Raw genomic sequence first — 59,389 nt, forward strand, 5'->3', positions numbered from 1 at the left:
CCAGTACCTCCATTTAAAAAAAAAATGAGGTTCCAAAATGACATCCCAAGCTTGTAAAATTATGAAAAAGAAATTAGAGATGGCAGTCTGTCCCATTCCCCTATGAGAGAGTGGTCAAGATATGTTATTAAGTTTTAAAAATCAGAATACAAAACAATGTGTATCGGGGTGGATGGAGGTATAGCTCAGTGGTAGAGCATGTGCTTAGCATGCCCAAGGTCCTGGGTTCAATCCCCAGTATCTCTATTTTAAAAGTTATGTGTGTGTAAGAGATCAGCTGTGCAACATACACAATCATATCCATTCAGAACAAATTTTAATAGTGGCTACCAGTAAAATGGTGGAATTGTGAGTAATTTAAATTTTCTTCTATATAATTTCTCAAATTTCCACATTTCTACCATAAGTGTGTGTTAGCTCTATCACAAAGAGAAAATCAGAAGAGTTATTAATAGAAAACAGTATCCAAGTGGGAAGAAGCCGTGCTGTGAAGTCAAGGGGCAGACAGGTCAGGAGTGGAGACTATTATAGCTCCACTTAAGGAGCAGTTCTCAGTGAGGACCATGTCGGGTCAGAGACAGGCTCTCAAGAGAGGGTGGCCACATAGGGCTGGAGAAATAAATCAGGACTGAGAGAATGAAATGGCTGAGGTTACAAAGCCTCATGAATGCTTAGCTCGGATGGCTCTAAGTAGCATCAATAAGGAAGAGTGGCTGTACTATGCACATGTACGAGGTTAAACAGAACCTCAGAGGACATCGGGGCCAATCTCCTCATTGTCAGAGAAGAGCAGCAGAAGAGCTAAACACATTCCCTCTGAGCCGCTCGGTGGGAGAGCAGGATTAGCACTCCAGCATCCTGAATCCTGGTCAGGGCTCTCTGCCTCCCAGTGTGGTGAGTTAAGCGCTTTCGTTACTATGATTGTCACTGCCAGTCACATTGTGAAAGGATATCACGTAATCTTTGACCAGGACTGTAAATCCTGACTGGGCCTCTTTCCCAAACTTCACTCCAGGTGACTGGGACAGATTCCCAGCATTTCTGTAATTCTCTTGGCTCCAACCTTCCTCCCCAAACCTATCACTGCTGTCCTGGGTCAAGCTTACATTAGTTCTTCTCCTTTTCCAGCTTCTCCTTCTTTTCATTCTTTCTCATAGTCTTTAAATCTACAAACAAACAAACAAAAGCTGAAAGAATAGTGAAAGAACTCTCACGTATCCTTCTCCTAAACAGAAAAATTGTTAACAGTTTGCCACATTTCCTCTCTCTCACTCTCACACACACACCATACATAGCATATACCCTCAAAGGTCTGATTTTCTCCCCAAGTCATCTCATTTACTCTCACTGGCTCAAAACCATCAATATGCATTCATGCCACCAGCTGATGTCCATCTGATGCTGTGTATCCTAATTATATCTGACTACCTGCTGGACAAGTCTGTCTGGATGTCCCACAGGTGCTCTGTAGTCAAAACTGCACTTGTCTTCTTCCCCCAACTCTGATTCTTCACTGCAGCTGGTGGCATCATGATTCCACCCTGTCCCCAGGACACAAACCTGGGAATCAAACTGATCCCTCCACCTGCCCACACATCCCAACAATCCCCAGCTCCTGCCAATTTCCCCTGAGAAATAATTCTTAACTCTGTCTCATCACTTTTTCTCCACCTTGGCTTCATATCAGAACCATCTGGGGAGCTCTGAAAAATCCCCACACCCAGGCTGCACTGCAGGCCATTTAAATCAGGACTCAGGCATCAACAACATTTTAAAGCTCCCCAGGTGCTTCCACTGAGCAGCCAAGCCAGGGAAACCCTGGTTTAGCCCTCCGTCCGCCTCTCAAGCCTCAACTTGCAGTGTCCCTGGCTTTCCACGTCCTCTCCAGCAAGAGTGAACTGCTTACACTCGCACCTCTCCTCCTCCACCCGGGCTGCTGCTTGTCTCTGTCGTCCTCCACATCCCACCCTCCAACCTGGCTTCCTCCTACTTCTCCTATGGATCCGGCAGTTGCCTCCTCCAGGAAGTCTTCTCTAACGCACCAATCTACAGTTGAGTTAGGTTTTGCTCCTCTGTACTCTCTTGGTGCCCAGTAAACACCTATCACTGTGCTCAGCATGCTGTTTTACAGTGATCTGCTTATGTGCCTGCTCCCCTCACAGAGTAGGTACTGCCTGAGGCCAGGACCACCTGACCCTCATTTTCATATTCTCATCACCTAGTGCTCTGCATCTACTTATGCAAATACTCAACACTTGTTAGCTGAATGACTTTCCAGAGATGAGGAAAAGTTTTTTGGAAAGAGGTTGTTTACGCCAGACATTGATGGATGGGTTGGATTTTGACCCATACCTTTTTTCATTCCATGCGTGTCATACATATATCATATGAATGCAAAAGCATCCATGTATATCATATGTGTAAACATATATACATTATACATTTTCTGGAACTATTTGAAAGTAGGTTGAAGACAGCAAAACACTTCACTCCTCAATCCTCCATTATTACCTAAGAATAAAGACATTCTCTGACATACCTATGATATCATAATTACATGTAGGAAAACTATAGCTAATGTTTAGTGCATATTTTTTAACATTTTTTATTGAGTTATAATCATTTTACAATGTATCAAATTCCAGTGAAGAGCACAATTTTTCAGTTATACATGAACATATATATATATTCATTGTCACTTTTTTTCTCTGTGAGGTACTATAAGATCTTGTATATATTTCCCTGTACTATACATTATAATCTTGTTTATCTATTCTACATTTTGAAGTCCCAATCTGTCCCTTCCCACCCCCCACCCCCTTGGCAACCACAAGATTGTATTCTATGTCTATGAGTCTGTTTCTGATTTGTATTTATGGTTTTTTTTAGATTCCACATATGAGCGATCTCATATGGTATTTTTCTCTCTCTTTCTGGCTTAGTTCACTTAGAATGACATTCTCCAGGAGCATCCGAGTTGCTGCAAATGGTGTTATGTTGTCAGTTTTTATGGCTGAATAGTATTCCATTGTATAAATATACCACATCTTCTTTATCCAGTCATCTGTTGATGGACATTTAGGCTATTTCCATGTCTTGGCTATTGTAAATAGTGCTGCTATGAACACTGGGGTGCAGGTGTCATTTTGAAGTAGGGTTCCTTCTGGATATATGCCCAGGAGTGGGATTCCTGGGTCATATGTTTAGTGCATATTTAAATTTCCCCATTTCTCTTTTATTGCTGTTTCAAGTTTTGGATCAAAGATCTCATCAAGGGTTACAAATTCATGTGCCTGTTGGGTCTCCTTAACCTCTTTGATTTAGACCAGTCCCCTCACATTTTGTTTTTATTTCTATTTTTCATGATACTGAATTTTTGAAGAGTTCCAACCAGTTTTCTTAGCTAATCTCCCACATTCTGGATTTGTCTGATTGTTTCCTTATGATTAGATTCAGATTAAACATCTTTGGACCGATTACTATGTAGGAGATGTTCTGTGTTTCCTACTGTATCACATCAGAAGGCACATAATGTCAGATTGTCCCACTGTGCTAAATTTGAGGTTAAGTTGATGGGCACCAGACCTTTCTAACTTAATTTTAATTTTGGGGGGGAGGGGTAACTAGATTTATCTATTTATTTATTACTTTTGATGGAAGCACCAGGGATTGAACCCACGACCTCATGCAAGCTGGGCATACACTCTACCACTGAGCTATACCCTCCCCTCAGACCTTTCTATTACAAGGGTACAGTTTCCTGTTTGTAATTAATAATCCATGGAGTGAGTCTTTGAGACCCTGTGAATATCTTAACATTTGTTGATAATCATAATCCTTGCTTGAAATGGGGTTGCAAAATGGCGCTTTTGCTAATTGTCCTATTTTATTAGCTGGCATTCTCGGTGAAGCAGAAGTCTTCATCGTGTCTGTGTGCTCTCCTACATCAGTCTTCTGACTACTCTTCCTGCCTCCAGTCTGGCTCGCTCCTCTCCATCTGGTGCCAGAAGCAGCATGCTTAATTGCAAATCTGGACACATCCAGGCCCTGTTTAAAATCCTTCAGGGATAAGTTCAGACCTGTGATCTGGCTCCTGCCTACTTCTTTGGGTTCATCTCCCTCTGTACCCACTCATGTACTCCATTCAGTCTCTCTGTACCTCTCCAAACTCAGGACCCTCCTTCACAGCCCTGTCCTCCGCACATGCACACTAGTCCCTCAGCCTGTGAGACCCTACCCCACCCGCCAACCTCACTGGGCCCCCACGTCTTTTCCCTGCTCTGGCTCACGCATCAGCTCCTCTGAGCCTAACGTTGAACAGGTGCCTTTGGGGGGCTCTCATGACACCTGTGTGCACATCTATCATCACATGTGTGGCCCCGCAATTAAAGACGTTTGCTTGTTTGCTTGTCTTTCCTACTTGAGTGACGCTCTTTGTGGGAAGAAGTTGTCTTTCATCTCTGGATGACAAGAATCTAGCCTGATGTCTGGCATTAAGTAAGCACTTGGAAAATATTTTCCAGTGAAGTAACTCAAGTTGCCTCAAATTCTTAAATAAAGAATGTGACCAGCTTCCAGACAGCTAGTTTAAATGCTCTTTTAAGGACAAAAAGCATGTCTTATAAATCTTGTGTTGCTCACATCTCCCACCCTATTGCTTGTTCATTTGAATTAGCTTTCAAGCATGTAGGTTGACACTTATCAAACAGTATGGCTGTATTACTTCTTATCTGCCCAGTATATTTTCCTTTTAAGAATTGCTTCTCCTCTACCTAACAGGAGGGCCCTTGCCTGGTCTTCCCACACATAGTGGGCTCAGAATGTGAGCTAGTCATTAGAGAACTTCATCCTCCTGGCTCCAGTGGCTGGTTCATGTAAGGACACTTGGCCCAAGCCAGGCCTATTAGACTCATCCTGGGACTTTTGAAGTAGCTAGCGGGAACGACAAGCAAGGAGAGCAAAGTTGTAGCCATTGCTGCTGGGGCCACCTTTGTCACAAGGTGGTGAGAGGCTACGTGAGAATGAAGCCACCACCAAGGCAAAAAGCCAACAATAAGGAGACAGAACTAGTGACATTATCAAAACCCTTAAACCCAGTCACATCTGAAGGGTCGTGTTTTAGATTTCCTGGAACCTGAGTCAACAATTCCCTTCCTTCTTGCCTTTTAAGTTGACAAAATCCTGACAAATAGACAAGATCTGATTCCATGACATTTCGTATTTGATTAAGCAGGTAAACTGAGATGGAGAATAGGAATTTCACCGCCATTTTGTTCTTTACCGATTTTTGAGAAATTATGTAGAGATGAGGGATTAGGGTTCTCCAGAGAAACAGAACCCATAGGATACAATAGGGATGGAGAGAGAGGTAGAGATAGAGAGATATAAGAGGAGATTTGTTACAGGAATTGGCTCACACCGTTATGGAGGCCAGGAAGTTTCACGATCTGCCACCTGCCAGCTGGAGAATTAGGAAAGCCAATGGTTTAAATCAGTCCCAATCTAAAGGTCTGAGAGTGTAAGTCCAAGTTCACAAGCTTGAGAATCAGGGGGTCAATGGTGTGTGTCCTGGTCCATCTTCAAAAGCCTGAGAACCAGGAGTGCAGCTATCTTAAGGCAAGAGAAGATGATGCCCCAGCTTAAGCAAAGAGCACAAATTCACCCTTCCTTTGCCTTTTTGTTCTTTTTGGGACCTCAGTGGATTGGATAATGTCTGCCTGCATTGGGGAGGGCATATTCTTTACTGTCTACCAATTCAAATGCTAACCTCTTCCAGAAACGCCCTCACAGACACATCCAGAAATAATGTTTTACCAGCTATCTGAGCATCCCTTAGCCCAGTCACGTTGACACATAAAATTAACCACCGCAGGCACCTGAGTCAGCACCAACTCTGTAGCCCCTGACAACCAGGAAGAGAGATTTTATCTAGGCTGCTTCTCACCTGCCTCAGAAGAATTTGAAGTATATTTGGGCGCCCCAGACTCACGCTCCTCTTACCTAAGTCTCTTCCAAAGAGGCAAAGCAGACCAAGAAAACATGTCATAAACGGTAAAAGCTGGCCAGCATCTTCATTATTTCTATTGTGGGAGATTACTGAATCCCATCTCTCACAAATGTTCCATTGTATCTAATTTCTTCTAAGGTCTGCTCCATTTCTGCCAGCTCTCAATTTCTGGGGATGTAGGAGTTTGTGGTGGATTGGTAAGGATCAGGGCTACCTCCTAAGACAGAGATCTAGGTATCCACTGAAGGACCTGTCAAGTTAAAAATGCCAAGTGCATTTTAGGGACCAATTTCTCAGTGAGGCTTAAGAGGTGGGGAAGAGAGTCTGGCCTTTTCTAAAGTTGTTTGCAGAGCTTATCAACCAGGGAGAGTCTTGGTTAAAGGAAGATTTCTTGGGTATCCTGTGTGGCTATTTTTAGGAGCAAGAGGAAATAGCCAAGCTCTTTAAGAAGAGCATTTTCATGACTTTAATTTGAATTAGCTTAATTAGATGCTTTTCTCCTAACTGTCAGCTAAGATAAACCATCCTAAGGGAACCAGGGTAGTGATGAAGTGTGGAAGAAGGAGAAGAAAGGAGAAATCACTTAATAGTATGCACTTCTGCCCCAGGAATTCTGGCTGGGCATTTCTGGATAGAGCAGTAGGGGGACAAAGTCCTGAACAGAAGTAAGTGGGAAGGAAAAGAGAACAATGCAAAGGGACCGGGGGAGAGGCACAGAAAAAAGAGGAGACACTCAAGGTAAGCTATAATTCTTCCCAATTTCACTTAATGCAAGAGCTGCTGGTCTACCCCAAATCTGTCCTTTCTAGAGATGCAAAAGGAGGGAAGATGGTAAGAGAGGCCCTCATGTTATGTCTCTGAGTTTGGTAGAAAGTGAGACAGTCATCCCCACCTACATCCCCTAGGAGTATGTTCTAACCTTGGACTTTCATTTTTTCCGCCCTTGCTACCAAATTCCCTGCCTAAGGATGAGCCAGAAACCTGGTCAGATCAGTGACAGGAGATGCAGAAGAGCAGTCTCTCTTCAAACCTATTTCCATGGTCCCCTCCAAGCCCCACGGGCGCCCCAGGAGGCACATCTCTGTCAGGCAGGAAGCCACACCCTTCCAGACATTCTCAGCTTTTGTGTCCCGCCTCCCATGCACAAAAGCAGTGGGCCCAGTTCTGCCCCAACTCTAAGTTGAAGAAGACATGCAAGGGTGATGACTGCAAGTTTCAAAAGAACGCCTTGGCGAGCTTAGGGAAAGGAAGGGGAGTGACTAAGCTTCCTTCTTGCCCACAGGATTGTTCTGAGAGCGCATTCACTTCCTCTGAGTCCCCTGGTTTATGTAATTCGGGTACCTGGGGATTATAGAGCATCACTTCATTGCAACTATTAAAAGGAGCTATTACCAGGAGCACTGTTTCCCCAGAGGGAGTGGGAGGAGGGATGAGAAGTGAGGAATCAAGGAGAGAGAGGGAAGGCTAAGGGCCCAGGCACAACTGCGGGTGGCCTCCCACTCCTCCTCATGCCTGGCCTAGGGTCTAGGGACACCACTGGCCCATAATTAGCTTAATATCTGCACTGTGGGTCACATTCAGAGGTTTCTCCAGGCACGAGGGTTAGAGCCCTGCTCTGCTGTTCCACCTGTGCACCTGCCTGGTCTCCAAGCAGCGTGGCCCCTCCTGCCTCCCCTGCACAGCCACCGTCAGCTTCCAGTGCCAGTTCTCCTGTTGTCACTGCTGCCGCTGTGGCTATCACTGCCACAGCTCTGGAGGAACCGGGCTGTGCAGAGCTGCCCCTGCAGTCGCCCCAGATGCCTGCGGAGAGCCAGCGCCACCTGCACGGGCTCTCCCCAGCCAGGGAAAACCAGGGAAGGCTGGGCCTGCATCCCTGACTAATGATCACGCTTTCAAGACGGGATGCAGCCTGTGACTCAAACTGTGGAGGCACAGCAAACGGAAGAAAGAGTGGGAGGAGGAGAGGGACACGGAGGGAAACACAGATGGGGGGGTGGGGGGAGGAAGAGAGAAAAAGCAAAGGAACAAAGGCCTCTGAACTTTGAATTTGTAAAGATGTTATCTCCCTTGGCCTCTGCGGTCATTAAAGTACATAGTGATGACATGAAATACCTTCACACAACGGTCCAGCAGTCCAGTTTGATGTCACTTTGGAGGGAAGAGGGGACTAAAGTTATTAAAGGATGTTACTATATTTGCAACGACTGTAACTTGCAGTACAATATAATGTATACTGCTTCTGCAAATTCAGTGTTATATAGACTGAAATCTTAAGGACAGGAGCTATGGTTCCTTTTAAGCTAGAAAAGGAATAATATACACCAAAACGGTTTAAGTTTGGTCCCCTTCCGAGGATACAAGTCTGGCCAGGAAGGATATTTAGAGACCAGTTAGGTTCAGTTTTTCCATAGGAAGCTGTTATATCCTGGGATATATCATTTGACACATGTTATATCTGATTGCTTGTAATAACAAGCCGTGTTATCAAAGGGGATTTGCTTTGTATGTGCAGGATATATGGACACATGGATACGTGTGTAGATTATACTTTCACGGCTACATTTAAAATTCATGTAATATTCTAAGACCGTTATTTCAATCCTGTAATCCACGAGCTTTTTAAAAAAATATTTTCCTAGTCTCCATTATTATTTTTAAAAATATTTTTCCCTCTCTTTTTTTTTTTAATTTTTGGGGGGTAATTAGGTTTATAAAAAAAATTTTGGTGGGGTAATTAGGTTTGTTTATTTATTTATTTTTACCTTTTTTTAATTGAAGTATAGTCAGTTTACAATGTGTGTCAGTTTCTGGTGTACAGCATAATGTTTCAGTCATACATATACATATACATACACATACTCCTTTTCATATATTTATTTATTTATGTTAATGGAGATACTGGGGATTGAAACCAGGACCTCGTGCATGCTAAGCAGGCACTCTACCACTGAGCTGTAGCCTACGTCCCAGCATTAGCTTTTCATTAAAAGTATCTGTAATATACTGAAATGAAATTCATAAGCAATATAACCCACATAATCACATCATTTCCTAAAGCTGATATATACCTGTGATTTAAAGGAGAAATAAAAGTAATTTATAATCAAACAAATTATATTTCAGTACATAAATAGTCAGCCACAGCTATACTAGAAGATATAATAAAACAGACAGATGCTTGTACCTGCTTGTAATGAATGTTTGCATTTAGGAAAAGTAACACAATATTCATCTGAATACTGTTGGTTGATATTTTCTTTGTAGTTAACATTTGGAAAGAAAGGTTAAACAAATATGCTTCTACATATCCATAAAATCACCATGAATCAGAGAGACACAAACACAGGCTGATACAGATATGTTGATTCAGATACCACGAGCAATGTTGTTGCCATCAATGGTACGATTTTCTGAAACTGAGCAACTCTTGGGAAAGTTCCCAACAAAACCAAACACAATCTTCTCTCCATTTAACTAGCAGTTGCATTTTTGGAAAATTCAGAAGATGATAAAACCCACGTAAATGTTTTGTGTGTGTTTACATGTAAAATGGAGTTCATGGCTAGGCTTAGATAAGTATAGAAAGGTCTTTTCCCTATATGAATTTTTGGCAGGCATTGGAAAGTTGTGTGGGAGACAGGGCAACCCTACATGTGCAGGCTGTCCACACCCTGTGGGGCATGCGGCATTTCTGGCCATCCAAGCCACCAGGGCTTCTCAGTCATTGTGGCAACCAGAGTGCACCCACAGGACTCCAAACACTTCCCAGGGAGATTGTTCTTCCTTTTTAAGGTTGTTTCCACGATTCAAGGTTCCTTGAGATTCCGTATGAATTTTAGGATGGATTTTTCTACTTCTGCAAAAAAATTGTCACAGGGATTGCACTGAATCTGTAGACTGCTTTGGGTAGTATTGACATCTTAACAATATTAAGTCTTCCAATTCATGAAAATGATGTCTTCCCACTTCTTGTCCCATGACCTTTTTGAATTTTTAACTCTCAGATGAAATTTTCTTTCCTTTGTAAGGATTTGGTTTTTCTAAAATTTAGGATACTGGTCTGACTATGCCCCAGATCCTCACCCTTTCCCTCTATTTTCTCACCTCTTCTACATTAGGAATCAGTTCTCTCCCAATATTTCCTGATAAACTATTGGTAAGGCAAGTCAAGTCAAGAATCTATCAAGTGTCCTTTCAGCAGACTGAGATTTCCATTAGGAATGTTGATGGAAAGATTCCAGAATTAAGTGAGCTATTAACTTTCTTACATAAACTTCTCCAATTCCAAGGTTCTAAGATGTCTTATTTTTACCCCTTAGACCATGGGTCACAAACTTTTTTGATAATATTTAATAAATATTAGTAATTATTTGAAACTCAGCGGGCCATATGGTTTCTGTTGCAACTTTGTTACTCTGCCAACATAGTACAAAGGCTGCCGTAGAGCCATGTAAAGAAGTACAAATATATGGTACAAAAATGAGCCTTGAAAACACTATGCCAAGTGAAAATAAGCCAGGCATAAAGGGCTGTATATTGTATGATTTCATTTGAAATATCCAGAATGGGCAAATCAAATAGAGACAGAAAGTAAATTAGTGGTTTCCAGGAGCTGGGTGACAGAGGAGAATGCAGAGTTGTTACTAATGAGTATCAGGTTTCTTTGGGGTGTAATGAAAATGTTCTAAAATTGGAAAATGGTGATGGTTATGCACCTCTGTGAATATACTAAAACCACTGAATTATAAACTTTAAAAGGATGAACCTTATGGCAAGTGAGTTATATCTCAATAAAGCTATTTTTAAAAAGCCATAGACAACATGTAGACAAATGAGTGTGGCTATGTTCCAATGAAACTTTGTTTACAAAAGCAGGCTGGACTCGACCGCTGGGCTTTGTTTGCTGAGCTCTGCACTAGAATGTAAGTTTCCCGTAGTCAAGGCTGCACCTTGTTTATTGTTAAGGTCCAGGACCTAGTACAATACCTATCAAATAAGTTAAGTGTCCAATAAATGTTTGCTGAGTGAGTGAATGGAAGGCTCAGTTTGTCCTACAGGGAACTATGCCTTTAGCGAGTATCTTGGTAATTCTCTCTGGTCTCTGCATAAAGCCATGTCCAGATCAGTACTCCTGGACTTAGCATTTCTAAGCCACACAACCGCTCCTAGTCTCCATTTCAATCCTCTCTAATCTCTCATCTTCCAAGAACAATGACTCCATTTGCCCATTTATTGCTCTACTGCTATGTGATCACCTCAAGTCTCCTTCAGTTCACTGCCTGCTCCTCTTATGTTTCATCTCTCCTCTTTGCTATCTGCAATTTTTCATTAGTTAACTAATTTATTCCTTCACAACAAATATTTATAAAGCATAAAATACTGTTACTTATATTCCCTACTCTTCTAAGAAGTGTGGAGCCTGGTGTAACCCAGATGTAAGCCTGCGCTCCAAGCTTCCCCGTCTTCCATGGTATCACAGTCAAATCAACAGAGTCCAGCAACAAAACGTATTTAAAAGAAGTTGCAATCTCTTCTTGCCTCCTTCAAAGACTATTAATAAAGACCTATTCATAATGGACAGTAATATTTCGTATCATTCTCTTTCTCCTTCATTCCTTTTAATCTTCACATCTTTCTCTCCCCACTCTCAACTCTTTTCCTCTCTCCCTAATTAAACATTTGTGCCTCTTCACAAAGAGTGATACATATTAACTTAGACCATCCATCATTTTATATTTATACTCCAGCCCCCTGTTGGGGAAGTGAGATTCTTAACGAAGGCCTCTAGAGCTGCTGCCAGATTCTTAGTTATTCACAGTTTCTTCTTGAAATCCTTAGGGTTGAGGAATGGTGCATTTCTCTAGGAGAAGTTATATTGTCACGTACAAGAAAGGATATGTTCACTGGGCGAAAATCCGCAAGACTGCAGGCTCCCACTAGCTGTTCCTCTTTCCTATAACTGAACCAAATCCGGGGTCATCCTCCATCTGCAAAGATTCCAAACATGGTCAATAAATTGGGGGTATGAAAAATGCCAAGGGAACGAGTGACCAAGGATTCATAGTGATACTGCTTATGACACATTCTGCCACCCTGCAAGCAAATCAGCATATGAAGTCTCCAGTCTGAGTGCAGATGGCTCTCAGAGCTCCTTGACTGGGGTTGGAGGACCACTGACCTCCATGCACTAAGGCTCACCAGCCAGAAATCTGGCTCAAGGGGCAGAGGCCCAGCTACACCCTTCCTCTGCTGCTCCAGATCTTAATTCCTCCACCTGTTCTCTTTTTCTAAGAGCCATCCTCATTCCTTTTCCTCCTCTCCAGCCCTGAATAATTCCTTAATACTAAGAATTCAGTGGGACTCTTGGGGTTGTGTTATGTCTTTACTACGTACTTCTTAGTCCACAATAGTTCTCACATTTTCTTGATTCAGGTGTCCCTGATCCCTGAGACCTTGTCCCATTGACCCTTGTGAATAGCCCGCTCTAGTATGGACACATCAGTAGGTCTGTTTTCCTCTCTTGCTGGTTGTGAATTTGACATTTTAATCCACCAAATTATCCATCCATTCTGCTGTGCTTTCTTCAGGGAGTAAAGAAACTTCACACTAAACTAACACGTGTCCTGTTTTGAAGTCCATGAACACCTTCTCAGGAGGGGACTCTGGAGATTGTCACTTGGTTGGTGGCATTTCTCTGCCTCCCAGGCTTTTTCACTCCTGTCCCAGTGTGTTGACATGTGTTGACTGTGACTTAAGCACTTTTCTCAGATCTTTGACCTTGCCCTTTATATACATTTCTTGGATTTCTGGCACCCATCAGCCTGAAGCAGCATTTCCAAAGCCTGTTTGATACCAAGTGCCACAGCAGCTGTGGGTCCCCAGGATGGGGTTCCCACAGTGGACCTGGGCAGAAGCCGTGAACTGTCACAGACTGCCTCTCCCCTTCCAGCAGAAAGCGGGTTGAAAAACGAGTGCCTGGTTTGCAACTCCACAGGGGGGTTTTTTTTGGCTTCCTCAATTTAGTGTGATTATTACTTTGGTTCTCTTTCTGGAACCAAATAGCCAGTGCTGAACAACTAATTCTCTTCCATTTGTAATTCTAATCTTTTCAGAGTTGTTTAATTTTTCAATCGCGTAGCTTGGCTCTGTGCTTCCTCTACTTCACATGTTAGTTGCAGATCTTTTTGATGGGGTTAGAAGATCTGCCCTGAAACACATTCATCTTCGTCTTAATGAGGAGTGTGCTGTCCCTGGCTAGTTTCCCTTTAGGCCTCCTAAGATGTAGCACAAAAAATCCAAATTCTGTTCTCTGGCATTCTCTAATTTGTTGTTGGATTCTAATCTCTATGCTCCTTACTATTTTCTCTTAAACACTTATTTTTTGACTAGTTAATAGCTACACATGGTACAAAATACAAAAGGTACAAAAAGTATTCAGAGAAAAATCTCCCACTCTTCTCCCCCAAACTTCAGTCCCTCTCCTCTGTTACCCACAATTACCAGTCTCTCTGTATGTTCAAAACCACGAGTGTGCCTGTTCTTAAAACAAACAGATAAGAAACCCACTCATTGTGGGTGGTGACATTGGTCTGCGCCTTGCGTTTTCCTTGTCTATCTCTTGGAGAGAATCTCCTCTCACCGGTACAAAGCTGCCTCCTTCTTTGTACTAGCTGCCTATGGTGGTACCATAATAGAACCCAAACTCTTCCTGACAGACAAACAGACAGTTACTGATCTTTTAGTCTCTGTTTTCATGATCAGAACTGTTAACCAGATGAAGAGAGGTGAAAACAGCTCTGATGTACTAGCGGCAGTGTCAGGGTTGCCGCTGATCCTGCGAGGTTTTATCAGACTCTATGACATTTCCTACACAAATCAGCCAGTGAGTGTTTAATGCCTCTTGGCAGGCATTCTGTCAGATCTTGGATACATGCTCAAGGAGACCTTCTACCTCCTGATGAGGTATCGCAGGCGACATATGGCCCATTCTGAATACCCCTTTCTGGTTCCTTTCTCCCTTTTGTCCTCTTTTTCAATTCTGTATAAGATAAAATAGAGAAATAAATGACAGAAACAATAAGTAGCACAAGAGTTTGGAAGAAGGAAATTTTTAAGAGCTGAATAAGAACAAAAAAGAAGATTTTGAAGGTAGTATTTGAGCAGGGATTGGTTGAAAGGTAAGATTTGTGAATTAAAGGCAAGGAAAATAGAAAGAGTAAAGGCAAGGTGGGGCAATAGCCCAAATTTAGAAGATGAAGAGAAGATTAAATAGATTGGAGCAAACATTTCAGGCTGAGGAACAGTGGACATTGAGGACAGGCAAAGTGGAGGATGATTATAGATGATCTGAATGCATGGATTGTAAGTTCATCTTTAATCTTGTTATCTGATGGGGCATGTTTCCCCAACTTACTCCTTCTCAGGAGTGTCTTAACAAAGTGTCCTTTGTTCTTTTTTTTTTTTAATTTTTTTTAACATTTTTTGGTCCTTTACACAGATTTTAGGATCACCTTGTCACATTACTTTTGTAATGGCATTGATTCTAGAGATTAATTTAAGGAGAACTGACATCTTTAAACTTCAATTTTTTTTTAATTCTCAGAAGATTTCCTTTTAATTCTCAAAAGATCCCTACAAATAATTTTCCAACCCAAAGTCAAAGGTAACCAAGCATGGAAGGAAATAGGACATGAGTGAGGTTCAGCAGAAGCAACAGACAGTAGAAACAGACCAGCAAAGGCTTCATGTATAGAACTTTTAGATGTGGCCTGTGATAGAACTATGCTTACTGTATTTAAATAAGTAAAAGAATAGCTTAACATATCTGCAGGGGTAAGGAAACTATAAGAGTTGGCAGAAACTTGGTTTTATTCATTGCTGTATGCCCAGTGTCTGGACCATTGCCTGACATGTAATAAGTACTGAGCAAATATTTGTTGAGGGACTGAATGAATAGTTACACCCTAAGCCTCCTGCCTCGTCACATATCTAACTGCCTGTTGATATTTATTAGGATTTTTTTTTTGTCACCCTCAAGTCATATCCAACCAATCCAAAACATGCAACATGTTCAAAACAGAGCTCACCAGTGTTTACCTTGTTTCCCTTCCTTATTTCTATCAGTGCTATTCCCATTGTCTCAGTCACTCAGGTTCTAAAACTTGGGGTCACACTTCCTGCTCTTTCTTTGTTTCCCCCATACCTAGCAATCACCAAGAGACTTCTTTTGCATTTCTTTCCTCCCTCCCTCACTGTCCATTCCCATCACCACTATAGTTGAGGTCTTTTATTACTACATACCTGGGTAACTACTGGGCTTCTGATTGCTAACCATCCCCACTTCTGTCTATTCCCTATACTATTCCTCAATTAGTATTTCTAAAATGGTTTTCTGTGCACGTTAATCCCCTTTCCAAAGCGTCTATCAGTTACACAGAACAAAAATTACATGTACGCAGCTTTATCAGAATATCTATCGTGCTTTTAGTCATTCAATTCTTCAGCAAATACTAATTGAACTTCTATTCTGCACCAAGCTTTAGTGCTGGGAAGTAAGTGAAATACAGAGACTCAGTTCTTGGCCTCAGTGAACTTGTTGTCTAGTGGGGAAGACAGCCACTTAAAATAACAACTCCATTTCGGTGTGTCAAGTGTTATCACAGAGGAAGTTCCCAAGTAGTGTAGAAGCCCATGGCAGAGGGAGACTTGGGTCAGCGGGGTAGAGAAGGCTTCCCAGAATAAAGAATTTTCAGTCTCATTTCTCGCTATTCTCCTATTGCAATTTTCTGTTGCATTAGCCATCATTCCTTCGACATCTTATCTTTCCTTCAAGAGCCATGTTAAATTTCTTCCCGGGTCCCACATCCATAATGTCATCTCCTTCTTGGCTCTGACAGCAGTACTAATGTGGTACAGAGGGTGTGCTCGGTTGAATTTATGTATGTGTATATATATACATGTACATGCATTTACACATGAGGTTGAATCATACAGAAAAATCACTGAATATTTAACCATTCTAAACCCACAAAAATGGCAATTCTATATGGTCCAACTATATGACTTGAAAACTTTGCCTACGGCTATCCCTACATCAATCCATTATACAAATTTACAGTGTAGCTCAAAGATACAACCTTATAAGCAGACTCACAAATGTTCTCTCATACAGATTCCTCATAAGTTGTAAATTCTCATTTACATTTTTACATCTGATCACATGTATGTAGATAAACACACAGAAATGACAAACTCATTCACAAATGTCCTCACACAACACACACCCAAAACTGACAGATGCACAAGATGCAAATCTACACACACTCTCTCACACACATTCATCGGAACCAACACATTGGTACACACATGACTTCTGCACATGCACCTGCATACACACACTTGTATCCGGATATATCCAGATTAAGTCTCAAACTTAACAAAGCCAGACACCTGTGCATCCTTAAGGGCAAATTTCACGTACCCACTTCTATGTCTTTTTGTGGACCCAGAAAATCAGAAAATAAGGGGATATGACGATGTTTAAAATAAGAATTAATAAGCTCTGAGCAAGGATCTGAAGAACTCTGCTGTAAGTAACGTGATTATGCTCTGGAGCAGAGACTCTTGAACATTCACTATCATTCACATTTCACTAAGTTATGACAAGCAATTGTCACAGTTGTCACAGGTGGGGACTGTTGCATTAGCAGGGAACTGACTGACTTCAGTGGGATCTGAAAGTCCAGGGGGAAAAAGGTGCCTGCCGAGTGTCTATTCCTTTATCACATGCACTGCTTCCCCAGCTTCAATCCCATCTTCCTTGCCTTCCAACCATGTGTTCTCTGGCTGGTTTCCATGGACACCAAGATCCATCATAGGAACAGCATGAGAAACTCCGAGCAGAGGGAAACATTTGGCCAAGTCTGCTTTATTAGCGCTTAGGCCCTTGTGAAAATTAGGTAAGAATTGTTTTTATAAACATTTGTACGGAAGTGTAACAGACTACAGAAAAATACACAAATCATTAGTGGGTAGCTTAGTGAACTTACACAACATAAACACACCTTTGTCACCACCACCCAGATCAGGATGTAGATGGTGACCAGCACCCAGAAACCCTCTTCACACCCCTTTTCATTCACTAAGCCCAAAGACAACCAGAATCCTGACTCCTAATGCCACTGATTAATTTTTCTGTTCTTGAACTTAGTGTAATTGGAATCATCCAGTACATACTCTTTTGTGTCTAGCTTCTTTAATTCACCATTATCTGTATGGGAGTCATAGCTGTAGAACAGTATTGTATAGCAAAAATATAGTATTCCATTGTAAGAATATTCCACACTATCCATTCTGCCACTGTTGAGCAAATGAGTTGTTTCCAGTTTTTGACTATTACTAAGAGTACTGCTATAAATATTCTCATGCAAGGTGTATATATTGGATAAAGGATATATATCTAGAATATATAAAGGATTCTTATAAATCAGAAAGAAAAAATAAACAACTCAATAAAACACTGGACAAGATAATTGAACAGGTACTTTATGTAAGAGAAAATGGCCTAGAAACATATGAAAAGGCACCCAATCTCATTAGTCATCAGGGGTAGAAAAATTAAAACTACCATTAGATACTACTACAAACCTGTAAGGAAGGCTAGAATGAGAAGACTGACAAAGTTGAGGACCAGTGAGAATCCGGAACAGCTGGAATTTTCATTCACTGTTGATGGGAGTGTAAATTGATAAAGCCACTTTGGAAAACTGGTAGCACTAACCAAAACTGAACATGTACATACTCTATGAGAAAGCAATTCAGCCTTGTAGAAATGTGAAGATGTGTAATTTTGATGGACTTTAACTGCAAAATGTTAAAGTTGCATTAAGCTGCTAATAGGTATGACTAATCAGCAGAAGACTGCTCACTTTAAACCTTCTTTCAGTTGTCCATCGTACTCAGCATGGTTCCTACCTTTTTATGGTTATCCACAACTTTAGTCAACATCCCTGCTGTATCTTTACCTGAAATAGTAATGAAAGCTGGCTCAAAAAGCAGAGTCTCATGGCATAGCACTAGAGATTTCCTTCTTTCTTTCATTCTACTTCTTGTCATTTTCTTTCTTTCTTTCTTTCCTTCTTTTATTTCCTTTTCTTTCTTTCTTTCTTTCTTTCTTTCTTTCTTTCTTTCTTTCTTTCTTTCTTTCTTTCTTTCTTTCTTTCTTTCTTTCTTTCCTTCTTTCTTTCTTTCTTTCTTTCCTTCCTTCCTTCCTTCCTTCTTTCCTTCCTTCTTTCTTTCTTGACCATGTTATTAGGCTATTGGATGTCATTAACAGCAACTGGATGTGCAAATAGAAATGTTGACTTGTGCTGAAATCTCTCCTCCCTGGGTAACCAGATCAGTATGGCCAGAGCACCTGGAGATCTGAGAAAGAGCTTTTGAGGCAGAGGGAAACTAAGTACAAAGTCCATGAGGTTCAAATGAACCTGGCATTCAAAGAATAGGGGGAAGATGGCAATAGAGCTCTTTCAGTAGTTCAGCTGGTACCCTAGGATGTCTCCCAAGGAATTGGCACCTTGCTCTGAATTCAAATTCCTTGGAGGGGGGTGTTAATGGCAATTTTCTACTGTCGCTATATTACTGAGTATCACTTGCCACATACTCCTTACTGCTATATCCCACTTCTTGTTGGCATCCTTGTTTCCCTGGTTTGGCACTTTCAAGATGTCTCAGTCCCATGGCTGGCAAGTTGGTGCTAGCAGTCATGTGGGAGCTCAGCTGTGGTTGTGGATGGGGGTGGAGGGCCTCAGTTCCTCTCTATGTGGGCCTCCCCATGAACTGCTGGGACTTTTTCACACTTTGATGTCTGCATTCCAAAGAGTGAGCCTTCCAAGAGAACTAGAAGGAAATTGCATTGCTTTGCATTACCTGTTTTTGAAAGTGTCCTAACATCAATTACACCGTGGTCATAAGGCCACCTAGATTCAAGGGAGAGAAGACATGACCCCCCACCACCACCACATCCTCTCAAGGGGAGAAGTGTCAGTCCCATTATAAGGCTATCATATGGGAAACTTGAAGACACTATGCTGAGTGAAATAAGCCTATTGTAAAAGGACAAATACTCTGTGATTCTACTCACACGAGGTGCCAAGAGTATTCAGACTCAAAGAGACAGAAGTAGAATTGTGGTTGCCAGGAGATAGAGGGAGGGAGGAGGGGAAATTAGTGTTTAATGGGTACAGAATTTCAGTTTGGGAACATGAAAAAGTTCTGGAGATGGATGGTAGTAACAAGTTGTGCAACAATGTGAATGTACTTAACACCACTGAACTGTACACTCAAAAATGATTAAAATAGTAAATTTTATGTATATTCTCCCCATATGGGATGGGGAATATTGTTTCAGCCACACAGTTGTTGGGATGAAGTAGGATGAGTGTGTAGATGTCTATATAGTTGCATAATAACCGTATCCTTTGATAGGGTATAGTGCACACTCAGAGCTAAAAACGTGTAGATTAATACATAAGACGGAAAGGCTAATCAATCAGGATGTTCCAAGGTCCTTGTATTGCTCAGGAGAAACTCATCCCATGCCAGTCACTTCTCTGAGTGTTTTTTTAACTCCCCTCTGTCCTCTGCCTGATTAATATTACTGTTCAGAATCCCCGGGTAGTTTCAGAGTTTGTAGTTTTCAGTGGGAGACTTGGTCTGTATGGACTTTCACTGCCAAACTGGAAACAGAGCTTCTTAAGAAATTGAATCTGTAGACAAAAACTTTTCAGTTGTGTGTATTAGTTTTCCATTGCTCTGAAAGAAATTATTGCAAACTTAACAGCTTCAAACAACAGACATTTACCATCTCATAGTTCTGTAGATCAGAAGTCCTGGCACTAAGTAGCTGGTTCTCTGAGTCAGAAATCTCACAAGGCTGCTGTGTTCTCATCTGCAGCTCAGGAGTTCCTTCCAAGCTTATGCAGGTTTTTGGCAGAATCATTTACTTTAGGTTGTAGGACTGAGGTGACCATTTTCTTGCTGGCTGTTGGCTGGGGGTCACTCCAGCTCCGAGAGCACACACTTAGGTTCTTGCTATGTGGCTCACTCCATCTTCAAAGCCATCGATGGAGAACCTCACTCACATTGAATCCCTCTCACTTGTTGAATATCTCTTACCAGAAAAAGGCCTGTCCCATTAAGAACTTCCCTTAGGAAACCTAGGTCTGGCCCAGAAAGGATAATCTCGCTATCCTAAAAACAACTGATTTGGGACCTTAATTCCATCTGCAAAATCCCTTCATGGCAACACCCAGATTAGTGTTTAATTAACTGGGAGAAGGTATGTGGACACCAGGGGCCACTTGGAGGCCGGCCTGGAATTCGGCCTGGTATGCCCTGGTATTGTGGATATGTTTGTAATTAAGAGCTTTACCTTCTAAAGATACATAAGATGAGTATTGTTACTGATGTTTGCCTCAAAATAATCTGGAGAAGGAGGTGGGTATAGATGAAACGAGGCTGGCCACAGGGTAATGTTGCTGAAGCTGGGAAATGAGGCATTAGCATGTTGTGTGATTCTCTCTACTGTCATAATGCATGAATTTTGTCACATAAATTATTCCAGAGTACATAAGATGAAACAAAGCCTCCAAACTTTTTTAATGAAGCAAGTATAAAATTAAAATTTAAACCAGGTAAAGTCCTCACAAAATTAATTAATTTATTGTTATGTTACTTAAGAATATTACTTAATTCCAGTATTACTTAAGGACATGGATGCAAAAATTCTCAAAATTTTACCTTACAGAATTTGGCAAAATACAACAAAAGTAAACGTGTTACCTTTGACCCAGTAACTCCACTTTTTAAGAAATTTATCCTGAAGACACACTGACAACAATATGAAAATACATAAATGCTCATAAATATATTGATTGGAAAAACATGGCATAGCCACACAATGGAGTACTGAACTATGTAGCTGTTAAAAAAAAATGAGTATGATCTTTGTGAGCTAAAATGGGGTGCTTTCCAGGATATACTGTTAAGTAAAAAAAGCAAAGTTCAAAAGAACACACATAGAGAGTTACCTTATGTGTAATAAAGAAGGAGAAATATGAAAAAATATATATATAACTGCTTACTTTTTATAAAAAGCAACACAAGAAGGAATAAACAAGAATCTAATATGATTGGCTGCCCACAGGAGCTAGGAGAGAAGTTGATAGAGGATTGAGATAGGGAGTGGAAGTGACACGAGTATACCAATTTGTATCATGTTACTTTTGAAACTACATTAATGTTTTACATATTCAAAAAATTAATAAAGTCAATGGTAATGAAGGGGGGAAAACTAAAATAAAGTACAAACATAAACAAATGAACTTAATTGTATTTTAAATGAAAACCATAACAGAACCAAAGAGGACAATAAAAAAATTAACTCAATTAACTTTTGAACATAACACTTAATACTCTGTGAAACTATATGACAAACTATATTTGTCAGTTTAAGACAAAAATAGCTATAAACAAATATTGAACTCTAGTTCAAAGAGTTTCTGTTTTTTGACATAGTAGGGGTTAACAGTTCTGAAACTGCTTCCTCTGTATTTTAAGATTGAGCAAATGAATAAATATACTGAGGATGAGAGCCAGGTTTCTTACTGTTAAAGAAGGGAGTAATAACTATGAAAGGGGGCAGACTAAAATGAATCCTGCTGTGCTAAAATGGATTGGGGATATCAATATGAACTAGATTTTAACATATGGATTTATTGTCCATATATTATGCATAGATGCATGTATGTATGCATATGTTTTTGGTTTTGTTTTTTGCTTAATCAACTGAAACAGCCCAGAGTAAAGACACTCCAGTAGCAAGAACACCTGCAGCACCCAGATCTTGGTTTCTAAATACGATTCTCTACTAAAAGGACCTAGGAAACCTGGGCTCATTGTTGTGCTGGAAAGCAGGCGAGTGCTAAAAAAACAAAACAAAACAAAAACGGGGGGGTAACATAACAAAGTGATATAACAGCCAGCTTCAAAATAAATAATAGTAGTAGTAGAATATTCATGGAGTAAAATAAGAATAAATGAGTCCATTCTGTTATAAATTAATAAATTAATGAATGAGAAAGGAAAGCTCTCACTTATGGTAGACTATTAATAAATGTAGGAGAAAAGATGAAGTTTGAAAATTATCATTTTGCACACATCATAGTAATATCTCTTCAGCCATGAGTCATCATTGTATTCTTAAAACTTCGTGGATGAAAGTTCAATGAAGAAAGGACAGTTATATAATCTCAAAGTATCCCCTTACAAATTACTTATTACAAAGCGAAAACATCACTTAACTGTGAATTAACTTAGTGAACACTACCTTATACCTCAACCAACTAAAGTTTATATCATTAATAAATGGAATATATTTACAACACCAATCTTCTGATAATGCCCTTAAGAGGACATAATGTCTTTCCTGTGGTATTTCAACTAAACATAACTGAATCTATTCATAGGAATCCACCAAACACAAATTGAGGGATATTCTAAAAATAATTTCAGATAAAAGAACGCTGAAGGTATATGACAACTAAATGATGCTGGATTAGACTCCAGACCAGGGGTAAAGAACATAGTTATAGAGAATACTACTGGAATAAATGGTGAAATGTGAATAAGGATTGTGAATTAGTTCAAAGTTTCCCAAATGTTCTTGGTTCAAGGTGCCCTTAGTGTATCAATAATTTTTTCATGGTGTTCCTTGGCCAAAAACAAATCTAGTTCCAAACAAATTATTAAATATTTATGCCCGAGCAATTTAGTTGCCATTTGAAAAAAATAATATACATAAATTGAAAGAAAAAATGTTATTTTTATTTCATTCTTAAATAACCACAATTACTTACTAATGGGATTTATACAGCTGTTGTGCACTGCATAACTTCTCAAACCGTGGAATCAGATTGGACAAGACCACCCTCATTTCCTGTTCTACACTGATTTTTGCCCTGTACTTTTTATCACAAACACGGAAAAAACCCAGCTTTCTATATATGACATATCCAAGTAATATGGCGCCATCTATTGTTCAAATAGTAAATAACCTCGAGTAAGTAGTTTTGAATAGTTTTGCTTGCCTTGAGAATTTAGAATGTAAAATATCGCACAAATATGGGGCACCTCGTGCACAGCTTGAGAACCACGGGATTAGATAATAGTGTATCAATGGTACTTTTCCTCATTTTGATAAATATACTGTTGCTATGTAAGAGAAAGTCCTTGTTCTTAGGAAGTGTATGTTGAAGTACTTATGGATAAAGAAAGATGTCTGCAAACTACTCTCAAATGATTCAGAAAAAGGAAAGTGTGTACATTTGTGTATGTAAAAAATGTTAACAATGAGTCTGGATAAAAGGTATACAACATCTTCCCCCTACTATTCTTGAAATTTTTGAAATTATTTCAAAATAAAGATTTCTGAAAGATGCAATATAATACTACATTTCAAGGTGTATATATATATGTAGTGAAACAATTTGTAAATGTCTGGAAATTAAAAGCACCAATTCATACAGTTGCAATGTTTTGTAGAGCTGAAAGAGGGATGTACATTTGGGGAAAATTACAATATCAGGGATATTTTATTTCTTAAGGTAGGTGATGGATACACAGATATTCATTACATTATTCGTTACACCTTTAAGTAAGTCCAACATATTTCACAATTTATTTTAAAGGATATGTAGAATCTTTCTTAATATGTAAAACTACAAAACATGAGTAAATGAAATCATATAGCTGCTGTTTATTGGGGATTACCATGTAATTCATGTGCATTATGTCCTGTAAACCTTACCACCACCATATGGCCATGTCATGGCAACATAATGTAGAAGAGGGCTGACTCCAGAGCTCATGCTCCTAACCCCTATACCATATCCTCCAGCTCCATACACAGCTATTTCATGTTTCTCTTTCTTCTTTTTATCTTAGGCTAGGAAAGAAAGCTAACTAACTTTCTTGCTTTTTCAATTTCAAACTAATTTAACACACCTAATAAACAATATGGCTATACATATTCAAACCTTGAAAACATCAATATGAAAAAATGGTAAGAAATTTTCATCTCCAGCATGTTTTACTGCTCTTATGCTCAATAGTATTATACCTAACTGATCTTTAGAAGAGTTGACATTTTGCAATTATTCTTCCACAACACCAGTTCAATTACAGGGTCAAAGGTGAACTATCAAAGAAACAGATGTCTATTGATTTATCAAATCATACTGAGAGCTCAGCATCTGGAAAATCAGTATAAATCCAATTCTTTTATGCTTTAAATTATCAAAATTCTGACCAGGACTTATATTTCATCTTTGTAAAGAATTTTAAGAGCTTTACTGACTAAGTTATATTACCTGTTGATTATGAAAACACTCCGAAGTAAGCTTTTTTTAAAAACAGCATTTAAGGTTTTAAAATTAAAAAGCTTGAAAATCTAATTTAAATAACTAATACAAAATTTGGAGCCTTTATTCACTATCTTCCTGCAATGTATTCCTTTTAAGATGTTTAAAGCTATGTGAGAACAGAATCAATGCTACCTTCGTCCTTGAAATTTACTAGGAAATTGGCAGCCGTTCTTTTTCGGGGCACTAAATAATCATTTGTCAAGTTCTATTTAGTTTCTGAAACTAAAAATATTGACTCAAAAAGTTATTTTCTCTCGGATTGATTTTTCTCCCTAGCAGATGCTTTTCTTCCCATCGCTTGGGATGAAAACAGAAAAGTGGTTATCCTAGAATTCATTATTATTATACTGTCATATTATCAGCTAAAGGAAAGGTGACAACAGAAGATGGGGTTAAGTTCGGATGAGTAGCAGGGAAAGTGAAGGAGCTCACAGCTACCGATCACACACTACTTGACAGAACCAGAAGAGTGTAAGAAACATTTAGTCTGAGCTTTCCTCCTGAAAATTAGAACTACGTAATAAAAGATCAAGGACTAAACTAAAACTTATCTTGACTCAAAAGGACAACTTTTTTTTTTTCGTTAATGATAGGAACAAGATTCAGATCTTGCCTAATTCCCCACTTCCCTGGCTCCTGACCCTGCCTCTCAGGGAACCTAAAGGGAAACATAATATTGGAAGGGGGTGGTTAGTGGACGGGTCCATACGGACTGAAGAATCCACAAAGAGTGCTCCCAAACTGACCACGGTCTACTTGGAATTTTCAGCGCCGCTAGGCCTTTAACTAGGCCAAAATTCCAGCCACTTCCAGACCGTGGATCTGCCCTGAATAGCCAATGAATTTCTACCACTCGGCTGTTAATCTAACAATATCTATGTCCTGACGCCCCTGAACACAAGGCCTCGCTCTCCACGAAGAGTAAACTCGGGCCCCCTCGACGCCACCTTGCTGTCAAAGGACGCAGCCCGAGCAGTCCGCGCAACCCCAAGGTACAGGTAACCATAGTCGCATCCCTGGGGCCTGCCGATGACGTCACGCCGCCCGTTTCTAGCATCGCGAGACTCTCTTCTCCCTCCCCCAGTTCCCTGCGCTCCGAACCGTCCGCGCTCGCTGCCAGGTAGCGGCGGGGATGGCGAGCCGCCGGGCCGGGGCGGAGGCAAGAACAGCGGTTCCGCCATTGGACGAGGAAGCGTGAGGGACGGGCCGGCGTGGTGAACAGGGAGAGACCGAGGCGGGAGGCCCCGAGAGAGCGAGGGCAATGGAGGCCAACATGCCGAAGCGGAAGGAACCTGGCAAGTCCCTGCGCATCAAAGTCATCTCCATGGGCAACGCCGAAGTGGGAAAAGTGAGTACCGTGCTGCGAGAGGCGGGACCTCAGCGCGGCAGGGCGACGTGCCGATTGGCTGGAAGGGCGGCCACTCAACAGCCTGGGGCCCAGCCCCCTCCCCGCCCCTAGCAGGCCTGGGTCCCCTCCTGGGCAGTGCGGCTCCGCGAGGAAAACTCTCCTGACCTTTTTGACCTTTGCGTTGCCCTCCTCCTACAGCTAAGAAGGTGTCTTGTGTGCCCTCTAACCCCTTGAATGTATCCCAAAGAGAGTAAGGAGGCCTAGGTCCTTATGTCAGTTCTCCTGCATGGGTATCGTTTCTGCGTTCTGGGTGACCTGTCCAGCATTTAGAAGTGGAGAATAAAAGTTTAGTTACCCCCAGGAGGGCTTCAGAGCAGAAGGGAACTCCCGGGGGTGCATGTGAGGATGGGGTTTATAAGGTGTTACTCTGCCGACATGGAGCCCAGAATCTACATTTCATTTGTAAGAGAGCATAACATGCTGAGGTGTTTCACAGGGGAGGTGCAGTGGGAATCAAGGAACCTGCGTTATTTTGTTTTGTTTTTATTTCTGGTAGTGTTACCACATCCATTATCTCAAAGAAGTCTTAGTTGCACTGCCTTTTTCTATGGTGTTTCTATGGCTATCAGCTAAAGCTCTCCCATAGTATGGGGGAGGGAGGGTAAGGGGTGAACGGAGATCTTTCTCCACATGAGTTTTTAGACTGTCTCCTCTTCACCCAAATTGTCTCTCCTTCAGGGTAAGTGAAAGCTGTTGGTTAAGAACCTCCCAAGGTCACCGAATCAGTGACTGAACCAGTACTGGAACCTGGGTCTTCACATTCCCGTTGCAGCGCTCTTTCCCATCATTATATGCTGCCAAAACCAATTACAAGTGAGCTCTACAGAAGAGCTGTTAATGGGAGTTTAGGCCAGTTCTTGCACATAGTTGATGCTCAGTAAATATTTATTAGTGTCTTTTATTTTTCCGTGTAGTATTATCTTGTACTATTTATGTGTCTGTGTGTATGTATGTAAGTATTAACATAGCTGAAAGTCAACATTTACTGAGTGTCAACTATGTGCCAGGCATTGAAAAGAAAAGAATAAAGCCTTTAGAAGGTTATGTACTAAACTGGCTAAGTGAGCATGCTCACTTTTAAAGCTTTACTGTGCTTAATGGTACAACATTAGAAATAGTTTAAAATGCCCAGTGTCACAACATTTATATATTATGGTTCTAGATTGATTAACCAATGCAGTTAGATGGGAAAGAAAGAACTTAGGAAACACTGCAAAGGAGAAAGCAAAATTATCATTATTTGTTAATGTTACGGTTGTTTATCTGGAAAGCCAAAGAGAATTAACTAAAAAGCTGTTGGAAACAATAAAAGACAAAATTAATATACAAAATTCATAGCTTTACCGTATCAAATTGTAATTGTGTAGAATTTAAATAACACCCAAAATAAAGTGCTCAAATTAAAACTTAAGAAGAAATAGGTAGGACCTAGGACCTATTTGAAGAAACATTTCAAACTTACAAAGGGACTGCAAATTACTTAGACAAATGGAAAGATATACTTTCCCCTTAATTAAGATCACTCAATATTTTAGAGATGTCAATTCTTTAAATTATCTACAAATGTAATTCAATTCCAGTTAAAATACCAATAGGATTTTTTTCTTCAAAACATAATAAAAGGTATTAAAGTCCTTGTGAAAAATTAAATGTGAGACTAGCCAAGAAAATTGTGAAAAAGAAATGAGAGGAGACTAACACTACCAGACGTTAAAACATCTTTGAAAGTTATCAAGCTTTTCCTATTGATACTGGAAAGGAAATAGAGAGACATCAGTGGAACAGAATGGAGTTAAGAAATAAACTCAAACATATAAGGAAATTCAGTTTACAACAAATACAGTAAAACTGTGGGAAAGTAAAGGCCATTTAATAAGTGCTTTTGCAACAACTATTTACTATTTGAGAATGAAGTGGACTCCTATTGAATTCCTTTCTCAAAAATAAATTTTAGAAGATAAAAGATTTAAATGTAATTTAAAAAAATTTGCCTTAGTTATGAAAGTGCTACATATGCATTTTTAAAGAATTTGGAAAATATAGGAAGATATACAGATAAACAATCTTAAGTTAAAAACTAAGGTATGCCCTAGTAAATAATCCTTGGATCAAAGAGTAAATCAAAGCAAATGCAAAATAACTAAAAAGCTGTGAAAAGGAGAGAATCCATGCCAAATAGCTTCAGGGCAAATTTAAAGCTATAGTGAAAGGAAAATGTATTATTTTTTTCATTTCCAAAAAAGAGAGATAAAAACTAAAGGAATTTAATAGTTGTACAACTTTGTGAATATGCTTGGAACTACTGAATTATATGCCTTAAAAGTGTGAATATTATGGTATGGTATATCTCAGTTTTAAAAAGTGAAGGAACTTAATACTTGAGACAATAGAAAAAAGGACACAAAATAGACCAAAAGAAAGAGAGAATTCCCTGGGAAAATTAATGAAAAAGAAAAAAATGCCTAAAAATTTATTTAAGAAAAATAGAGAAAGCAAAAAATTACAAGATTAGTACTGAAAAGGAGACATAATCATATACTGGAAGAAATTAAAGCAAAGATTAGAGAATATTGCATTCTGTTCTATGGGAACAGATTTCAAAATACAGAGGAAATGGAGAATTTCCTAGCAAAATGTGAATTACCAAAATTGACTTAAAAAGAAGTAGGAAACCCAACAGCCAGTCACATAGGGAATTAGAAAAACAATGAAAAGATTTACTATCTAAAAAGGTATGAGAATCAGGTGGTTTCATTAACAAGCTTAATTTAAGCCTTAAATAACACATAATTTTGATTACTTAAATTAGTCCAATGCGAAGGAAAAGATGAACAGCACTCCAGTTTATTTATTTAAAGTCAGGGTAACTTAAATAGCAAAACTTGATACAGTATCAAAAAAGAAAAGTATATACCATTTTCACATATACATAGAGTTGTAAAATTTCTAAATATCCACAAATAGAATTCAGCAATATATCAAAAAGATTTCACTGTTAGAAAGTAGGATTTATCCCAGGAATGCAAACTTGGTTCAACATCAAGAAATTAATCAACATAATTTGTTACATGAACTGATTATGAGAGAAAATATTTCTCTGTACTGTAAAAAATATTTGATATAATCAACCTACTAAACACTAAAAGTGAAATTGGAACAAAATGAAACCACTTAAATATGAAAAATAATATTTATTAGTAACAAACAGCAATCATTAAACCAATAGTAAAATGCTAAGGGCCATTTCCTTTAAAATTGGTACAAAAAGGATACATACTACTTTCTCTTATGATTCAGCATTGTTTTAGAGGTTCTGGAGATGCAGTAAGAAAAAGGGGATTCCTAAGGGCTTATTCCTTTCTTGGAGGAATGCTGAAATTTCTCTGTGGTATTTGTTTATATCCAATTCAGTTTTCTGTGTTGGCATCAGTTTACCCCAGAGCCCCAACCTAGTTCTCAGCGTCCTCTAGGATCTGATCCTGATGTTCTTATCGTTGTCTCTTCATAGCAGCCAACTCCGAAAATTGCCCTCATTCTAGATTTCCAGTTATATTAAATATTTTCCTGTTGTATCAGTTGAGTTGATTTTTCTTATTTGCAGTCAAAAGCACCCACATCATTCAGTATTGTATATATTTCTCTGGAGTTTGTTTTTTCTCTTTTAAACATAGATTATGTAATTCCTCCCATCTGACATAGCTCCACTCGCTCTTTTTCATGGTTGTGTAATAGTCCATGAGATGCAACTATCCCCTCTATTGATGAGAATTCACTTGTTTCTTTTTTTCCCTACTACAAATAGTGTTGATCTAAGTACATTTCTGTATGTATAAATATCCTTAAATACCAGTACTCTAATTTCTATGGACTAAATTCCTAGGGGTGAACTTGCTGAGTTGAAGAGCACATTTAAAAATTTTAGTAGCTATTGCCAATTGCTCTTCAAAAAGGAGTGTTTCTACCCACAATATGCTGGTATTTTTCCCCCCAAATCCCTGCCAACACAGTATTGTCATTCTTTTGATTACTACTAATCTGAATAGTGAGAAGTAATTTCATTATTACTTTAATTTGCATTTCACTGACCGCAGATGAAGTTGAGCATCTTTTCAAATGCTTGTTAGACTTCTGGATTTTCTTTTCTGTGGATTGCCCAGTTTATAGTCCCTATCCATTTTTCTGTTGAGTGATGTCTCTTTCATACCTGTTTTTCTGGTTTGGGGGCATTAGAGTTACTGACTTTTTGCCTGTCATATGAGCTACAAATATTTGCCCCAGTATATTGTCTTTTAATGCTTTTATATTTTACCTTACAATTGCTTTTATTATTTGTATATACTCAATTGTGCCTATCTTTTTTATTGAAATATAGTTGACGTACAATATTATGTTAGTTCCGGGTGTATTACATAATGATTTGACATTTGCATACAGTATGAAGTGATCACCAGGACAAGTCTAGTACCCATCTGTCCCCATGCAAAGTTATTACAATATTATTGATCATATTCCTTATGCTGTATAGTGTTTCCTAGTGTCTTATTTATTTTATAGCTCAAAGTTTGTACCTCTTAATCCCCTTCACCTATATGATTTACCCACCCTCTCCGCTCTGGCAACCACCCATGTGTTCTCTGCATCTATGAATCTGTTTTCATTTTGTTTTGTTTGTTTGTTTTGTTTTTTAGATTCCATATATAAGTGAGATCAAATGGTATTTATCTTTCTTTGTCTTATTTCACTTAGCATAATACTTTAGATTTATTCATATTTTTGCAAGTGGCAAGATTTCATCTTTTTTAAATAGCTTAGTAACACTTCATTGTGCGTGTGTGTGTGTATCTATATGTATGATGTGTATATATAGATATACACACACACACACACACACACACACCACACCTTCCTTATCCATTCGTCTATGGATGGACAGTTAGGTTGCTTCCATATCTTGGCCATTATAAATAATACTGCAGTCAACACTGGGGTGCATGTATCTTTTTGCATTAGTGTTTTTGTTTCTTCAGGTAAACATCCAGAAGTGAAATGGCTGAATCATATGGCAGTTCTATTTTTATTTTGGAGGAAAACGTCCATATGGTTTTCCATTGTGGCTACACAAATTTACAATTCCACCAACATTGCAGGAGGTTCCCTTTTCTCCACATCCTTTCCAACACTTGTTATTTGTTGTCTTTTTGGTGGTAGCCTTCTGGCAAATGTAAGATGATATCTCATTATGGTTTTGATTTGCATTTCCCTGATGGTTTATGATGTTGAACATCTTTTTCATGTGCCTGTTGGCCATCTGTATGTCTTCTTTGGAAAAATGTCTATTCAGGTCCTTTGCCAATTTTTTAATTGGGTTGTTGTTTTATTTTGTTTTTTTGATGTTGAGTTGTCTGAGTTCTTTGTATATTTTAGATATTAACTCTTTTATATTGTTTGCAAATATCTATTCCCAGTCATTTGGATGCCTTTTCATTTGTTGATAGATTCTTTCTCTGTACAAAAGTTTTTTAGTTTGATGTAGCCCCATTTGTTTACTTTGCTTTTGTTTCTCTTGCCTGAGGAGACTTATCCAAAAAATTTTTACTAAGACTGATGTCAGAGAGCATACTGCTTATGTTTTTCTTTCTAGGAGTTTTATGGTTTCTGGGCTTACATTTAAGTCTAATCCATTTTGAGTTTATTTTTGTATGTGCTGTGGGAAAGTAGTCCAGTTGATTCTTTCGCATGTAGTTGTCCCATTTCCCCAACACTGTTCATTGAAGAGGCTGTTCTTGCCTCTTTGTCGTTGACTAATTGACCATGCAAGTGTGGGTTTATTTCTGGGCTCTCTATTCTGTTCCTTTGATATATGTGTCTTTTCTTGTGCCAATATCATACTGTTTTGATTACTGTCATTTTGTAGTATAGTTTGAAATCAGGGATTGTGATACCTCCAGCTTTGTTCTTTTTCAGGATTACTTTGGCTATATTTGTCTTTTTTTTTTTTAAATAATCTTGTAATCTTTATCTTAATGTATTTTTAAATTTTTTTAATGGTGATACTGGGGATTGAACCTAGGACCACCTGTATGCTAAGCATGTGCTCTACTGCTGAGCTATTCCCCAACCCCTATGTTTGTCTTTTCTTTTATGGTTTCTGGGTTTTCTTTCTAGTTGAGAAGTTTTCCCTAAGGTTGTACGTATGTTGCACATTTTCCTCTGAAATTTTTATTGTTTTATTTTTAAATACTTAATCATAAATTTATCTGTGATTTATTTTTGTATATAGGGAAGTTAAGGGCCCAGTTACTAAATAAATCATTTTTACTCATTGACTTTATTTTTTGTCTTTTGTGCATTCTTTTTTTATTGAAGTATAGTCAGTGTACAATGTTGTGTCAATTTCTGGTATGCAGCATAATGTTTCGGTCATACATATACATACACATATTCATTTTCATTATAGGTAACTACAAGATATTCAATATAGTTCCCTGTGCAACACAGTAGAAACTTGTTGCTTATGTATTTTATATATAGCAGTTAGTATCTGAAAATTTCGAACCCCCACTGTGGAGTGACTTTAAATATCACCTTAGTCACTTTTTAAATTTCCTTTTATAATGTGATCTATTTCTGAGCTCTCTGTTCTGTTTTACTGACCTACTTGTCTATTCTTATGTCGGTATAATACTGTCTCAATTGGCTTCAGACTATATTTTATTATCTGTCAACGCAAATTCCCACCTCTTTCTACTGCCCTGCCCCTTTCCTGTTTTTCATACTTTGATTAGTTCTTCTCAGATAGCTGTTCTTTCATATGAAATTTAGAATAATTCTGTTAGGGAAAAAAAGATGCAAAGTTGTTAAGATTTTACTTGGAACTGCATTAAAAAAGAAAAATGCCTTAAAAATCTATTTACTTAAAAGTAGAGAAAGCAAAAAAATTCTCTCTATATTTATGTTATTTAACTTAGCTTGTAAGATCCTACGGCCCAGGAACCCTTTGGTTATAGCAAGTGGTTATTTATACTGTTAATTAATTGTGTATCTCTTTAAATACTTAGGACTAGTGTTTGAATAGTGTACTGGAGTTAAAGGACTTCCAGGTCCCTTAATCTTATGAATAATTTAGAAAAGGCTGTGTTTATTTTTCTAGAATATTGTGAGAGAAAACATTCTCAAAGTGCTTTCAAGCTGTTTTTAAAAGTGTAGCCTCCTAGCAGTAGTCACTCCAAAGAAGTTTTTCCTTCAGTTCACAATGACTTGTTAAGTACTTTTTAAAGTAGCTGTCCTATTTAACTAGATTGAGGTTCATCAGGAAAGGGTTTGAGCAGAATAAGCTTCATTACCAGCACTTCCAGTAAATTATGTTTCATGAGTGCTAAGAATTGCTATTAATATACAAGTCATTTTAAATTGGTTTCTCACTGACACTGAATTGCTCAGATATAAAGGAGTGAAATACTGGTGCTTGCCCTCAATTAGTTTACTGTCTAGCTGAAGAGAGAAGGTAAATATACACATGTGAAAAGAACAACAAGGCAGTGTATGACTGATGGCAAATATGTTATATGCTATGTATATAGTACATATACATATGTAGTATGTAAAAAGTGCTAGAGGAGTTCAGATGTAGGCAACATCTCTTATGACCTGGGTGCTCCAGGTTTGTGCTGGGCCTTAAAGGATAAGTAAGATTTGGAAAGAAAAGAGAAAGCGCATTCCAAGTAGACAGAAAAGTCATGAGAAGAATCAGGAAGTCAGGCCTGGGAATTTGGCAGAAATGGAGGCTTTGTGTAGAAGGATTTTGACAGAGAAGACAGATTAGGGCCAGTTTATGGAGGGATGTGAATAAGGACAAAGGAGTTTGGATATTGAACTCTTGGCAGTGAGAAACCACTGAAGATTTTTGAGCTAGGAAAGTGAAATAACATTAGTGGTGTGCTGTACTGATTGAAGTTGAGAGGGAAAGGAAGCATGAAGACCAATAAAGAATTTCCTAGAGTTGTGTGGGAGTAGATGATGAAGACCTAAACCACAGTGGTATCAATAGGAATTGAAATGAGGTGAAAGATGGAAGAAACATTCAAAAGAAGATTTTAAAAGACTCAAATCAAATGTGACTTTAATATTTTAATCCTCTGTAATTGGGAAAATGGGGGTATTATTAACAGAACTAGGATGTCATCAGGATGAGCTGTTTTTATGTATAACACTAGTTCATGTTTTGGACATGGTAAATCTGAGGAACAGTGGGGCAGCTAAGTAGAAATTAGTATAGTAGGTATTTGGAGATGTGGCTCTGGTCTTGGAGGAAGGGCAAGCTAGACAGATGTTTTGGTGTTATTAATGAAAGAATTAAAGAAAAGAGAACAAGGACTGAGAAGTAAACTAAAAACATACCCATATTTGGTATTAGAGGAAGAATTTAAAAATAATTTTTCTTTAAAAACTTCACCTTTAGTATCATTTCAACTATCTTATAGTTTTGGCTTCTGAAAAAGCTTTCTCATAGTGATGAATGAAGAAACCATAATGAAGAAATTCGCTTATTTTGTATATGTTCCTAGAGTGTTTTTACTAAAAGCATATATTTTTACCTTTTTAGAGCTGTATTATAAAGCGATACTGTGAGAAAAGATTTGTGTCTAAATACCTTGCAACAATCGGAATTGACTATGGAGTCACAAAGTGAGTACATTTATTGTTTCCTTGGGCTTGCAAATTATATAGAAATTCAGAACCCTTCTAAATGGATCTATCTTGAAATTGGGTAGAAGTGGGGATTTCTTCGGAGATGAACCAAGGGTGGGTTGAGCTTGGGGAGACAGGGCTACATTAACAGGAAGCCACACTGCTAAAGAGTGGACTTGGGGTGGACAATGTATGCCCACAGGTGGAATTTCAGGTACTCACTATTCTGGCCTCAGCCCACCCCTCCCTCCTCTCTTATTATTTTCTTTTCCACACTTTACTCTCTGTCCACACTGAACCTGTGTCATCATACTTTCCTGTCTCAGTGCCGTCATTCATTCTGTCCACCTGAAATGTTCTTTCCCCTCCTCTCTGTCAGTCTCCTGTCAACCTGTCAGTTGTAAAGTGTTCCTGTTCCCATAAGGCCTTCTGAACACCTCTTCTATCAGTCAGGACTCATTTTAGTTGAAAACGACAGAAATATTAAGATTCTCTGCTAGTCATAGATCTTAGCGTAAATTGTGTTGCGTTCTTATTTGTATACGTTTAATGTTCTCTGCTAGACTATAAGCCCCATGAAGAAGGGGCCTGGAGTATAGATTGTCTCCAGGTGCCTGGCACAGTGTTTATACACAGTAAATGCTGAATAAATACTTATTGTTGGGTAAGATTGTCTCCAGGTGCCTGGCACAGTGTTTATACACAGTAAATGCTGAATAAATACTTATTGTTGGGTAAGATAGATATGTCTAAAGAGGGAGTTTGCCGATTAGAATACAAGGGTAACATTCAAAGAAGGTAGACTAAAGTGGCAGGGGTGTATCTATACTTCAGGGCGCAGGATTGCATCAATGATAATGTAAGATATCCTATTTAAGTCAGTTTTTTGAAATAGCTAATTCATTCATCTAAGAAATGAGGGTTACCATGTTATGCCATAGAATTGTGGTTTATTCAGCAGACTACAGTCATCCCTCACTATCCAAGGGATATTGGTTCTAGGACCCTCTGTGGATACCAAGATCTGTAGAAGTTCAGGTCCCTTATATGAAGTGGTATAGTATTTGCATATAAGCAATGCATATCCTCTCGACAGTTTAAATCATCTCTAGATTACTTATAATACCTAATACAATGTAAATGCTATATAAATAGTTGTAAATACAATGTAAATACTTTGTAAATAGTTGCCGCCTTGTGGCCAATTCAAATTTTGCTTTATGGAACTTTCTGGAATTTTTTTTTCCTGAATATTTTTGATCAAGTTTGGTTGAATCCATGGATACAGAACCCATGGATACAGAGGACTGACTGTATTCTGTTTCTGGTTGAAATTTTTTTTTTGCTCATGGTGAGGAGGAGAATATGACTGACAGGAACGTGACTCAAGCCAAAAATTTAAAAAAGGGATATTAACCAATTCACATTATCCAATTATAAGGATGTAGCTGGGTTTCAGAGATTGCTGGAACCAGGCACAGAATATAGCCCAATCATTTCATGACATCTCTCTCTCTCTCTCTAGCTTTTGGCTCCCTATACACAGCTGCCAGTAGCTCTCAGGCTTACCAAAACTAAACCCAAATTTGAAAACCCCAGGGAAGGTTTTGATTGTCTAAGTGAGTGCAGGTACCTTTCCCCAGCTCAGTTAACTGTGGCTTTCCCACTCGGTTAGGCAAGCAGAGTAGCATCAAAAAAGAAGATGGAAGAACCCATTTAAACCTCAGTTGGAAGAGGGGTACTCTTTTGGGCAGTCAAAACAGTAGATGCCCATTCCGTCCTTCAGATTTCAATATGCTTAAATTACTTGCAGAGTTTGTAAAAATGAAGATTCCTAAGATCCACCCACTGAGATTCTGATTCACAGGGCCTGAGGTGGGGCACAGGACTCTACGTTTAAAACACCCCCCCCCTTCTATAATTATAGTGCAGGTGGTCTTCAGGCCACAATTCAGGAAAGCAGCGAATTGAGGTAATGAATTGTCATTTTTCTTAAGTAAATTTCCTCTGTCTGACTTCTGAATTAAATTGACCTCTTTTGAGTTTCAACGTGTGAACATATTTGTGTTACTTCTGGATTTTATAAACTTCAGTTCCATCCCTTCTCAGCTGCTATATTTTTAAGGTGAAATTTTCTAATATAAACTGTTATACAAGATCTTCTCCAGATGCTCTCAAACTCTGTTATTATTTTGTTGTTATTTTGTTATTATAATTTTGCTGTTCTCACACTGACTTTTATAAGATGGATCCTAATTTCACAGATGTTAAAATGAAAACATGTACATCTTAGAATTGATGAAATATGGTAGAGAATTCAGGAATGAAGAAATCTTGATAAGATGATTAGTGATTAGTTAGATTTAAATATATGAGTAATATAAAATAACTGTAGGAATTTTGGTTTCAGAATAGAAAGTGGGTGTTCTAAACTTGGGCAGAGACTAATGATAATAATTAATAAACCAGGAAGTAGTGTAGAAACAATGAGAACAGGTGCTGATGTCCTTGTGTTCTGTTGGAGGGAGTCCTAACAAAGCTGTCTAAACTGAAGCATGTTCCTAAAAAAAACATAACAACTCTAAATCTGTCAACTTATGGTTAATAATCTCTATTCTTAACCTTAGAGGAATCTTTTAGGAAATAATATTTCTGTGGTGAAGAACATTTGTATATAAAGCCAATGATTCCTCCCAGTTTACTTCAGTTTCTTTTTTTCTTTTGTTAAATTCAATGAAAAGTAAATTTTATATTTTTATTTTAAGATAATATAATTCCTTTTTATAAAAATATTTATGTTTATCAATCTTATCTATGCATAGAAAGAAGTCTGAAGTAACATTCATCTAGATTAATGAAGGGTTTTTCCTGAGTGGTAGGATTTAGGATAACTTTTAAACCTTCAAGTGTTTGAGTTGTTTACAGTGTTTCATTCATTCATTTTCCAATAGTGATTTTTCTTTAAAAAAAAAAAAACTAGAAGCAAGTATGCTCTGATGTTAACAGTAGTTAATTCTGGCATCAATGGTTGTTATTCCTCTTTTTGTTCTTTTCTCTATTTTCAAATTTCTGAAAACAAATTGACTATTGCTCTTGCTCAAATGAAGATCGTACAAGAATTAAACAAACATTGTAATGATACACATCTTTGTACCATTATTTGTACTATTTATTGTACTGCATGGTAACCAAGCATGAAGTAGTAATTAAGATGTCTTACTGAGTGAAATAAAACATTTTGGTTTCCTTTATCTTGCTCCTGCTTGTCCCAAATCAATTTTTTGTTAGTGCCACAGTAATAGCTACCATTTGTTTATTGCAGGGTGTTGATGAAGTGTCTTGAGGTAAGATGAAGGTAAACAAGGGTGGCTTATGCCAAGTGAGTTCAGTGTTCCTAAAACAGGAGGCATGATTACCTGCCAGGTCACACTGGCTCTTGTTGTAATGATTATCTGGAATCAAGAAGAGGCACTAAGAAAGCCTTTTTTAAATTTCATACATGTAACCTGTTGAAATTCATAAGCGATATACATGATATTAATATGAATGCACAAACCATTTGGGATTGTTTCTGTTTGAACATTTCAGGGTACAAGTCAGAGACAGAGAAATCAAAGTTAACATCTTTGATATGGCTGGACATCCCTTCTTCTATGAGGTAAGAAAGCCTTTTTGAAAAAAACCTATATCCAGTATTGTCAGTGGGTTGAGGGAAAGATACCAAATTATCAAAACGACCGGTATTCAAGTCATGTGTAAAAACAGGTAAATTCAGCTGGTGTTTGGCTTCCCTTCTGAGCCTTAACTTGATGGATTTATCTGTTGGTCTTTTGTGATCTCTCCTTAAATAGCAGTGGGAAATTTTATTGCGAATGTTTCGAACACTTAGTTAAGACGTTTTAAGGGACTGTTGCTTTTACTTTATACCTTAGCCCAGACTGTGAAAAGATAATCACATTCGTCCTGAGCCTTAAGAATTCAGTAATGTGACTTCTTTGGCAGCAAGGTTCCAGAGCGATCGTTCCAGTTCACTGCTCAGGCGTGTGTGGTCTTGCCTCCAGAAGAAGCTAAAGCAGTCTCACTTGGTTTCCTTTCATCTGCCTATCAGTCCTGAGTGGTCTCAGAATGAATCTCATGGCCATTCTTGTTTCTTTTTCCTTCCTTAGTTTTTCATTTTCCCTAAGCAGGCTCTTCAGTCTTCTCTAGTTTGGCCATTTCACTTCTGCTCTTTTCTTTCCTTCCTCCCTTCTACTTGCTTCAGGATTATTTTGCTCTTCTTGTTCTGGGTTCTTGAGTTGGAAGCTCAGATTGTTGATTTGAGACTTTCTTCTTTTCTAATGTATGCACTTAGTGCTATAAATTCCCCTCAATACTGCTTAGCTGTGTCCCACAAATTTTGATATGTTGTATTTTCATTGTCACTCCTATTTCATTTCATTCATTCAGTGTGTTTTTTTTTATTTCCCTTGAGACTTTCTGTTTGACCTGTGGATTATTTAGAAGTGTGTTGTTTAGTTTCCAAATGTTTAGAAATGTTCCTGCCATCTCTTATTGATTTCTAGTTTGATTCCCTTGTGATCAGAAAACACACTGTATGGTTTCAGTTCTTTTAAATTCATTGAGGTTTTTTTTTTTTTCCCATGGCCCAGGATATGTCTTGGTATATATATGTTGCATGGGCACTTGAGAAGAATGTGTATTCTGCTATTGTTGGATGGAGTGCTCTATAATTATTTATTGGATTCTCTTGGTCAATGATGTTGTTGAATTCTTTTATGTCCTTGCTGATTTTCAGTTTAGTTATTCTATCAATTGCTGAGAGAGGGTTGTTGAAGTTTCCAACTAAATGGTGAATTTGTCTATTTTTTCTTTCAGTTCTATCGATTTTTGCTTTGCACATTTTGCAACTCTCTTGTTTGGTGCATACACATTTAGGATTACTATGTCCTAATTATATAATTTTATTATTATATGCTATCTCCCTGTGTCTCTGGTAATTTTCTTTGTTCTAATGTCTATTTTATCTGATGTTAAATAGGTATTTCTGCCTGCCTTTGGTTGATGTTTGCATGATACATCTTCTCTCCTTTCACTTTCAGCCTGCTTATATCATATCTGAATTGACTTTCTTATAAGACGATACATAGTTGGATCTTGTTTTTTTAATCTGTTCTGCCAATTTCTGTCCTTTAATTGGTATATTTAGACCACTTTTATGTAATTATTGATATGTTAGGTCTACTATTTTATTTCCTTGTTTTCTGTTTTTCATTTCTGTTTTCTTTTTCCTGCCTTCCTGTGGGTCACTTGAACACTTTTTGAGTTCCATTTTGATTTGTCTGTAGTGTTTCTGAGAAATCTTTCCGCATAGCTTTATTAGCAGATGCTCTAGTTATTACGCTGCATGAGTTATCGCCGTCTACTGCTCTTGTCATTTTAACAGCTTGAGTGGAGTGTGGAAGCTTTTTCTCCTTTTACATCCCTTTTCCGTCTCCCACTTAAAATTGTCTTAAATATTTTCTCTACATACAATAGAACCACAGCTGACAGTGCTTACTTTTTACTTAACTGTCAAACATAATTTGGAAAACTTAAGGGAGAAGGAAAGCATATTGTATTCACTCCTACTTTTGCTTACTCTGCTCCTTCACCCTTCATTGTGTTCCAGGGTCCTTCCTTTATCCTTTCCCTTCTGTTGGGAGAACTCCTTCAGCCATTCTTTATTGTAGGTCTGCTGGCAACAGATTCTTTTAGTTCTCCTTGATTGAGAATGTTTCCCCTTGTTCCTGAAGAATTTTTTTTGGAGGTTATAGAATTTTGGGTTGATATTTCTTTTTTTTCCAACACTTGAAAAATACTGTACTGCTTTCCTGTGGCCTCATGGTTTCCGATGAGAAATATGCTGTAATTTGAAATGTTTTTCCCCTCACTTTTTTTTTTAACATTGTAAATACTTTTTTTTATATGAGATCAGGTCCATTTCATCTTAAATTTAAAATCTCTGCTGTAAAATTGTTTCAGTGCTGCATTAAGAAAGCAGCAGTTTTTTAAACATTGTATTTCATGGGAAAATAGTACATATCACAGAAAACTTCCTACTTTGCTGCTTTCTCTAATTTCAACTTATTTCATGTTATAGGAGAATCATTTCTCCTCTTATGGTAATTTTCCTTTTCCCTACTTAGATTTCCTGATCGTTTGTGCAGTTATTTTGAGGCCAGCTCTTGTACTCATTGAGCCTGTTGTCCCCTGTAATGTCACTGCTCTCAGGGAAGAGTGGGATTTCTGAAGGAGAGGGATGTTTATTGGGAAGGCTAACTTAGTGAAGTTCAGAGAGGTGTCCTTTTTCCCTCTGGCTGCTTTCATGATTTTCTCCTTTGTCTTTAGTTTTTAAAGGTTTATTTATAATGTGTTGGCATGGATTTCTTTGGGTTTTTCCTGTGTGGGGTTTTCTCAGCTTCTTGAATCTATAGGTTTATATCTCTTGCCAAATTTGGAAAGTTTTCAGCCCTTATTTCTTTGAGTACTTTTTCAGCCCCACCCTGTTTCTCCTCTCCTTCCCAAACTCTGATCTTGTTGTAGTCCCCCAGGGCCCTGAGGCTCTGTTCTTTTTCTGTTTCTTTTCTTTTCTTTTTTTAAAGTTTATTTTCTCTCTGTTACTTAGATTAGGTAATTTTATTATTTTGCTTTTCACTGATTTTTTTCCCACTGTCTCCTCCATTCTGCTCTTGAGCCCAACTACTAAGCTTTTTTATTACAGTCATTGCATTTTTCAGTAATTTACTTGTCTAAAATTTCCACTCAGCCTTTGTTTGGGTGAGTGGGGATGGAGAGACAGACTTATGAGGGGTCGGGCTGGAGTAGAATGGTTAGCCTCTGAAGCTTTTTTGTTTTTCTTGATCCTTCACCAAAGAGAGCAGGCTTTTGCTGGACACCTATTGGCAATTCCAAGTTGTACTTCTGCAGTTTCAAGTCTTGGATACATGAGGCAGGAGAAAACCAGGGAACTCGCTGCTGTGTCATGCCTCAGGGCCCCAGGTCCCTAGCTTGTATGCCTTCTTCTCTCCATATTCCAGTCTTCTTATGTATGTTTTACATATAATGTCCAGAATTTTTGCTTGTACTTAGTGGGAAGAATAGAGGAAAACATAACCTTCAATGGCTGCGAAATCTTCCGTCTTGTGACTGTACCCAAATATTTAGGTAAAATAAATTCCTTTTAAATGTGAAACCTTGAAGTGGATTAAATCAATTTCACAAGTATAGAATGTTGTCAGTGAAAAAGGCATGGAGGCTCTAGGTGAACCCAAATTTGACACAGATTCTACCAGAAATGCTAACACAAGTCTTAGATTACACCAAAGTCATGTCGATGGAGAGTTAGAAGACGCCTGAGAATTAATGTGGTCCAGACCTCTGCCATTGTAAGATTTTTTTCTGCAGCATTCCTGATTGATGGCCATCATTCATTCACCAGATAAGAAAATGCCAGTTTCTGTGCTGCACGCTGGAAATACACAGCCCCTGTTTTCATGGCACATAAATATGTCAGAGAAGACACATGTTAGACAAATGACAGAATACTTGGGACTTAATACCCAGACCTAGCTTATCTGGAAGGTCAGGAAGTCCTGTTGAAGGAAACTGCATTTAAACTGAGTGTTGATGGATAAGTAAGAGTTATGTAGGTTGGTAGGAATCCAGGGACAGTGTAATACATGGAAAAGTTTTGAGTGGTACAGACTGTGAGAGTTTGGAGAATGAATATCTTTAATGATGGGGGTCTCACTGCTTCACAACTTAATCCTTTATAGATTAACAACTTCTCTCTTAGGAAGGCTGCCTTCCTTTGACTTTTGCCCTGGCCTTTTTTTTTGAAGCAACATAGGCTGAGTCTGTGCTCCTACAAGAGAGCCTTTCTAATACTTGTTAACCTACTCCTTTCCAGGTAAAACATTTTTTATTCCTGCCACAGATAGACCTATCAGCATGCTTTGTGGATCACTGCCAGTTAGCTGGCAGGGAGTTAGCTGATGGGAGTTGAAAACTGGACACAACACTCCAGATGTTGCCTAACTAATGAAAAACACTGAGTGTTCTGTTACTTTCTGTCATTAGACACTAGACTCTTGTTATTGGAACCCCAAAATTGTGATGGCTTTTTTCAGCAGCTCACAAAAATAGAAGTATAATTTTAAAAGTTCCCTGAAATCATCACTTCTAAAGTACCTTTTCTCCAAAAATAGTATTAATCTCTCCTTTTCTGTCAAATATTTGCTGTCTGTGGCTCAAACCCTCCTTTTTGACAAGGCCAAAGGCATCATCTTCCTTCTAAACCCTAAACTGACCAGAGTACACCTTTGCTCAGCACACAGCTAGTGAAGTACCCACGGCCACTCTCACGGTCCCTGGCTTCCTGAAACCATAGCCTGTCCTCCATTGAAGCTTCCACTGTCACCAGTCCTGGGCCTGCTGAGAAAAGACAGTGTACTTAGTGTGTCAGACAGCAGTCTCAGAGGAAAGTGTCAGGGAGGGGACTCCTGAGGGAATGGCAGGGCCTGTATCTTACCATGAGTCTTGCTTCCACTGGTGCACAAAACTGAATTCCGGAGTCTACTGGGATGAGTCGTGGGTCGATAAAAATCTTTCTGAGGCCTGAGTAATATTAAACTAACAGCTTTCTCTAACCTAGAAAGCTACACCTCTGCTTTAAAAATTAAATAATCACAGTTCCTTTAGCATCCTATTTAATTAAACTTTGGATGCAGCAAGCCTTCCAGGACTAGCGTTAGAAGGCTGTTTGGGGAGATAATAATAGAACTGTGGAGGACCGTTGAGCATCTACTTTAATCTTTCCATTTTACAGACAAGTAAACTAACATTTGAGGTAATAAAGTCTTACTCAAGGTGACATAGGTAGCTAGTTGAGGAACCCAGACTTGAACTTGAGGCCCTTGAAACAGAATCCATTGAGCTTATTTCTCTTTTTACACACAAAACTCCCTCTGGACAGCATGATCTGCATTTTGAAGTTCTTTCTTTTCCCCTTTGGCATTACTTCTGTTCTCTGCTATAGAACATTTAGCCATTTAATTAAGCAAATATGTCTCAAATTTTTATATTTGCTCAGCCCGGCGGGGGACAGAAAGATGATGTGTGCCTTCATGCTGCTCACAGTCTAGTGGGGAAGACAGTGGGATGTGCTACTAACTATGAAACTAGACAAGAGGTGATGTGAGCACTGTTAGAAGTACAAAAGCTGTGATAGTCCAGGGGCTAGGGAGATTGCATTCTGTTCTGTAGGGGTAGGGGATTAGACATGAGGAAGAGGGCAAAAAAGCTATATAAAAGATACGGTGTTACAGCTAGACCTTGGAAAATTAAAGATAAAGAGATGTGGTTCCAGATGTCCTCCAGGGACAGGAGGGGGTTAAGACTGGGAAATTGGTGGAGGACTGATCCGAAACTGTCACTATCAGTTAAAAAAAGAATTTGAACTTTAGAGAGTGGGCAGTAGGGAAGCACTAAAGAATTTTTGAGCCAGGGCTTTAAAAAGGCACATGTGCACAGTGTATAATGTTGCTAAGGAGATTGCTTAGAAGACTCTTACAGTCATGCAGTCAAGAGATAAGATAATGTTGGCAATGAAAATGGAAAGGAAGTGACAGTGCAAGAAACATGGCAGAGGTGGCTTCTCTGGGACAAGAGAGCAGCAAAGGCTAATGCCAGGCTTTCAGCCTGAATGACTCAGAGAAGGACGTGCGACTTTCATCACTAGAAGTTCAAGAGAAGGAAAAGTTTAGGGAGGAATAAATTGGGGGGCATTTATAAATAAACTGTTGTGCATATTGAATTTGAAATTCCAACAGAACATTCAGCTGGGAGAATCCAGAGCTAACCGGAAATGCGCGTCTGGAAGTGCAGGTGAAAGGACTCACATTGGAGCATAGTTGAAACTGTGCGAGTGGTTGGTTCTGCTGAGCTGGGAGGAAGGAAGAAAAAAGAAGGGGCAAGGGCCCAGGATAGGATTTGGGGGATTGTGGTGGCAGACTGGAGTGGGAGCAGTGGAGGAAAGAGGCGTCGGAGAAATCATTTAAGAATGTGGAGAACGTGGTGTGTGAGAGCCAAGACAGCAAGAGTTGGGATTTTAACCACTGCAGAGGGGCTAAGGGCCATGAGTGCTGAGGGGAGAAGATGCCTTCCTGGTCTGCATCACGTTAAATTTGTTCTGATCTTGTTGGTTTGATTTTAGGGGATAGCTTCTTATGTTTCAGTAAATTAAGAGGCACTTACGTTTTTGGTCCAGGTATCTATCTATGTTCAGAAACATGTAGATACTTCCTGACAGACTTGTGAGAGAGGTCTTCATTCTTCCTACATATCTAGTGTGAGTCTGAATACTTACTGAAATTTTCTAAAAGGAACATATAATACAGGGTCCATGTCAAGATTCTTACTAATTTTGGCCTGAAACCCCCAGTCTCTCAACATTGTTCCTCATCCACCAAACCTGTCACTTTGGTGCCTCTGCCACTTTCATGTGCCCTCTACTTCATGCCACCTCTTCCCAGAATTAAAGATACACCCCAGAGGTGAGTTGCCAAAGGAGGCCAATCAGAATGAATGCAAGGAAAGAAGGGAGAAGGTGCTAATACACATTGTTTTCCAGGCACCATTTTGGTGTTCTGCCTTCATTATCTCATTTGATCCTGATAATAATCCTGTGAAGTAAGTAGTATTATCCCCATTTTACAGATGAGGAAACTGAGATGCAGAGAGGTTAAGTGACTTGCCCAAGATCACACAACTAGTAAGTAAGTGTGAACCCAGATGTGACTCCAGAGCCTATCCTCTTTTCCACTACATCACACGGACCCTCAGAGCTTGGAGTTCTCAAGATGGTGTGGAGACCCAAGAGTCATAGGGAAGTTCTACCTAGCGTCCTGGGGGAAGCCAGCTTTGGGTTGTGATCTATAGATGGCTGTACTTCTTGCTGATACTTGTGTCATTTTTGCCTTAAGTTCTTTTTAGTTGTTCACTCACCTTCCTAGTTCTTCCTAAGAAGAACTTTAGATAATTTGTGTTCTTTTAAGACCTACTAAAACAATTAAAGATTGATTGCTTCTAGTGAGTAGAACTGGAGGTGAGGAGGGGTGGGGCAGGAGGCTGTAACTTGCATTACAAGTCCTTCTATACTAATAGACTTTTTTTTATCATGTTACTTTGATTTTATTTTTAAAAAAAGCCCTCTAAAGACTAGTAGTTCGTATAGAGATACAATAGTAAACACTACAAATACACAAAAGAGCACACTTTGCTAAGTTAATGGCTGTGATACATACTTCTATAAAATCGCAGAACTTACATTTTGTGCATCTGTTCTTTTATGTAAAGGTTCGTAATGAGTTTTACAAGGACACACAGGGTGTGATACTGGTCTATGATGTTGGGCAGAAAGATTCCTTTGAAGCCCTTGATGCATGGCTGGCAGAAATGAAGCAAGATCTTGGACCTCATGGAAACATGGAAAATATTGTATTTGCGGTGTGTGCCAACAAGGTAATTGCTCAACTTTCTAGGTTCCTTGTGGGAAGAGTGCAGCTCTGAGTTTTGGGGAACAAATAAAAAGAAAAAAAATTCTGTAATCTGTAGTATATAGGAATCAACAGCTTTTCAAAACATATGTCCCTAAAACAAAAACAGATGAAAAACAAAACCTGGTGTGACAGTATTTTTATCCTTCTTTTTTTTTTTGGGTGCCGTACTTGGGGATGCATATTGGTGACTGAGCAGGAGGGTGATTCTAATAATCATACTCTGACCTGGTTGGAGGAGAGGAAGCAGTTAGGTGAAGTGTGGATCATGGGAAAGTATGAAAAGCAGACCGTGGCCCTCGAGCGTGGCAAACGTCGTGAACCCAACTTTCACAGAGCTGAGTGGCAGCAGTTTTCTCGAGGGGAAATGCTGCTAGCAGGCCCTTGTTGTTTTGCCACAGAAAATCAGTCCATATTCAATATTAGCAATTTTTTAATCTTTCTTGATCCTGGCCATTTTATATACTAGTGCTGGGGTTCACTTAAGGATAGTTTTTGCCTCAGCAGAGGATTGACAGGGACCTCACTGGGCCTATTCTAGTGGGACAAGGTTGGAATCCTCCCTCCCCTCAACCCCAGCTTTCTATTTCAGATTGACTGTACCAAGCACCGCTGTGTGGATGAAAGTGAAGGGCGTCTTTGGGCTGAAAGCAGAGGATTCCTGTACTTTGAAACTTCTGCTCAAACTGGAGAAGGAATCAATGAGATGTTCCAGGTAACCTGGCTTTTTATTGTCTTAAAGAGTTCGTTATCAAGGCTGACCATACCAAATTTTAGTTTAAATTACGAGAAGCAAAAAATAGGAATTTCTCATTAGAATGAACTCTTTCTTCTTCTCAGAAGCTGGTAAGAAAGAGAGAATGGGAGAAAGAGAGAGAGAATGAGTGTGTATGTTGTGTTTTATTTGTCTGCTATTTTAGACCTGACCTGGCTGCTCATCAAAATTACCTGGGGAGGGTTGGGGGTGGGTATAGAGCACATGCTTAGCATGCACAAGTCCCCTGGGTTCAATCACCAGTACTGCCATTAAAAAAAAAAAAAAAAGAATTACCTGGGAATATTCTTGAAAAATCTCTATAGGTGATTCTGATGATCATCAAGTTTAACAACACATATTATATACCTACTTAAATTGGACAAAGATTTTCCTTAAAACTACCTTTGGTTACATTTTTATACATTGTCAAATGAAAGCCATGCTTTGGCAAAATTGCCTTGCCATAGCTAATATAATCCTATGTCATAGCCCATGGGGGTGCATTTAGAGACCAGGAGGCTGTCATTGCAGCCAGCCAGTCATGCTAAAAGTTAGGTCTCACTAGTCAAGTAAGTAATTAATAGAAGGATGGACTCACATTGCAACCTGAATAGATGGCCACTTTTTAGGACTTACTTATCTTGAATAATTTTAAGGGGATGAGGCTACTTAAACAGCAAATTATAGTCAACTCTTAATTATAGATACATTTGGAAGTTAAGTGGTAGCATGAATAATGCATTTTTTTTCTTATGAATATATCTGATATTTTGGGAATTTTTAGCATTTCAAATAATGTAGCTATACTAAAAAGAGTTGTTCTTAATTATCAAGTGGGATTTTATTTAATCTTTTATGCTGAATTTTCTTCTCTCAAGATCTCACCCCTCCTACTAGAAGACAGGTTTCATCCTTGGCTGACAGGCTGAATTGGGCATCAGTAGTTTTTATTTCAAGACCAAATAAGGTTGATGTTGTTTTGCCACTTTTCTATCCTTTTGAGTACATAGACCTATGTGAGTTTGTACCTACTTATGTATAATAATGATACTTAACCATTTGAACAATACTTCACAATTCTGGAGAAGTTTACCTGTTTCATCTCATTTGATACTTAACAATGTGTGGCAGATATCATTCTCATTTCAGATACAAGGACACCTAAGAATAGTAGCGATTTGTCCAAGAGGTATAAGTAACTGTTAGAAATTAAACTTCTTTCAGCACTTTAAAGATACGGCCCGTTCTCTCCTGGTCTCTGTTGTGTCTCATGAGATGTTAGCACCTGTTCTTACTCATTCCTTTACGTATAACGTGTCCATTCTTTTCCTCCACAGAGTTTCTCCTTATCTTTGGTTTCAGCAGTTGTGCTGTGTGCCTAGGTGTGCTTCTTTTATATTTATCATACTTGGGGTTTGTTGATTTCTGGATTGGTAGGCAAATGTTTTTCATTAAATTTGGGAAGTTTTTAAAAATATGTATTTCTTACAATACTTTTCTTGGCCCTATTCTCACTCTCTTTTCCTTCTGGGGCTCCAATTACATATATATTAGACCATTTGATTTCATCCCACAGCCCTTGAGGTTGTCTATTTTGCTTCCATTTTTTTCTCTGTTTTTCAGGTTGCATTGTCTTTAATGATCTGACTTCAGTCTGCTGTTAAATCTACCAAGTGAAGTTTTCAATTCATTTCTTTTCAGGCCTAGAATTTGCATTTGATGCTTTTGTGTAGTTTCCAGTTTTCTGCTGAGATTATCTGTTTACTCATTTTGAACATATTTTTTCTTTATCTCTTTGAAATAGTTATAATAGCTGCTTGAAAGTCTTTGTCCAATATCTGAATGATCTTGGGTTCAGTTTCTATTGACCACTTTTTTCCCTGACATTCTCTTGTTTCTTTGTATGAGTAGTAATTTTTTATTTGATACCAAATATTGTAGATAATACATTGTAGAGACTCTAGATTTGTTTATTTTCCTCAGAAGAATGTTGATTCTTATTTCAGCAAGCAGTTCAGTTATTGGCAGATTACACTGAACTTGTGTGGTCTTGACTTTTTGCTTTATTAGCAAGGACCTGAAGGAAGACCAAAGCGTTTCCCAAGCACTTCTGATTTGTCAGGACCTAGCCTCCAAATTCTGTTCGTCTTGCAGATCTTGTCAGTTCTTGGTTTTAGGTTTTGTTAGGATGAGTCTAACTCCTAAGACATAGCTTTTCTGTGGTGTCTCAGCTAAATGCTAGAGGTATTAATAAGGCGTTAAGGCAATCTCTCTACTCTGGCAAGGCCAAACTCTAGCGTCCTCAGGACAGCTCTTTCCCTAGCACCAGTAGTTAGTTCTCTTCTCAGCCCCTTAGTAGCTGTTATCTGGTAAGCCTCAGGTGATCTCACCATATGTATATATAGCCTAGCTCTCAGCTACAAACTGTTAGGGACCCCACATGGACTTCTGGGGCCCAACTCTGTACACCTCCCTCCTATCCAATGCCCTGCTCTGCAGATTCAAGCCACTTCAGCATCCTCAAGCTCTGGTCTCTGCCTTCTTAGCTCGGTGGGATTTTGTGTCTGCTCAGACTCCAGCTCTCTGACATGGTCAGGAAGTGGACTCCAGGTAGAAACCCAGGAACAGTCTTGCACATGCTATTTGGCCACCTCCTGAAAATAGTTGCCTCATCTGTTGGTCCACTTTTATGGTAGTTTATGGCAGGAGGTCCAGTCCAGTACCCATTACTCCAACATGGCTGGAACTTAGACAAGGAATTTAAACAGACTTTTGACTTTAATTCTAGTATTCTCTATATCACACCACAGCTGGTCTGTAACATTATGTGTTATGAATAAATGCTTGTGCCCTCAGAAATCTGTGAGTGTTTATATTTTAGTCTGACTTATAAACTGGAAGAAAATCTTACTGATACGTAGTAAAAGCAAACATTTGTGCACTGTGATCCCTTTTAGATTGCTTTACTTAGAAGTAGTGCTTTCCTGCTGGTTAAATTTAATAAATACTTTCTTTGTTTCCTGTATACTTAATAGACACTTTACATCAGGAAGGAACTTGGTTTTATCTTACGCTGTTAGAACAGAGTAGTATTAAGATAGACTTAAACTAAGTTAATACTTGTCTTGGTATCTGGTGTGACACTCCTTCTCACGGGTCCGGGCTTCTTGTTTAGGTTGCCAAGTCGATTAACTGTTACTGGAGATAAGAAAGAGGAGTCAAAGAGAAAGATTAAAAATGTAATGATAGTAGGAGCTATCTGGAAAAAAAAGAGGAAGAAATTTAAAAAGAAGTGACGGGAAGAGGAGATTAGTCAGTTTAAAAGCAGCCATAGTGTATTAAATTAGTATTTCGAGTGAAGTTATTCAGCAGAAGTAACAATGCACAGAGCGTGAATTATGAGCAGGATGAAAAAATAGTTTGCACTTTGAGAAACATGAAAATAGGAAAAGAAGCTCACAGCAAAAAAAAATGTGACAATGAATATATGTATGTTTATGTATAACTGAAAAATTGTGCTCTACACTGGAATTTGACACAACGTTGTAAAATGACTATAACTCAATTAAAAAATGTTTAAAAAATAGGAAAAGAATATGAACAGTTTACAGAAAATGAAAAGATGGATGAACGTATGAAAAGATACTCAATTTTGCTTAATTAAAGATATGCAGATAAAAACTATGAAATACACATCAGGCTGGCAAAAGTGAAGATGTATGGTAATGCCCAGTGTGGACCAGGGTGTGGGGAGTAGGCACTATGGAAGTATAAACTGGTGCGGCCTTTTTGTATGAAAGTTGTCAAAATCAAAAAGTAAAATGCACATACACTTTCATTCAGTAATCCTTGTTTTAGGGATTTATCCTAAAGCAGTATCCCCACAAGCATGTAGAGATATACAAACACACACACACACAGACAAATATTCACTAAAGCACTATTTGTAGCAAAACACTAGAAACAATTGACCAGTCCAAGAATAGGGAGTTGGTTACATAAATTATGGTACAGTCACACAGTAGAATACTGAACAGTCGTCAAAAAGGAGGAAGAAAGTGTATGCTGCGAGAGAAAGATTTCAGGATTTATTATTAAGTGAAAAAAACGCAAGGCGCTACGCAGCCCTCTTTTCTTCTGTGTATATATATTTTTTATTGAAGTTAGTCAGTTCACAGTGTTGTCTCAATAAACAGCCCTCTTTTATGTAAATGTTTAGTGTTTGGATGTGTGTAAATACTGGTGTGCTGATGGAATGGTTCTGGAAGGATACTCAAAAAATATTAACAGTGGTTACCCCGAGGAGAGGAGCTTGAGGGTAGGGAGACGGTTTTCGTTTTACACTTTTCCTTACTGTTTGAATTTTTCTAACAATATTCGTGTACTAATTGTTAATTTCAAGTGTGATTATCTGAGAGTAAGATTATGAGCCATTTAAATTTTATTCCTTATACTTTTTGTGTGCTTAAATATATATGCATATATATAGTATAAAGGAAAAAATCTTCCAAAGTACATACTTGCTTTATTGTGAATATTGAGTTACTGGAACGTATTAAAACTCTTTAAGTTGATGCTTAAAAGAAATTTCTCTCTTCACAAAATCAGTTCTCTTCTGGAGTGTGTTTTCTTTTTACAGACCTTTTATGTATCCATAGTTGATTTATGTGAAAATGGCGGGAAACGTCCCATCACAAATAGCAGTGCTAGTTTCACCAAAGAACAAGCAGACACCATTCGCAGAATTCGAAATAGTAAAGATAGTTGGGACATGTTGGGAGTCAAACCTGGGGCCTCAAGGTAAGCAGTGTTCTCAGACATCAGTCCTGACTTCTGTCGCAGAGAGACTCAGCCGTCAGAATTACAGTGCAATATCATCTTGTAATTGGCTAGGCATATGAAGATGTGTGGAAATGTATGACATGACTTTCTAATGCTCTGTCACTGAATTAAGTGAATACCAAAGAAAGAAAATAGAGGGCACAGTTGCCTGATATGGGAACTATGTAGTGTGTATATGTGTGTGTGTGTGTGTACACACGCACATACTTTCTGAAATGGTATGCTCTGCTTTTGTTGAATAAGAGCTTTGAAGGTAATGTAACCTTAAAAAAACACTTACAAATAGAATTCTTAAATCATAGACTTTCAGAGAATGAAAGAATATTAGCAATCTACTGGTCCAAAAGTTTCATTTCATAGAGGGGAAAGTTGGAACTCAGTGAGAGTAAACACACATTCAGGGACCCCAGGAGTTAGTTGTAGAATTGATTCTTGACCCTGAAAACTGTGTGTCTGCTCGCCTCTGCCTCTGTCAAAAATCCTGCTAGTCCCTTGTCTGTGTGTATGTATGTTAAATTACTTCATTTTAGCCAAAAGAATTATTTAGGAGAAAAAGAAATACAATCACTATTCTTTGTTGCTTGTGCAAGAATAAATCATTCGGTATGGTTATATAACTTTTTTTCAGTTTTATTGAAATATAATTGACATACATACCAGGACTGTGTAAATTTAAGGTGTACAGCATAATGAATTTGACTTAACATATATTGTGAAACAATTACCACAGTAAGTTTAGTTAACATCCATCATCTCATATAGATACAAAAGAAAAGAAAACAAAAACATGTTTTTTTCCTTGTGATTAGAACTCTTGGAGTCTACTCTCATAACTTTTGATCATTATGTAACTTTTAATGCTCTAATACTGCTGTTACTGTGCATGTTATTAAAGTTCTCAGATCTTTTTGTTTTATACTACTGCTTTTCTCTCCATGCTTGTCACTTTCTACTTTTTCACCTTGATTCCCACGGAAGAAAACAGTACGTCTTGAAATTGCCTTGTCAACATCAGCAGCATTACATATCTCTTCTCCATTTTGGTTTCATAGCACATGTTCAAGTCCAGAAGGAAAGAGGTGGGGGAAAGAGGAAGACAGTTGTTGGTCAGCCTTGACTTGCCAGGCATTACTGAGGATGCTTCAAATATCTGAAGGAATGCAGATGACCTCATGTATATAGCACAAAGTTAACTGATGTCTTTTAAATGTCCTTTTAGACTTCCATAGTCTCATTCTAAATACTTCCACTTAATCTCCAAGAGATATTGGCTCTAAAACTAGTGAACTATTACTTATTAACTTAGAACAATGTTTATTAGGGAAAAAGAAAGCTTTGGTTCCATATTTATTCACTGTGGTTAATTGGAATCTACCAAAATTTGCAGGACACCCATAATTTTCATACCCTTAACCAATATAAACATGTACTTTGCTTACCTTTATTCCTCTGGGTCTATCAAGCTAATTTTGTATGACATTAAGCACATTTGGGCAAAACCTAAAAAAAAATTTTTTTTAAGTTATAGAAAGGTTTTTTTGTTTGTTTCTTTCTTTTCTTGGGAGGGGAGAGGTAATTAGGTTTATTTATTTGTTTATTTATTTTTAATGGAGGTACTGGGGATTGAACCAAGGACCTCATGCATGCTAAGCACATACTCTTACCAGTGAACTATATGCCCTCCCCACTAAGAGTTTCAATGTTTGTTCGGTTCAGTGTTTGCTCTTCTTGAACTTTAAGAAACTCTTCGTCTTCAGAAGAACTAAGATATTTTTTACACACCTGACTCAGTCTTATTTCTCCAGAAATTTCCTTGAAAGTGTCTTCTGATAGCTAGAATTCCTGAAAGGGACTCAGCGCAGAGGACCAGGTCTAACCACTAACGCCATGTGGACATTTCCCCTCAGGAAGCAGAGTGGCTGGAGGGGCCTCATCCAAGTCTCACGAGGAAGAGGGAGGCTGTCGGCAGAATGTGATTCTTGTTAGCTAATATCACAGTTATCTGTGTGGGAAAGCTACATACAAGATTAACCCAAGAAAATTCAGAAATACTGCTCTAAAAGCAGAAAGCAGAAAAAGCCTTAGAATGAAGGTATGCCCAAGACATGGACAGGTGTGAACATTCCCCTGTGACTCCCCAAGTTGACACGTAAGACTTTCTTTCACATCCGTTGTCAAAGACTATCTTCCAAGATGTCAAAGACTATCTCCCTAATTTGTAAAGCCAAACTGGAAATCCTTCTGATAAAAAATAAAGGAGAAAAGGTTGGACATTGGGAAGCACCAAATCCAAGCTTACAAGATTAACTGGAACTTTGAATTACAAAAGGAAGGTGGGAAATAGAACCATCTGGTAGAGACAGAGCCCGACCCTGACTGGGGCTGGCTGGTTACTTAGAATTCTCTCGGAGGCTGGATACCTGAGGATATGAATTGCTGGGAGGGTTATAGGGACAGGTGGTCTCCACCCCCCCAACAATGGTCCCTGCTCTTTGAGGAGCTCAGGAGCCTAAAGATCTTTCCTGGAGCTCGCTGGTCTCTGGAGAAACACTCTTGTACTGCTCCTTTCCTCTTTAAAGAATGTCAGTTTCTCTCTTGTTTCGTCTTTGGTCTCAGGGAGCTCCCTGGAACTCTGAGGTGCTCCTTTCCTGTGTCCCTTTCTTGGTCAGTGGTGTCACCATCTTCCCTGGGGCCTCAGATTCGCTGGGACCCTGGGACTCATTTTAGCCCCTTTTCTTGTATCTTCTCCACCTGTGTATCCAGCTCATCATCTGTTTCTGCCAGTTCTTTCTTGATATCTCCTTGTCTTCCCTTGCTTGCTTCCACAAATACCTTAGTCTGAACTCTTGTACTCATGCTTGGGTTAGTGTAACAACCTCCTACCTGTCTCCTAACTTCAAAAAACAGCTTTCCTAGTACCATTTTGTCATGAAACACCCACTATTGTTATTGTTTATCAAATCTAACTTTTTTTGTTGTTTTGCCTTCAAGGCCCTCACTCACTGAGCCCTGCTCCCAGCTTTGTTTCTTGTTACTTCCCAGTGCCTTTCCTTGTGGAGCTACATGCCCTGTCTGTGTTCCCTCCCAGCCTCTACCAGTTCTATCCCTGCTGCTGTGTATTTCCCCACCATCATGTCAATCCCCGAACCCCACCTTCTTCCAGAAGCCTCCTCCTCCAGGGGGCCTGCCCTGATGGCCCCCGTCCCCATTGCTTCAGTCAGCAGAGCTTCTCTGAGTGCCTGTTAGATGCCAAGTACTGTCTGTTTTCATCTGATCACGTTTTTACCAAGTGCTTTCTTCATGTTTGTATACTCACTTTGCATTATATATTTTTCTACTTGTATGTTACATATTAGTTGTTCATTGTTTGCTTCCTGGTCCTTTAGTCCCACCTTTGAGAAAGGGTGACAATTATTGGGGATACACTTACTGCAAGAGATGTCATCCAGACATCTAAAATGCAGTGGATGGAGGGTGGGGGCGGACCCCGATACTGACACAGAGCTTTGCTTGTTTCCGTAGGGACGAAGTCAATAAGGCATATCGGAAGCTTGCTGTGCTGCTTCACCCTGACAAGTGTGTGGCGCCCGGGAGTGAAGATGCCTTCAAAGCCGTTGTGAATGCCCGAACAGCCCTCCTGAAAAACATCAAGTAGAAAGTAGAAAAAAAGACAAGTGTGGGCCTCGAGTCCAAACAGACTTTCCCTAGAGGTAAAGTAGCCAACATGGGTTTTCCCTGACAACATGTGACTGCTCTTTTCACTCATGTGCTGTCATTTGTAAATCAGTAATTCAGGTGCCTGTTACCATGTCATAGACATTTTGCAGAGAGACGAAGTGAAGAGGACGACCTGGGATTTTTTTCCCATGCGTTTGTAAGCTCCATCAGTGTAGCATCCCTTAGGCACTTCGCTCAGGAATGTCTGTGAGGTTTCTGGAAGGAGGACTCTTACTTTTTCTTTAGTTTTCTTTCTTTCTTTTTTTTTTTTAAATTCATCATCAGAGAAGAAAACAAAAATGGAAGAGACAATATCAGAATTCCTGAAGGTGTGGCGTGATCTCACAAGCAGGTTCCTCCTTTTACAGTGAGTTCCTTAGGGGGTATTTTAAGCATCAGTCTGTAATTAATGAACTTTTGGCAGTCCCCTGAAAGTGAAAAGAGGTGATAACAGTTCTGAGCTGAGCGGCCCTTTTATTTGCTCTGTTCCCCTCCTCCAACCACCAGGGGGAGGGACAAGCCAGTCCTGAGAGAGCAAAGGCGGCGGCTGCAGCAGGTTCTGAGTACACCCTGGGTGGAGGCCTTTTCTTGGCCGTGGAAATGGGTGCTGGTAGTTGTAGGGAGCATGGTCACCTAGAAGTCAGGAATCAGAGCCCCAGACAGAAGTGCCTGCAGGTCACACTACGTTGTTCACACCCCCCAGAGGGCACGGCCGGCCTGTCTCGGGCATGTCTGGTGTCCTAGGAGAGCCCCCATAGGGGGCTTATGCCTCTTCTTGTGTCTGCATCATTTGCCAAAACAGGTGGGAAAGGCAGGGGTGCTTCTCAACAAGCTGGGCCTCCTCTTCACTTCCTCCCCAGTATTGGTTGCCTCTTTCTTCCCTCTTCTCTTCCTGTCTTGTTTTTGATATCACCACACCTGCCATCATTTCTCTCTTCTTGAATCCCTGGCTTCTGGCTGCTGCCCCCTCCATCCCCCCACGCAGCCTTGACCTGGGCCTGGTTGACCAGAGACAAGTGTGGATCCTTTGGATGATGGACAGAGAGACCGTAAGGCTGTGTGGGAGGAATCTGTTTCTTCTGCTTGGGTTCCAAATTTCTGATTAGTAATATTTTAAGCTACAGATTATGAAAATTGATTTTACATAGAGAAATACATTCTCTTGCCATAGTGTCTTCCTCAGTATCCAAGGGATGGATGAAGATCAGGTGTTAGGACCAGCCTTTCTTCCAGAGCTTACAGAACCAGTCTCACTGCGGGGCTCATGACCCTGTCACTCTCATGTCACTGCTCGGATTTTTAGCTGTGACCACCCTGCACTGATGGCGCTTTAAAGTATATAAAACATTACTATCTGTGAATTTTAAACAGCTGTCCCATACTGAAGTAGCATTCCCCTTACAACCTGAGAAGAAAAACCACTTTTATTTAATTCAAGGCCCTGAAATCTTCCAGAATCTTTCTCTTTCCAAAGCAGCTTTCTTTTTGTGTGACTGCACTTGGGCTGCATTGAGCTTGCTGTTAGGAAACTAAAACATTGTTTTCTAGCATGAGTTTTCAAATTGGTGATATTGAAAATTTTTTTTTTTAATAAATTGAGATACAAGATATGATTTCTTGTGGGATTTTCCTCTGGCCTTTTCATTTTAACTAACTCCTGGGCCTACAGAACTCCAGCCCAAAGTTCTTTGGGACCTAAACTTTACTTAAGGCCTTTATCATATGTAAAGTAATTAAACATAGATTTATTCTTGCAACAGAACTTAGGAGTCATATGAATGAGGAAGGTTTATGGTGATGTCAGCACAAACTGATATGACAGCTCACTGAGTATGTGGTCCTGTATAAGAACTCGTGCCAGTTTTCATTATTGGCATTAAGTACTAGATTTGTCACATCATTCACCTCCATTGTGCAGATAAGCAGTTATAGCAGAGAGTTCTTCAGTGCTTCCACTCATATCCTTACATTATGAGTGACTGGTTGAAATTCAGCCTGATCTTGATTCTTAGGTCTTGGGACTCAGTTCCCAACATCTTGATTATTAATATGAAGGATACTACTTTATTTATGTAAAGGAAAGACAAGAAGAAAGTTAAACTTCAGGGTCCTAGAATTTTTCTGATTTTCATCATCTTTGAGTAGAATATTAAGAGACAATGAAGCATGATCTTCAATGAATAGTTTTTTTTGGTTCTAACTTTATACAAAATTTTATAGACCTCTATGCATTAATTTAAATTCTTGGTGCAAATATATACTTTGTAGTTCAACATAATTAAAATTCCTCAGCCAGTTAGGATTTCACAGTACATCAGTGAGAGTAACAGCCAGAAGAATAATTTCAATGGCTAAAAAAAAAAAAATTTATAGAGACTATATAGAGAATCTTTTGTTTTTCAAAAAAGAATAAAAAGTTTGAATAGCTATTATTAAAGAAAAGCTGTTTCTTCTGCATCTGAGTCACCAAGATTTAGCACTTTTAAAACTTGTTAGAAATCCCTGGAGGCTTTTGAAATTAATCGTCCAACCTACCTAAGAACTTTAAAAGACACCCTCCTTTTGTTCCTCTGTTCCCTTTTCATGCCTCCTTTTGAATTTATATTCTCAACTGTCAACATTTCTTTTACTTCAGCATTGGCATTTTATTTCTTCATATAAGTACATTCTTGGTTTTTTTAACTTCGAAGTCCAGACTTGGGCATGCTATGCTGCTACAAGGTAAATTGCTATAATTCTGTAGATTGCACACTGTTCTTCAAGGCTCACATTTACCTCAGGACACTCACTCTAGTATGTTCTTTTGCATTGAATTCTCAACTGGTAAATATTTCTTTATATTGATAAACTAGTACCTAACTCACTGTTAGAAGTGAGCCATAGGTAAGGCAGCTAAATTTCCGAAAGAAAGCCAGGAGCGAGTGAGCAGACCCTGTAAGCTCTGAATCCGTGATGAAGTAGCCATTCCTCATTAAACAGTGACAGAGTCTTAAAGGGGAGGGAGGTGTTTCGGTCTCCAGCAGGAAAGGGTGGAGCCGTGTGCCCGTTGCCTTTGACAGGGACAGTGCCCACCCTAAGAGCCCAATTTCAGTGGGCACCAGAAGGTCACTCCCTTCTCATACCACACTCTGTCTAGCTCACTAGGAGTCCGCCAATGTTTTTGTCCAACTTTTGAAAAGGAATTTAGCCACAGATTACAGCCAACCACTTTTCATTGCAAGTTTTGCAAAGTGAGGAGAGGCTCCTATTTCTCATGATTGGTATTTAGCACAATTGTAAGAGACAGTTGATACGCTGTTTGTGGATTGGTTTTTCCATTAAACATTTCTAGAGAAAGTGAAAGCGTAAACTTGCGGTGTGAATAAGTTAGAGTGTGTCTGACAGCAGTGCCCTCTGAAGCTGAGCCATAAAGGCCGTGTTGGTGAAATGACTCGTTGGAAAGCCGGCTGGTGTGGGTTAGCTTCCTGCAGCGATTGCCCACGGGCTGTCTTCCCTCAGACCTGGAATGCAGAATCTCTAAAGAAACGCTTTGCTCTTACGAGGTAATTTACATATTTGCTTTCTGTTGAAATAACGGAAAATGTTAAATCTAACAGTTATTTATGTCTTGTATAGAGAGTGTCATATGTATTTAAGTTGTGTATTTTTATAAAGTAAAGCCAAATACATAACACTGGTCTGTGGGCTGCATTTATTTGCTGAGACATAGTCTTTCATGTAGAACATTCTAGTGTAAAAGCCAATCCAGCTCCTTACCAACTAAGATCTTAGATAAAACATCTTGCTTTCATTTCTAGTAGGTAAAATGGAGGAAATTTTATTCATTAGTCCATCAGGCTATTCTAACCTTAACTGTGATGAAAGTATTTTGATCTCTTAAAGAAAGATACCAAT

The 59,389-nt window shown here is 38.9% G+C and overlaps 1 protein-coding gene across 2 annotated transcripts; it reads left to right on the forward strand.

The window, feature by feature from the left end:
• Window positions 1-16,902: 16,902 nt before the first annotated feature.
• DNAJC27 (DnaJ heat shock protein family (Hsp40) member C27) lies at window positions 16,903-59,166 on the forward strand. 2 transcript variants are annotated; one of them, XM_072938103.1, is made up of 9 exons: window positions 16,903-16,965; window positions 25,259-25,481; window positions 25,574-25,837; window positions 34,500-34,582; window positions 38,174-38,243; window positions 45,980-46,144; window positions 46,772-46,894; window positions 51,576-51,736; window positions 55,301-59,166. In XM_072938103.1, the coding sequence occupies exons 3-9, from the start codon at window positions 25,751-25,753 to the stop codon at window positions 55,431-55,433; spliced, it is 822 nt and encodes a 273-aa protein (XP_072794204.1). In that variant the 5' UTR covers window positions 16,903-16,965; window positions 25,259-25,481; window positions 25,574-25,750; the 3' UTR covers window positions 55,434-59,166. The 2 variants fall into 2 exon arrangements, with proteins under 2 accessions (XP_072794204.1, XP_072794206.1); XM_072938105.1 differs by lacking the exon at window positions 51,576-51,736 and having other exon boundaries at window positions 55,301-55,539.
• Window positions 59,167-59,389: the final 223 nt, after the last annotated feature.

This window comes from Vicugna pacos, chromosome 15, assembly GCF_048564905.1.
Source record: "Vicugna pacos chromosome 15, VicPac4, whole genome shotgun sequence".
NCBI lineage: Eukaryota > Metazoa > Chordata > Mammalia > Artiodactyla > Camelidae > Vicugna > Vicugna pacos.

Bases quoted from the DNA above. Each gene is read 5' to 3' on its own strand.
- DNAJC27 (XM_072938103.1), top strand. From the start codon at position 25,751: ATGGAGGCCAACATGCCGAAGCGGAAGGAACCTGGCAAGTCCCTGCGC. The intron at 25,838-34,499 runs GTGAGTACCGTG...TTACCTTTTTAG, and splicing joins GCAACGCCGAAGTGGGAAAA to AGCTGTATTATAAAGCGATA. The intron at 34,583-38,173 runs GTGAGTACATTT...TGAACATTTCAG, and splicing joins ATTGACTATGGAGTCACAAA to GGTACAAGTCAGAGACAGAG.